We start from the raw sequence: 55,227 nt of genomic DNA, 5'->3' as shown, positions 1-55,227 counted from the left end.
TACCTGTGAAACATAGTCTGTGTAGCATTTGACTATGTGGAATAAAGCCCACATTTTATTATGAAAATTAAAATGCTGGTTGCCAATAAAATAGAATGTATATATATGCATAATATGAAATGAGGAATTATATGCAGACTTGGAAAGCAAAGACATCTCATGGCTTTCTTTATAGATTGTTTATCCCACTTAAGAACCTTCTTTTTTAATTTTGTGATCTGGCTAATTTTCTACTGGCTTTAAAATTCAGGCCCCGCCCCTTGCTTAATGCCTCTTCCTCCATAGGCCAGGGTTGCAGCGGCCACCAGGAAAACTTAGGATGCCAGGACTCCAGGAGTCCCCTTGTCCCTCCTTGCCACCAGGAGTTCATCAGTACCTCTGGCTGCTGCAAGAGGCTTCCATTGATGGAGTATTTCTTTGGAGAATGTTAAAGAAAGAAGAGTTACTAGTTTCCACCTAATTTTTCTCCCCAAGAATGAAGCCAAATTCTTGAAAAGCCTCACCCATCTTTGGCATTCCTAATTATATGTGGCCTCTTTGATTCAGTACTCAAGCAAGGCCACCAAGGTACACACACATGCACATTCACAAGCAGAGTCCTCCATGACTCACTCTATGAGTGAATTCCACTCACTCCTAGGTATATATCTTAGAGAAACTTGCACAAGTGCACAAGGAGACATGCAGAGGAATGTCATAGCAGCATTTCTTGTAACAGTAAAAAAGAAAGAAGAAAGAAAGAAAGAAAGAGAGAGAGAGAAAGAAAGAAAGATAGATGGATGTAGATATACATTAACCACATGGGACTGTGGCATACCCACACAATGAAATAGCATACATCAGTGAAAAAGAAATAAACTAGAGCTGCATGTGTCTGCACAGATGAGGCTGAAATTTTTAATGTTGAGCAAAAACAGTGTGAAACAATTTAAATGAAGTTTAAAAACACTCAAGGTTTACACAGACAGGTAGTAAAAGTATGAAGGAATGCTTGGGATGATAAACCCCAAATCCAAGGTCATGGTCCTCTGAGTAAAGGGCACTGAGGGTACTTCAATTGTAGTTGTCAAGTTTTATTAAACATAGAAGTGGTTCGTATGTGCTTATCAGATGGTTTCTTCTGCATTCTATATTCCAAAATATTGGGTAAAATGGGGGGAAAAAGAAAACACCAGGCAGCTGACCCTGTTGGAAATTTTTTATTTACCACTGCAAGGTTTTTGCTCCAAAGTGTCACACCAGACATATGATTACAATGTCTCATGCATCTTTTTGTGCTTCAGTTCATAACTGCAAAACACACACGTAGCATTTGACAACAGGAAACACAGAGGGCAGAAACAAATCACAAGGACTAGTTGGTTTAGGCTGCAGCCACCTTTCACCCAGGACTCCTTTATATCCAAGATAAATTGACCCTGAAGAACTGGTCTCCTAGCTGACTCTCTGTGCCCAGCTTTGTTGGGGGTGACTTGCCATTCAACCCACATAAAAAGTTATATCTCAAGTCCAAATAGACAGACGTAAGCAAGGTCTTGATCAGTAAATGCTCAACAAATAGAGACTGATTTGATGCAAGAGGTGGAGTTACAGATTAATGAGGGCAGACTCCTAATTTTCTATCCCCATAGAAATCTCTAATGAAAAAACCAGATCACCTTTTGGGCAACAGCCCATTCTGAAATGGTCTCTCACCTTATTTGTACCTCTGCCTCACACCCTTTTTAGAAATTCTCCCTGGCATAGCACAAGGCGTTCCTTTCAAAAATGATGAGATGCTTTCACAAAGGCTCAATTACTCTAATTTGATAGTAAATTGGAAATGTTGCTGATACAAGGTAAGCTGATGCAAAGACTACTGAAATATTTTGATTTGGCAGTCTGACATCTCTGGGTAATTTAAAATTCACTAAGATGGAGTTTTAGTGGAAAAGCAGAGCAATTATATTCTCTTCATCTGTTAATTACATTTGCATGGAGAGCTATGAATTGTCATTAGGCAAACAGTAATACTCACTATGATGAATTTCTAGCCTGACTGCTAAGACATCAGATGGCTTTAACATTGAGAACTCAGCTAGGACTTTAATTTTTATGCCATTTGCAGTGTCTTTTTCTGCCTACTCCACCAGCCATTCTTAATTCATTAATTAATTCAGCAAATATATGTGGAGCATCCATGAGACAGCTTTATCTCAGGCACTTAGAATACACCAGTGAACATAACAGACAACTCTCCTTCAAAATGTATCTCATCCCTGTAATCCCTGCTAAGTGAGGTCAAAGCTGACGTTCAAGATGTTCTGTGGTGGAAACTGGCTCCCATCAGGGGACACCTTTAATTTGGATTCTGGAAGACTGAAACTTTGAGATAAAAGAAGAAAGAAGAAGAAGAAGGAGAAGAAGGAGAAGAAGGGAAAGAAGGAGAAGAAGGAGAAGAAGAGGAAGAAGGAGGAGGAGGAGAAATGAATGAATTAATTAAAGCAAGCAAGCTCCATGATCAAATGACTATGGGTAGAGTTGATATCTTGGGATCAGGAGCCCTGCCCAGCCCACCTCAAATTCCTTTGGTAGTACTATAAGGCAGGTCCATTTATAAGGAGCCATGTTTTCTGATTTTTAGTCTAGAATACAAATTTTCTAGATCGGAGTAGCAGATGTTACCAAGAAGAGAATGCTGGCCAGCTTTCAGGTTATGGGGAATATTTTGTTTTCTTTTAGCCATATCAACCAAAGAAAAGAAACCAATATGGTGAAGAGATCTCAAAAACACGTTCTAGGAAACCACTAACAAGTGCTTTGCCTAAACAACACCGGGCAGGGGCTGGTCAACCTCAGTGATGAAGGTTTCCAACTATCCAAAAGACTTTCTCATTAAAGAGGGATTCGATATTTTTTCTGTTTTTTTGCAGAGGATGGGTAGAAGTTATTTCTAATGCTTTCCTGTTTCTGTACAGAAAGGAGAAATAATGACCACAGGTTATAAGGCCCCTGCTCAGATTCTCAGGGAGAGATGGCGCCCATCAGGGGCAACCTTCTCAGGAGGAGCATGACTTGGCTTGTTGAAGGAATGAATCCCTTACCCATGCTGTCTAGGAATGCTGTCTTAGGGCAGGGGATTTGAGTGACAGCTGAAGGCCCAGAGTTTTAATATTAATAGAGAGGAGTTCAAAGGTAGAATCCATGGTTCTGGAAATGCCTGGGAAAATTCCGGTACTTTCTGGACATTCCCAGCTGTCAAACTAAAGTGAAAAATAGTAATAGCTTAAAAATGACCTGCTGTTTTCTCAGAGTTTGTTTTTAGCCAGGAAGTGCCTACAGGTTTCGAACACTATTTCATCTATTATATCACTTATCAGGGTAAACTTCCTAGTCACTAGTCCTGTCTTACACAGGCAGCCATCAGGTTCTGAAGGACAAGGTCAACAGCAGAACCCAGGAATCCTGGTTCAGGGGTAAGTATTGTATCCATTCAGCAAGGCTAATGTTTAGATTTAATTAACAATGTGGACATCTGTTTAGAGTAACAAGGTAGGAATTCAAACCCTAGCTGCTGGTTATTTACCCATTCAAGTGAAAATGGACAGAGGGAGGCACATTTGCAAAAGACCTGACTTCCTTTTTAAAATTGTCTTTCTTCTCTACCTACATGTAGCCAGATGTCATAGATTAAGTCAATAACTAAATTCCTCCTGAAACGGGTCTATCTCAGAGTCACTTTGGTGATGTTGGTGGGTGTGACATCTAGCAATCAGAACCCAGCCAATGACTCACAGGAGATCCCACCTGTACTTTGTTAGGAATGGTCTCCCCGAGGATAATAGAAACTGACTTTAAGATAAAAACAATAACATTCTTCAATAAAAAACACAAAATTCAGTCCAAGAGCAGGGGCCTAAGGAAATGCACAAATTAAGGTATTAGGAATTAAAATAATTAAATTTTTAAAAAGCGGAGGCCCCAGATTTCACACTGATGGTTGAGGTGTCCAGCATTAAAACTGGCTGCACCATGGTTTTGGGACTCCATCAAGGACTGTGGCCGAAAACCTGTCTGGAATGTTGTAGAAGGAATTTCTCCAAGTGCAGTGCTCCAACCTCTACATCAGCTTGTTAAAAACAAAGGCTCTTGGGCTTCGACCAGGAATACCAACTAGGAATGTCTCCAGGTGAGCCCAGGAATCTGCTGGTGACTCTTCACACGCTAAAGTTGGAGAACTGCTGGGTGGCCACCCTGCGTGGTGAGCTTGATTGAACACTGGCTAAGGTTTCGCTCCACCCAGGCAACCTCTAACTCTAGGAATTGATCCAGGATACTTTCACTTCCTTCATCATTTTTGAAATGCTTGTTTTTCAAAAAGCCAAATTCTTCTTTGAATCCATGATCCCCACATTTAGCTTCCTCTGCATCTGGCCTAACCTCGCCTATAAAACAGGCATAGGAACTGTATTTGATAAGCATCTCTTTCAATAACACAGATGAGCAAAATGCATTCCTCAGTGTGACTCATATACTCCATTTCCACACACTGTCCTGCCCTGTCTTGCTTATTTCTTAGAAACAGGAGTATGATGAGAGAGGCATCCTGGCCTTGCAAACACGTCTGTTACGTCTTCTGGGTGTCAGAATGAGGAAAGGGCACAGAGAGGAGGTTGCAGAGGACAGGCCGGGGCTGTCCAAGAAGGGAGGCGGCCAGGCAGCTGGTTACAGATGCAGCTGGTGCCACATGGCAATCTGCCGGCGCGGGTTTTTGAGCATCTCCTCCCAGTGGCTGCGCTCAGAGCCCGAGGTGTGCAAGCCTAGGCTGCAGTGGCCAAGCGCCCAGCTCTGCCCCGCCTCATCTTGACTCAGCACTTCTAGCTCCACACTGGAGGCCTGCAGCAGGTCGTCGGGCAGCTCAAACATAATCATCTCGTTCCACACAGGGTTGATCTTGTGCTTGGCTCGTTTCGTCTGCTTCTTCTTCAGCTTCCGAGCCTGGTGCTTCAAGGTCACCTTGACAGAGACATCTGGGGAGGGGCAGGGGAGAAAAGAGACAGAGAGAAGGACCAGTAGTGAGTTTCTGGGATCTGGCGGGGCCCAGGACAATGCTCCCTCCTGGTGCTGGAAAGATGATGTCTCTAGCTCAAGAGTTTGGGCATCTGTGCCCCATATACCCAAACATCCTAGAAGCCTCCATTTTTTCTTCTGGATACCACAGCACAGGTCCCAAGTCTATGTGACCAAAGAAGGCTCTGCTGTATGAGCAGGAAAGCATTCTGTCTGGACAATCTGTAACTCTAGGAGCTGATCCAGGCTACTTTCACTTCCTTGCGTTGGGGATCATTCTCCACTCCCCGACTAGGCCATGCATTCATTCAGCAAATATTAAGTGCCTACCCTATGGCAGGCACTGGTCTAGATGTGGGGATATAGCGAAAGTTCTTGCCCGTATAGAACTTACACTGAAGTGTAGGAAACAGCCAATACCAGGATAAATGACTGGCCACTGGGTGGCCTGTGATTGGGGCATGTTAGAGTATCACCAGGGAACCGCCCTTTGTTACATGACTTCATATCCCCACGTCGAATGAATATGGCCAACCTGAGCCCAAAATGCATACTTCAGCTATTGTCCAGGACAATAGCTCAGGGGTCCTGCAGCTGGATTTTAAACCCAGACCAAAAAAAAAAAAAAAAAAAAAAAAAATGAAGCCAGCTCTCAAGTATTATCCCCTTCATTCTTGGTCTAAACATTTTTGTCTGTTATTAAAATAGGAGACCCCTGCTGATTGGTTGAGTTCTTCTCATCTGCACTTTTTAAAGTTTAATTGAAGACCCCAACTTCATGTGGCAGAGGAATGAAGGCAGACTGCCTGTTCCTGCATGCTCCCCCAAAGCCAAGGCACTGCACCAAGAAAGCTGCCCCCGAGGAAATCCACAAACAGGTCCCCAGGCGAGCTTTCATGCCACATCACAAGGCTGAACTGGATTACTTAGTCAAGGTTTCTGAAGTTAATGTGAGAATAATTGTTACTTTGTATTTATGGCTGTAATTATCACCCCTGGGAGGTTAGTTTGTTATTTCTGCAGAGATGGTTGAGCAACAAAGTGTCCTACTGTAATTGTCCTGACAGGAGCTATAAAAAGAGAGCAAGAAGCAAAGAATTCTCTAAAGGGGATGAGATAAAAGCATTGAACTCTGACCTTTGACTCAGGAACCTGCCAGCAAGACCAACTCTTCTGATTTCATTAGCCCCAAGTCTTTTGCTTGAAATTCCAAATGCAGTGGCAATTCTTTATTTGTACTCTGCTATAAATAGAGATTTATCTATATCTTGCTAGGAGCACGTGGCTTCCAGTGTAGGTATTATCTGGCTAGCCAAGGATGCTTTCCTGCTCATATAGGAGAACTTGCTGTGGTCTCTGAGATACTGGACCTGGGCTGGGGTATCCAGAAAGAAAAACTGAGGCTTCTAGGGTGTTGAAAAGCTTATTTGGGTATTTGGGGCACAGATGCCTGAAGCCTCAGGCCTCAGCCCACGTACCCACACACCTTCTGCCATCAACCACACTCAGCTGGTGTGGGGGTGGTAGTTGGCAAAGGCTGAGAAGAGAAAAGAGACCGGGGTGGGTAGGGGGAGTGTAGTGGTGGTGAGTTCAGACAGGAGGGGAAGAACCCGGGCTTCCTGACACCTGCCTGAGAGGTGGGTCCAGCCAGGTGTGGGTGACAAGGGCTGGACCAAGTTTTCCCAACAACCCAGGCCCTTCACTCCATGGCTATAGTCTGATCCTTGGCTTCTTGTGCTCTATGGGTAGGCCTGATGGTTCTCATAGTGGACCTCCAAGGTAGGAAGCCCCAGGCAGTTCACACTTGGGTCCTAACGTATGAGATTGCCCCAAGAGTAAATGGATGTGAACTCAACGAAGTGAGTGTGTCCTTGAAAATCAGTTTGTGAACTTAGGGTGAAGAACACGACTGAGCACGGCTCCATAGACGTGCTCATATTCCACCTCCCTGCTTACCTGTTACCATTTCCTCCTAGGCACCACCTCCCTCTGCACACACTCCCGGTAGCTGGAGGGGCCTTAGCTGTCCTCTCACATCTCACTCACCCTTCCCCAGCAGCTCCTTGGACTGGTTAGAGTGGAGGTTCTTGGCTTTAATCAGCACCACCAGGAGGCGGTTGGCAGCCGGGAGGTAGCTGATGGATAGAAGGACCTCTCCAGCTCCTGCAGATGGCTCCTGAAACAGAAGAGGAGATGCAGGAGGGGAGTCTCACCTGGGGACGGCTTCTGACCCATCAACAAATGCTGAAGCTGGGGTCAGGCTGGACTTGCATCCAACAGGCATCCTCAAGATGATTTACCCATCAATGCTGGGGTCTCCACCCTTGCAGAAGAGAGCGAGACACAGAGGAATTCCACGTAGCTTGGGCTTCAATGGCAGTTTCTTTGTTTGCCACAAAATGTGATTTTTCACATACCATGTACTCAAACCCAACATACAAAATAGAGCAAAGAGATGCTACTCAGATGCAGCAGGGGTAGGAGGCCAGAATTCCCCATTATTCTTCACCTTCCACCACCCCCAAGCTCCTGGGACACCTCTGTCCTCTAGGGCTTCAGAGAACAGTTTCAGAATTCCTGCATTGACCCATCAGGTTCCTGGTGCAGCAGGAGAGTTGTAATTCACTACTTTGTTTGAAAAGGTAATTCTTTCCAGCTCCAGGAGGTTGCTTCATCAACAGAGTGACCAATTACGTCAATGAAGTGCTGGGGCAGATGATGGTAGATCATGCCCAGAGGCAATTGGCAATAACCACACCTCGAAGGAGATACTGATGCCCCGATGAAGCATCCAAACAAACACATTTATCCCTGTATGCAGCTTTAGAGTAACTCTCCTGAAATTCTCACAGGAGTTTGGAATTTCAGCAAGTCCATCAAGGGGCAAGAACAACCAAAAGACCCCTCCCAGGAGGTGGGTGTTTGGTTGCAATCCAAGCTCTTGGGAGACCTGGCAGGAAAGAGAAGGGAGTGTGTAGGCAGGGATCAGCTAAAGTCAGAAGTCTCCTCTGTGGAGCAGAAAGCAGATGCCCTTCCCTTGAAATCTCAAGGAAGAGGCACGCCTGTGGCCTGCTGTGCCAAGATAAAGTGTGGGGAGTGGGAGTGGGGGGAGAGTGCAGGAAGCTTGTCCCTCCAGATGTCCCAGCTTTCAGTCCTGTGCCCCTTCCCTCCACCTTTGTCCCTCTTTCCCAGCTGTGCAATAAGGGTGATTCAGTGAGGTCTGGTACCAGGCTGAGGTCCTGGCTAACAGCCACCATACCTCCCTAAGCTTCCTCCCCTCCTGTCACACCCAGCACACGTGATGATGCCTGTTCATCCATCCTGGACCAGGCACTCAGAAGGGTCGAAATCAGTTTTTGTCCGTTCTCTGTGGCCTCTTGTGGATCCATTCATTCAGCAAGCATACATAATGCACCTACTGTATTCCAGATGCCATAATTAAAGCCATGAACAAAACACAGTCAGCCTCCAGGGAGCTCGCAATCACTTGGGGAAGACAGACAGGAAGCGATTAAATATATAACGTCGGGCAGCATTAGCAGCATATGGATATCAAAGGATGAAGTGAGAAAATGCATATAATAAGTTCTCTGGAAAGGTCATAAATTACAATTCTAATGACAATAGTCAAAACAACAATTATTAATAATCCAGAATAAGAGTAATGCTGAGAGCATAGACTCTAGACCAGGTTAACTGGGTCTGAGTTCCAATCCTGCCATTTACTACCTGTGTGACCTTGGGTAAGTTACTTAACTTTTCTAAACCTCTATTTCTGCATGACCCCAGTGATTCCACAAGTCTTGAGGGACTAGTCATATGAGGAAATGATGTGGAGTCACAGAGGATCTTGGCAAGGAAATGAATGATAGCAGCTAATGTTTATTAAACACTATGTGCTAGATGCAATTCATTGCCCATTCCACTAGACCGTAAGCTCCACAGCGGCCTCCATTCACACTATGCAGTCCCAGCATCTGGCACACAGTGGGCACATGATAAATATTTGTGAAAAAAGGGTAACACATCTCATTTATAATCTTGACAACAACCCCAAGAGGGCTACTGATTTTGTTCCCATTTTAAGCATAAGAACCTGAGATTCGGAAAGGGAACATCACTGCCAGAGGTTATGTAGGCAGGAAGTACCAAAATCCTTGGACAGGAGGTCTAGTCTGATAGCAAAACATAAGTCCTGAATCTGTGGCTCTCCAGCTTTCTCAGTGGACAGCCCTCCTCAATCCTCTCATTTTGCAGTGAAGGAACTGAGGCCCAGGGACTTGTACCAGGCACCCAGAGAGGTGTCTGCAGAGTTGGGATGGGCATCAGCCTCCTGGCTCATGGTCAATTATTAGAGGGCCACAGATAGCCTGGGCTATAGCCACAAGGTGATCAGACATGAGTCCTCTCTCCCTGCAGGCCAGGTGAGAGGAGTCAGCACCTGTTGGCCTCTGCAGGGCTCTTCGCTAATGCATAGAGTGAGGTCTGACTAACCTAGCCAGCTGTACCATGGCCAGAGAATTTCGACAGCACCTGCTCCCTGGGCACTGCTGCTGAAAGTACCTGCGGCCTAAAGTAATCCTTTCTTTTTCCTTCCTCTGGTTTTCCCTGCCCCTCTTTTTCTCCTGGGGTCACAGTGAACCATGTAAAGCTGCCCTTGGAGTGGGTTGCCCTGTGGGTCCCTTTTGATGTGCATGGCACTTTTGACTGAGTATCTTCCAGTTAAAACTGGGCACCGTGGGCACCTCTGTTAACCCATGCTGGCCTAGAGAAGAAAAACATCTGGGCCACAGTGACTGAGGGCTTCGCTCACCTTGTTCAAATCAGCCCACACCCTCAAGCTGGGGTGAGGGGCTCCCTAGCCTGGATTTCTGGCTTTCTCCTGCCCTATACACCCAGAATGTCACCTCCTACTTCTGACTCCATGCCATCCTCTGAGATTGTTCACATTTGTCATAAACAGGCCAGTGGTCAAAGTGGCAGTGAGTACATATTTGCAGAACAGAGAGAACTACAGAAACTGACAATTAGTAGGATGGATGAGCTACGAGATCAGGCTTCATCTTAATTACGGTTGCTGTGTCCCCAGCTCTTGGCACAGTGCCTGGCACATGGTAGAAACTGGGCAAGGTATTTGCAGAATGGATGAATGAGTGAGTGATGGCTGCTCCTTTAGGAGAGGTGAGAGAAGCATGCTGGGTGCCTGAGATTTCTGCCTAGATTGGCTGGATTTCCACCCTTTGGGGGCTGTACCAAGTCTCAGAGCCCAGCAGGGGAGTCTCTGCATCTCGAGAGAAAGCTAGTTTACTAGTTTAATAATCCTAAGTATTGATCCCTTCTCCCAGGATCCCCATCTGTGATTCCACAGAAGTCCCAAATCACACACTAATTAGAGAGTGGGCTTTGGAACAGCTGAGTTCCATCTGAGACTGGTTGTGATTTTTTCTATCAATTTTCTGAGCCTGGGAAAGAAGGGGAAATGGAGCATGGAGGAAATCATAGCAAAAAGAGGAGCAGGCAGGGAGTGAAATGTACTCTTCCCTCTTGCCATTTTTGTGTCTATTAGGAAAGGTGACTGCTGGTCACACCTCTTACTTGTCAGGTGGCCTGCATGGCAGGTAATGACATAGCACAGGATTTAGAGTCAGACCAACCCAGCCTTGAGGTCTGCCATTTCCTGGCTGGGGGACCCTGTGTGGACTCCTGAACTACTATGACCCTCAGTTTCCTCATCTGTAAGGGGGATCGTCATGGTGTCTCTCTCATCTGGTTGATTTGGGGAGTGGCAGAACTCAGATAGAGTCCTAAGCATAGCAACTGATACATGGTGAACACTAAAAAATAGTTCCCTGATCAGTATATTTCTTTTTGTTCTAGCATGAGGATTGGCAAACTTTTTCTGGAAATAGGCCTGATAATACCTATTTGGGGCTATGCAGGTTATACAGTCTTTAGATTAGCTTAGCACTGCCCATCTGGTTGGGAGACTAGTCACTCGGAAGGTTCCCTCAAGGCACCACAGTGCAGGCCCTTGGCTTTGACCCAGGGGCCTAAGTAACTACATACCATCTTGTAGCCCTGACCCTCTCAGACCCCCTGCTGTCCCAGCCCATGGGGAACAATGATTTGCTCTCCAAGGGTCGCCTTTCTTAAGGGCTGTGGCATCTCAGAAGACCCTTCTTTCCCATTCGTGGCTCCCCAACAGCAGATGTAAGGAAATCATCCTGAGGGGACTTCGTGGACCACTGGGCTCTGGGCCTGCCCCCAGCCCTGGTTGCTCCTTCAGAGCCCAGCACACGGGGCCTTCTAGAAGTCTTTATCAGAGCTCATTGGTTAGATCCTCTTACATGGTTGAGTGTGGAACACATCATCATCATCTGTCTGGGCCAATTTGGCCTCTGGTCTGTATGCTCCTGAGTGGTGGGGCTCCACCCTTGCCCCTTCATGCTCATCTGCACAAAGGGAGGGAGGGTAGAGTGCCCTGCAGTGTCTGGCACGTAGTAGGAACACACGGAGTATAACTGGATTGAAATGGGGACAATACTTCATAGCAGTAAAGATAATACACACAGCGTGGCATTTGCCATGATGGCAGAGAGAGTCTCTGCATGGCAAGTTAGAACCAAGATGAGGAGCAGACACCAAGGATCCCAGATCCTGGGCCATGGGTCTCCTCTAACCCTCTGTCCCCTTCAAGACTCCAACCTCTCTTCCAGCTCTGAGCCAGGGAGGTCTCTGAGGCTTGTTCCCTAAGACCTGGCCTAGAATAGCTGGGAAGACACCGGGTTCTGCCATCCCATGATGCACAGGCAGGGTTTACTTTCTAACCCAGGGGTAACCCTACCTTCGCCGAAGTCTTCAGCTCACCCCACTGGGCAGCCCCCAGAGGCACAGACGTCCCGTCCAGGCCCAGGCGGAGCTCCCCAGCCACGCTGTGGCGGGAGAAGCGGTCGCAGGTCCTCAAGGTCAGTGTCAGGGTGGCTGTGGGGAGCTCCTCCTCCGCCAGAGGGAGCACCAGGCCCTCCTCCCAGGTGGTGTGCAGCTGCCGCTTCTTTAGGGCCGTCTGGGCCTCCACAGAGCCAGTCCTGTTGGCCACACTCCCTTGGACATAGCAGTCACAGCCTCCATCGTGGTTGCTGGTCACAGCTGCAGGGAAGGAGAACAACACAGGTGGGACTTTCTGAGGACAAGCGGAGGGGGCAGAAGCACGCCTTGCTTAGGGCTGTGGAATCCAGCTCAAGTTCATGACCTTGAGTTTCTGAAAGGCTGACCACCCTGGGCACCCAGGAATCGCCTTTCAGTGAGACACATAGAAATAGATCATCTGGGGGGCTGGCCTCAGCACAAGCTGATTCTCTTTCCTGGAGAACAGGGACAAGACCTGGCACTTCCTGGAGTCCCCAGAGCTCTGGATTCTGAAATTTTGCCAAGGTTCAAGGGCTTGCTGCTGGGGGCCTTTATTAGTGATGTTGCTGACATGTAACTGTTCATTCTGAACTTTAAATAGTCACTACATAACCAAGTGAATCACTTCGCTGTTGCCTCATGAGAGTAGCTTTACGTTCTGAACCTTGGTGTTTTCAATGCTTCACAATGTGGATTTGCCCAGAAATTTACACCCGTGGTGCTTTCCTGACTGGCTCTTCAATGATCATTTGGAAAGTGGTAGCTGACATTTCACAAGAAGAGAAGAAGAAGAACTGAGGCCATATGTCTTAATAGCAAGAGCTTTCCACTGAACTTCAAGGGACTGCTTAGTTCTGGCTCTGTTACCAATTACATGCTGTGATCTGTGACAAGTTGTATGACTTGCCAGACCTCAGTTTCCTAATCTGTAAAATGGGACTCGTGTGAAGACTAAACACAATAAGGTGTAGGAGGAAGGTGCTTTAAAACCTTAAAAGATAATAAAAGGAAAAAGACTCAGAAAACAAAATTATATACAAAATTCCAATTTATCTGGCCCCATTGCTAGTCCTAATTCCTTTGCAAAGTCTTAGCTTTATTGCTGACCTTAAAGTGAATTGCCAGGGTAGAGAAACCAAGGACGTCCTACCACCCTCAGGCTGCTTGGCTCTTAGACTGTAGAAACTTTTCTGACTATTGAGAACACCCTCCATGGCCAACACAAAGCCCTGTCCAATTTCAAATTCATCTATGGCAGAGACAGCTAGCTGTTCACCCCAAACTCATTTCCTTTCCTTCCTGGGCACCTGCTAGCCCACATTTCCCAGCCTCCTTTGCAGTTGGGTGTGCTCACGTGACTGAGTTACAGCCAATGAGATGCAAGCAGAAGTGATAGCCACCAAGTCCAGGTAAAGGCTATTAAGGAGTGATTGTGCCTTCTCCTTCCCTTTCTCCTTCTACCTGCCAGATACAGATGACAAAGATACAGATGCAAGGAGAGGGTTATGGAGCCACAGCTGGAAGGAGCCTGGTCTTTGAAATCACCATTTGGAGAAAAAAATGTTTGTCCACCAGGAATCCCCACTTTGGACTACTGGGGCTGGGTGTGTGGGAAATCTTTGTGTCTGAGCTCCCTGTGTTCCAGAGTCTGGTTGTTAGAGTTCTAATCCAGTGCTCCCTCCAGCTACAGATGAACCCATCCTGCCTGCACAGCTCCTCCAGGGGAGATGACACATAGAAACCCATGAGAGTCAAATAAGAGCAGTACCTTCCAGGCGAGTCACAAACAATTCAGCCTTCTGCCGGTCATAGTCCAGGCAGTAGTGGAGTTTGGGGGCCTGGTTCCAACTGGCAGCTTTCTCTGGGTTCCAGGTCTCCATGACACAGACATCCTCCACCACACCTGTTAAGAAAGGCAAAATTGTCACTGCCACCCACACAGGGGCTCTGCTTTCCCAATCACCGCTTTCCCATCTCTATCACGTGCGTCACAAACCCAAACCCAAGTCTTCCCAGCTGTGTGCAGAATCACAGGGGCCACAGGAAGACAACACATGGGGTCAACACATGGGGTCAATGTCACAGCCCGTTAGGCTGCATCTGTGTCCACTGGCTCCCTCGCCAACCACACAAACCAAAACAGAGACTACACAACAATCCACTCTCCCTGCTTTATGTTTTGTCTTTCTAAAAGGCCTACATATTCCTTTAAGTCAGAGACTGTGTCTCTGCTTCCCATATCTTCCCAGCAGCAGCACGGTACACCTAAAGGTGCTGCATTCAATGTTGATGCTGATAAAAAGGAGAGTAGAGATAATAACAATATGTTTTGGCTAGGTGCGATGGCTCATGCCTGTAATCCCAGCACTCTGAGAGGCCAAGGCAGGAAGACCACTTGAGCCCGGGAGTTTGAGACCAGCCTGGGCCACAGAGTGAGATCTCATGTCTACCTCTACAAAAAATTAGCAAAAATTATCTAGGCATGGTGACGTCCACCTGTAGTCCTAGCTACTCAGGAGGATGAGGTGAGGATCACTGGAGCCTGGGAGATTGAGGCTGCAGTGGCCCATGATCATGCCACTGCCCTTCAGCCTGGGAGATGGAGCAAGACCCCACCTAAAAAAAAAAAAGTGCTTGGGACCTTATTTCAAAAATACAACAACAAAAAAAACCCAATGTGTTTTTTGTTACATCCTTTGTGCCAGGCCCTGAATTAAGCTTTTTATATGTATTGTTTTGTCTACACTTTACAACTCCCCTACCAGACAGACAACAGTCTAGTCCCATTTTGTAGATGAGGAAACTGAGGCTCACAGAGTTACAGCAAGACCCATGCCACAGAGCAAGCATATGAAAGGGCAGTGAATTAAAGCCGTGACTCTGAAGCCCATGGTTTTAACCATAGCTCTTTATCCTGTCTCAGTTACACACACACATGACTAGAAAGGGACTCCATTTCCCAGAGGAAAGTTGGTGGCCTGGGGGAGAAGTGCTATGGCACCATGTTGCCAGAAAGAAAGAACAATAATTCCAAGGTCCAATGCCCACCTACTTGGTCGGCATCAAATGCCGGGGGCACTTGGCCTCCTCATTAGGCCACACACAGCATCTGCAGAGACATTGACAAACGCCACTGGAGTGCTACCCATGGAGGTGTGGTGGGCAGGAGACCCCTACCATTCTGAGGGAGGATGAACAGCTCCTCTGTGACCTGCCTCTTGAGGCGGCTGTCGTTCGGAGGTTGGGGGCTGGCAGGTGCAGCTGGCTCCTCCGTGGACCTCAGTGAGTAGTCAGCATAGTTGATGACCTCTGGAGCCGTCACAGCTGGCCTGGGTCCATAGATGTCTGGGAACTTGAGGAGGGCACATGGCTGAACGGGTTCCGTGGATTTTTTAATGTTGAACTACAAACACAAATTACTCTGATTAGCCCACAAGGAGCCCTCCCATCTGTTTCCCCCCGTGGAAGGGAGAAGCGGTGAACTGACCTTTTGTAGGAGGCAGGAGGAGAGGTGTGGTTTCATTCTGCTCCAAAGAGCACAACCTAGGAAGGTCTAACATCATCTCCAAACCCACCCAAATCCACAACCCACTGAGATTTGGGCCCTGTGCATCCATCCCTCCTCCACCCATCAGCCCGTCCATCCTATGGCTGTGCCGGCGGGTGTTGCCCGGACCTGCTGCAGGTGGTCCCCACTCCGCCGCTGTCGTCTGCTCCCCTTGCCTCTTCATTCTCCCTCCTCCGTTCCTCCCTCCTCTCTTCCACCTAATGGCTCAGAAATGCCAGTGGCTCCCACCACACTTGAAACACAATCCAGATTCCTTGTAGCTTGCCTAGCTTGATCCTACTCATCTCTCTGACATTGTCCCCAATCCTCCCTTTGTTCACCTCCAGTCACTGACCTCCCTGCTTCTCAAACAGCTTGGACTCTTTCCTTGGTCCAGCTTCCAGCCCCTAACTTTTCCTCCCAAACCACCCACCCCGACCTCCACCAGCTTTTTGCATGACTGCCTCCATCTCACACCTGAAGTCTGACCAGGGAGTCCATCTCTAACCCTCCAATCTAAATTAAATCCCTCCCTCAAGCTTGTCCCTCCCTATCACCATGTCCCACTCTTTGCTTCACAGCATTGATCTCACCCTAGGTTGTTCTGGTCATAGGCTGGGCTGTTTGTAGTAAGTCTCTCCCACTAGCATATGAGATCTATGTGCACAGGGATTACGTCTTGTCTTGCCTCTGCCTAGATTAGCCTGGTCCAAAGCCCACTGCCTCCATGGCTCTGGACGTGTGTCCTGACTTCAGATCTTTCCCCAGCACAGCAGTCCTCATCAGAAACATTAATCATCATCTTGTTACACACAGCAACTAGTCACCCTGGAAGAGACACATATGACTTGCAAAATCAAGTTCCCTTTGCATCTCCATCCCCACTGAGAGCGTCACTGGCATCAAGTTGCTGTGTCCCTTGTGCCTAGCATGGGGTCAGCTCACAGGGAGCACGCAGTAAATACCTGTGACTAGGGCTGCCATGTTGTATGATTTGTGCACTGCACAAGAATCTCTGGCTGAGAACAGAGTAGAAGCCAAAATGCAGCCTGTGCGCCATCTGCCAGTTGTGTGTTCTAGGCTAGGGCATTTTCACTTGAAAAAAAAAGGAAATCTTTCTTTTTGCAATGACCCACCTGCTTGTCAAGCCTTAAGTACACGGGGCTCCTCACACAGAGAAGTGGGATCTTCTGTCTTTGCCTCCCCTTTGAGAGACAAAGTTATGTGACAGGTAGCAATAGGAGCCTTCCAGCTCCTCAGGGTTGAAGACCAGGTGTAGAGCTTAAATCGCTGGCACCCTGGGTGGGCAGCCCACAAAATGTCCCTCAGGTTCTGGAGGATCTGGAGACTGAGATCAATGACTGAGTCTCCCAAGAAGCCTCCTGCCCTCCAGGCTGGCCCTCCCATCTCTGTGACTGTCACGGGTAGTGGGTGCAGATGCTGGCAGCAGGACTCACGCTGCCCTACCCAGTGGCAAGAGTGACCCTGCACGGTGTAGGCGTGGAAGTGGACGTGGTCTGGAGGGAGAGGCGGTTAACAGTTTACACTATTTCAAAAAGTTGTGTTTCTAATTTTTGTGCCCTCCTTATTTAGATTTCCCGGGATGAATCCTGGACATTCTGTCCTGGTTGAGACTGTCCCCAACCATTCCCGAGGAAGGCTGGACCTAGGTGACAGGGGCATTCCTCAATTAGTTTCATCCATTGGACACAGAGGGGATGTGCATAAGCTGCAGCAGGGCGCAAAGAGGGAGGAAGCCGGGACCGGCCTCTTGGGGTCCTCTTCGAAGTCCACTTCCTGCCAGGGCCCCTCCCCCTGCTGCCCCCACATTTCTGCGTATTTTCTTCTGAACTTCATAAGAGGTAGAGATTATCCCTCTTGTACAGATAAGGAAACTGAGGCTCGGAAGAGATTTAAGAAACCCGCAGTTCTCCTCTCAGAAACACCGTACAGTAGCTTATAATGTAACCTAAGCGAGGACCTGACTCTATCCCGATCACCACTGAATGTGCCTGGCGCACATGGACTCTAAAAGTGTTTCTGACTTCGGTGGAGTGAAGTCGCCTGGAATCATGCAGCTGGTGAGAGCAGCAGCAGAGTAAGCCTAGATCAGCCTGGCCCAAAGCCCACTGCCCCCATAGCTCTCGACATTTTTCCTGCCTTCAAATCTTTCCCCAGCACAACAGTCCCCATCAGAAATATTTATCATTATCTTATTACACACGGCAACCAGTCACCCTGGAAGTGACATGTATGATTTGCAAAATCAGGTCCCCTTTGCACCTCCACCCCCACTGAGAGTGTCACTGGCATCAAAGAGGCTGGCTTCCAGTACCAATCCTGTCACTGGAGCTAGGTCACCTTGGGGCAGGTCATTTCACCTCTCTGGGTCATCACCTTAAGTGACAGGTGATTTGCGGACCATCCCATTCACATTCTGAGTTGCTTTTTTAGGCTGCAAAGAGGTGAGAGACACCATTGCTTCATTTTCAGGTATAGGTAAGTTGGGGATGATTGCAAACAGGTAAATTTGGCAGCCCAGGACCGCAGTGCAGAAGCGGACGGGAGGTAGTATGTGTAAATAACACCTGGTGGCCAGCACACGGTACATGCAGGGCATAATCAGAGGCACCTGGGAGGCTGAGCTGGCCTTCAGGGAGGAGGCAGGGCATGACGGAGAGCTTGAAAGAGAGGGAGATTTGGAAGGTGGGGGCAAAGACCAGGGTCAGGGGAGTGAAAGTGTGTGCTCCTGACACCAGATGCTCAGGGCCCTTGGAAGAGACACGCAGAGTGATGACTAATGTCCCCATCTTTCTATCCTGCACAAAGTCACCACCACCTTCAATAGCTCATATAACTCCATATTACCTTCATCCTACTGTTTCACAATGAGGAAACTGAGGCTCAGGGAAGCTCGCTATCATACACCTGACAGGTGGTATGTTTCATCGAGCCTCCAGATGTTTTCGCTTCGAATTTCACATCATTTCCTACAGCTGCTTCTCAACAGCACCCCCTCGACCTCCCCCTGCAAAATCCCTGTTGGTCTTGCCACTGTATTCTAAATGCCAACCACAGCATCCCAGGGGCCGCCCATGGCCACTCCCTCCCATTCATCAGCGCAAAATCTATCCCAGAGGCTGCTGGGCCCCAGCGCACACCTAACTTAAAGTTACTCTCTTCTGTCACTCGGTTGGGACCGGAACTAAGAATGTTTGGGTGGCCTGGGAAACATTTTTGTGTTTATATTTGGTCTCATCCCAATTCAATCATCTGAGAAAAGGGCTGGGCTTCATTCCCAGTCTGATGCAATTTGGATGATTCTGCATTTCCAATGGGGAAATGACCACTGGGCTGAGCTCTGAGTGAAGTTCACTCTGCACTGCCTCAAGTCTTGACAGAGTCTGGCTCTGCCTTCTTCCCTCCCCAGTGGATCTCAATCTGTGTGTCCCTGATAACCTCAGTATTCTGTTACCGGAGCTTAAAATGTGCCCCTAGAGCAAAAGATTGGCCATTTCTTGGTTGTCCACCAACATCCATTCCCTCTCCCCTCCACCTGCCCTATACATCACCAGGCTGTCTAGGTTCCACCCTATCCCCGGCTCCCAGGAAAAGGTCAAATCCTACATTTCTTGGCATTATCTTGATGACTGATTCCAGCCCAGGAGTTGGCACCTGTCCTGGGGAAGCCAAGCCAGATGGAAGGGAGATGAAACCCAGATGCATTTCACAGTAGTAGACGAAGTCCCCTCCTCCTTGGACAGGAAAGCGGGTGGCCCTGCCTTGTGACTGCAAGGTGAGTCAGCATTGGGGCAGCAGAGTGGAGAGACAGAAAGAACCTATGTCCTTGTCATGAAGCTGCTCAGCCAACCAGTCCTGCACTCTGTCCTACTTCTGCATTTCAAGTGATATGAGTAGTACTGTTCCTATTGTTTAAGCCAGTTTGAATGGGGATTTTTGTGCCTTGCAGCCAAGAGCATCCCAAATGACGCACTGCCTTTTCCACAAGTATCACAGGAGATCATGACCCTGGTGTAGAGAAACTAGGCCTGAGGTAGGAAGCCCCCTCCTGAATCTCTGCATCCAGCCCGAGGCATCCTCATTTACAGTTTATTCTTATCCCGCTTTATCCTGTGTGGCAAATGGCTGGCTTTAGCCGGGAATGACTTACAGCCTTTGCCCAGGCCAAGAGCAGAATCTGGTGACAGCTACGCGAGTCTCTTCAAGGAGCAAAAGGAGCAGCTGATTACCTATCTCCTTCTTCTGTACAACCTTATTTATGGCATTTCAAAAACCTGGTTTCTCCACATCTTTCAAATGCATCTATATTTGCACTTAAATAGCTGAAACTTCAGTGTCAGAGAAACAGAAAAGAGGATTTGGGGTTGAGAGAGGGAGCCTGGAACAGGGTTCTAGGTGAAGAACAAGAACATCTGGAGGAAGGAGGCTCTCAGGGTAGCAGGGCCCCAGAGAGAGAGTTGCTCCAGCCTTCCACCATGGATGCAGGAGGGGCAGGACTTAGAATCAGGGATTCTCCGTCTACGTGTCCTTTGAAGCCCAGGAATAGGGCCTGGGAGATATATCTGCAGGACAAATGAGGGAAGGTTTCCAGTGGAGACAGGCATTCAACAATTAGAGGATGGGTGCACAGCTGTGCTTAGCATTGCATGTACATCTCGATGGAGGAATCACACCCTCAGATGTGCCTCAGACCCCTCAGATGTGCCTCCTTAGGTTCTCCCAGTCTCACCTGTCCCTGGGACCTTTGGCCACTTGCTGCTCCCACTGTGTCCAACCAGCTGCACGTGGGCACAGCCCCACAGGGCCTTGCATTGGGCTCAAGCCATGCCCTTCTTGCCTTCTGCTCCGGGGCTTCTCCATGGCTGCTGAGCTGTGAGACACTAGGAGCACTCTGTCCACTCAGAAGCAACCGAAATGTTCAGAGAGTTAAAGCTCCATAGGGGAACGCAGCAAGGAAAACCCAAACAACCTGATTCAAAAATGAGTAAAGAACTTAAACAGACACTTCTCCAAAGAAGATATGCAAACGGCCAATAACCACATGAAAAGATGCTCATCATCACTAAAGAGAAATACACGCCAAAACTACAGTGAGATACCACCTCACACCCATTAGGATGGCTACTATCAACAAAACAGGAAATGACAAGCATTAGTGAGGATGTGAAGAAACTGGAATTCTGTGCACTGCTGGCAGAAATGTAAAACGTACGGCTGCTGTGGAAAATAGTATAGTAGTTCCTTAAAAAATGAAAATTAGCCAGGTGCGGTGGCTCATGCCTGTAATGCTAGCATTTGGGGAGGCCAAAGTGGATGAATCACTTGAGATCAGGAGTTCAAGACCAGCCTGGCCAACATGGCAAAACCCCGTCTCTACAAAAATACAAAAATTTTCCTGTAATCCAGCCGCTTGAGAAGCTAAGGCAGGAGAATTACTTGAACCTAGTAGTCGGAGGTTGCAGTGAGCCAAGATTGCACCACTGCTCTCCAGCCTGGGTGACAGAGCAAGACCTTGTCTCAAAAAAAACAAACAAAAAAACAAAATTAAGAATAAAATTGCCATATGATCCAGCAATTCCACTCCTGGGTATGTACTCAAAATAATCAAAAGCAGGGTCTTTGGAGAGATATTTACACCCATGTTCATTGCAGCATTATTCACAATCGCTAAAAGGTGAAGCAATCCAAGCATCTATGAACAGATGAATAAACTAAATGTGGTATATTCATACAATGAGGTATGATTCTGCCTTAGAAAGGAGGAAGATTCTGACACATGCTACAACATGGATGCACCTTGAGGACATGATGCCAAGTGAAATCAACCAGTCACAAAAAGCTACACATTGTGTGATTCCACTTAAATGAAATACTTGGAGGCCTCAAAATTAGAGACAGAAAGTAGAATGGTGGATGCCAGAGGTTAAGAGAGGGGAAAATAGGAAGTTATTATTCAACGGGTACAGATTTTTAGTTTTATGCACAAAAAGTGTTATGAAGCTGGATGGTGGTGATGTTTGCACAACATAATGAATAAATTAATACCACTGAACTGAGGCTGGGCACGGTGGCTCATGCCTGTACTTTGGGAGGCTGAGGCAGGAGGATCACTTGACCCCAGGAGATAGAGACCAGCCTGGACAGCATAGTGAGATCCCATTTCTACAAAAAAGTACAAAAATTAGTTGGGTATGGTGGCACATGCCTGTAGTCCCAGCCAGTCAGGGGGCTGAGGTGGGAGGATTGCTTGAACACAGGAGGTGAAGGCTGTAGTGGGCCGAGATTGTGCCACTGCCTTCCAGCCTGGGCAACAGAAGGAGATCCTATCTCAAAAAAAAAACCAAACATATGTGTGCATATATATATATACTATAAATATATATACACACACACACACACACACAATTGAAGTGTACACTTAAAAATGGTTAAGATGGTAAATTTTATGTTACATTTTTTACCCACGATGAAAAAAAAAGAGAGAAAAAAACCCAAAACACCTCCATGGGAGGAATTTGACCCCTGTGAGCAGGAAGACAGGCAATGAATTACCCTTCCTCCTCCTCACTCTTCCCAAAAGTGCCTTCAGTCGCCTTTTGGAAGATGACCACTGAAGATCCAGCAGTCACCCTGGACGCCAAGTGGTAGTGGCTCAGTAATGTCCCTGTGCCTGTCCTCCCTCCTCCTGGGCCTCGCCCACCGTCCCCCGGCTCTTGCCTCTTCACGGAGGGCAGCACAGATGCCTCTGGCTCTGCCTGCGGTAATAATCCAGGCAGTGACAGATGGCACGGGGGGCGGAACCTGAACTTTCATTTAATGAACAAATATTTATTGAGCCCCACTACAGGCCAGGCCCTATGCTAAGTGTTTGGAATATGGAAGTAAACAGGACAGATGCTGTTCTTCCCTTATGGGGCTTACGTTGGAAAACCAGAAATTAATTATGTAGTTAATGACCTGTAAACAAACACTTAACCTTATCAAAGATGCTAGGTGACCCTTTTTGTGACATGATTAATTTTTCACCTTAAGGCTGTTTATTAATTTGGGTTTTCATGCTGGGACATCCCTCTTACAGTAGCATTGCACCATCCAGGAGGCTGCAGGTGGGGGAAGCAGATCTGGCTGAAAAAGGGGACATCTTTGCTCCTTAAACTTGAACTTCAAAAAGGAGGAGGACGGAGAAGCAGCATCCAGTTGAGCATCCAGTATTCAGATGAGGCTAACCATGGGCCACTGCTGCTGCTGGGGTCTATAGTATAGCTAAGCCCCCCTCAAGGGGGTAGCAGGGCTGGGGCAAAGGGACCCACAAGAGCCTGTCACTCTGGGCTCTAATACTGGTGATGATGCATACTAACATGTATGTAACGAAATATATCCTGCTGGTCAGGTATTCAAGCTCTAAAACAAGACAGCTTAGTTGGAGTCTGGGCTCTGTCAATTACTTGCTGTGTGACCTTGGGTCTGATTAATTAATCTCTTGTGCCCAGTTTCTTCATCTGTAAAACGGGGATGCTAACAATAGCATCTATCTCCTGGGGTTGGATTGAGGATTAGCTAGGATAACCCACACAAAGCTCTTAGGACAGAGGCTGGCACAGCCAACCCTTGACAAATGTTGGCAATATTTATGTGACACTCGGGTCTAGTCAGGTGCTATGAAAAGTGGGGTTTGCGTGTAAGGACCAGTTGATAAACTCTTTTTTGTTGTTGTTACTTTGTTACTCATTTGTGATAAATATTGAAATTGAGTGTGAGCATTACAACATACCTAAACTAACCTAAACTGACTCGTCTCTCACAGACGGTTGGAGAAGCTCTGGTCTGGACTGAGCATTCCCACACTGGAGCCACCGTGGCAGCTGCCATCTATGATGAAACCTCTCAGGGTCCTGTCCCTTGGTGTCCATGCCCTTGTATAATCCCCTCCCCTTGAGTGTGGGCTGGACCTAATGACTTGCTTCAAATGAATAGAATATGCAAATGTGAGAAGACAATACTTCTAAGATTAGATTACCGAAAAAATGACATTCAATTTTCCTTGCTGTGTCTCACCCACTCCCTCTGATAAAACACACTGCAATGTTGAGAGCTTTCCTATGGAGACCCCCACGTGCAAAGATCCAAGGGCACTGCAGGAAGAACTGAATCCTGCCAACAACCACAAGAGCAAGCTTGGAGCTAGAGGTTGCCCCAATCAAATCCTGAGATGGGCACAGCCCCAGAGGACAGCTTGACCACAGCCTGGCAGAGATTCTAAGCCAAAGGACCCAGGTAATTTCTGAACCCACAGAAACTGTGAGATAATTGTTTTTTTTTGTTTTTTTGTTATTTTTTTGAGACGGAGTTTCGCTCTTGTTACCCAGACTGGAGTGCAATGGCGCGATCTTGGCTCACTGCAACCTCCGCCTCCTGGGTTCAGGCAATTCTCCTGTTCTCCTGCCTCAGCCTCCTGAGTAGCTGGGATTACAGGTACGCGCCACCATGCCCAGCTAATTTTTTGTATTTTTAGTAGAGACGGGGTTTCACCATGTTGACCAGGATGGTCTCGATCTCTTGACCTCGTGATCCACCCGCCTTGGCCTCCCAAAGTGCTGGGATTACAGGCGTGAGCCACCGCGCCCGGCCTGATAATTGTTGCTTTAAGCCATCGTGTTTGGGGGCAGTTTATGACACAGCAATAGATAACTAATACAGTTGTTTGTGAGAATTACCCAAGAAGGTGTTTAAAAAACGTAGACACCACTACATACCCACTAGAATGGCTAAAATCAAAAAGACTGACAACATCAGTGTTGACAAGGATGTGAGACACCTGGGCTGCTCACCAGCGCTGGCGGAAGGGAAAGTGGCAAGCCACGTTGGAAAACTGGGAGTTTCTTAAAAGTTAAACATAAATCTATCCTGTGACTCAGCAGTTCCACTCCCACATATTTATCCAAAAGAAATGAAAACATGAATCTGCTAGAAGACTTAGACATGGCTAAGAGCAAGTGACTTGTCCCAGCCGAACACTGAAAGCAGCCCAGCTGTCCACCAACAGGACAATGGAGAGGTCAGCTGGGGCATATTTGTCCAGTGGAATATTTCTCAACCTACAAAAGGAATGAGTTTCAGGTACACTCAACAATCGAGAACAATTACAAAAATATGCTGAGGAAGAGAAGGCAGATGTCTAAGAATACCTACCGCAAGATTCCATTGATAGCACATGTTCTCGGTCAGGGACAATTTGGCCCCTCAGGGGACATTTGCAGTGTCTGGAGACATTTGTGGTTGTCACAACTGGAGGTGGTGGAGCTGCTATTGACAGCAGTCACTATGGGGGTTGGGAGCTGTCACTGGACACCAGGAATGCTGCTAAGCCGCAATGCACAGGGCAACCCCTATCTTAGTTTGAACAGCAATAATAAATCACCATAAACTGGGTAGCTTCAATAACAAATGTTTATTTCTCACAGTTCTAGAGGCTGGAAGTCCAAGATCAAGGAGCTGGCGAATCTGGTGTCTGGCGTCTGCCCACCTCCTGGTTTGCAGAGAGCCATTTTGTTGCATCCTCATATGGTGGAGAGCAGACAGCATCGTCCTCACACGTCTTCTTCAAGGACACTAATCCCATTCACGAGGACTTTACCCTCAGGACCTAATCACCCCTCAAAGTCCCCACTTCCTAACACCATAGCATTAGGGGTGAGAGTTCCAACATACGAATTCAAGGCGACACATTCAGTCCCTAGTTCCCCCACAACAAAGAATTATCAACCCAAAACTTTCATTGTGTTCAGCCTTGAGGTGTAGCAGTTGGCCTTCCCCGATGAATGCAAGTCTGTTAATAAGTGACCGGCTAGCCATAAGGTTCACTTATGAACTTCAAGTTGGGAAACCCTGATTCAGGTGAAGTTCTAGGACAGGTGGAACGAATCTGTGGTGATAGACATCAGAACAGTGACTGCTTTTGGGGAGAATGGACTGGGAAGAGGCACATGAGGGATACATATTGGTCAAAATTGATCAAACTGTAAACTCAGAATGTGTATATTTCACTGTATGCAAGTTATATCACAATAAAATGTAGATAGAGATAGATACACATACACACATGCACCTGAGTAGCATGTTGAATTGGGCTTTCTGGGGTGGTTGAAGAATCTGTATGTTCAGCAAGTTTGCTGAGTGATTTCTGCACACAGCCGGCCCAGAGCTTATCCGTGGACCTGCATTTAGGATCCACTGGTCTCTAGACCAGTATTTCTCAAACTTTCTTTCCAAATAGCCTCAGAGGCAGAGGAAGGTGATACGTACTCTAGGGAACAGAAGCAGTTGGGAGCAACTGGGAATCTTTTTCCAAATCTTCAGTTCTATCTTACAAATTCATAAGTCTTTGTATTTGATTCCATATGATTGTTTTAGTATTAAAATGTTTTAAATTACTACCAGCAAGGAAAAGTTTCTTTTATTTTATGACTTCTAGGTCTCGTACCACAATCCTTCTACTCCCCCTCAAATACATACACATACACACACTCACATTCACAATCACACACACACACATTCACACACACCCCCTAATGTCTGGACACAGGCATTAAGTCTATTACAGCAAGCTGGAAGAAGCTGAGAGAGGTCCTCATTGCGCTCATTTTGCCTTCAGGGAAGGACCAGTTCCTAGAAGCTGAGTGGGAACAGCCTCACTATCCTTTGACGATAGCTTAGAAGCTTGTCAGAATTTTCCTTCCAACTGCAGAGAAAATTTTCCTGGAGAAGATATGGGGTGCAGCAGAAGCTCTTAACCAATCCAAAGGTTCCATCTCCTCTGCCCCTTCCTTCTGTAGAGGAAGGCACACCCAACCCATTGTGTCCTCGCAGATACCAACAACTATCCGAACCTTCATGGCTAGTCGGTCACTTATTAACAGACTTGCATTCATCACGGAAGGCCAACTGCTACACCTCAAGGCTGAACACAATGAAAGTTGATTTCTCACAGTCTTTGAAAAAGCCTGGTTCTTTTCAAACTCAGCGTCCCAGTCTCTTCCACCTGTGGCCCTGTTTACCTGTGCCGTGCACTGTTCAAATATAAACTCCTCAAATCCTCATAATAACCCTATAAGAAGTACCAACATTGTCAACCCCAGTCTACAGATGAGGACACTGAGTCCACAGAGCTCAGTTCTGTGCCGAAAGTCATGGCCCGCTAGGGGATGGTAGAGGCTGCATTCAGACCCAGGCTGACTCGCTCCAGAATCCCCTGCGGAACCATCAAACCCTGCTGCCTTCCTGCCACTTCAGCCACCGCCTCCCATTTCTACTAAGCCTTGACCACTCTGCCACGTTTCTGTGCCCCTAAGGCGGATGCCCAGGACACTGCCTGGTCCCCCCACCCACTACGCTGCCCCTGCATGTCCTTTGATCAGGGAAACAGGACTGTCAGTGCCTATTCCCATACTTTGATGTGCATCAGCTTCACTTGGGGAGTGCATAGTTCAGAATTCCAGGCCCCCCAGAGGTTTGACTTGGTGGGTTCTAGGTGGAGCCTCGGGACGCCTCACTTGGGAACACCCTGATTTAGGGGAGCCCCAAACATCCAGGTAGGGTAGATGTAGATACCACCTCCTTCACGGCAAGCTGCCCACAGGCGTGGGCTCCTGTCTCAGAGTCTGCTCAGCTCCCACCGCAGCGCTGATTTGTCTAGTGGGCCTCCATCTCCTAGGAAGCTGCCAGCACCAGGGTCCTCTACTTCTTGTCTGCTTCAAGAATTGTGAAGCCGTCCTAGGGCAAATCCACAGTTATGTCCGGGGGTGGGAGAGAGGTGACATAGTTCAAGCTGCAAAGTGGAAATCCACCTTGAGGAGGAGGTTTGGCTTTTGGTCCAGGCAGCACAGCATTTCCATGGCGACCTTGCCCAGTCCGTACCAGCTTCTGTTATCCCTTCCAACACCTCCTCTCCTATTTGTTCCGAGTCTGTGCCCCCAATCCTTTCTCAAATCCACCTCCCTTGGAATTCACATTCTCCTAGTCTCCTTTCTCCTTGTAGTTATTTTGAAATCTAAAAAAGCCCGTTTGCGGTTGGCCCAGGGCACTCACTGCTCCCAGCTGGTATTTCATGTGATGAAGTTGGAGATTTCTTGGTGGGTGAGCCCTGCTGGCAGCTGAGTAAGGTGCCCTTCCCAACCCGGCCAGGATGAGACACAGCGGGAATACCAGCCAGCCCTAACGCAAGCCTTTTATCTGCTGTCTGTCATCATTCCATCATTCATTCAACATTGATTAACCCTTCTGACAGTGGTCAGCTGCCCAAACAACACTGTCTGATCACGGTCCTCAAGGAGTGGACATTTCCGGTGGGGTAGACAGCAAGAAGCCAGTATACCCAAAAAGCTATTTATTTCCCTTAGGAATAAGTGCTGTCAAGATCAGAACAGATGGTAATGAGGTTGGTTGAGAGGGGAAGTTGTTTCTGCTAAGAATTTGAGGACCATGGAAAGGTCCCTGAACAAAAATTTGAAGAAAAAAATAACCCATCATATGTAGCTTTACCATGTGTCAGATACCAAGTCTAAGCATTTTAGCCATTCGGTTTCACTTAAACTTCATGGTCTCATGAGGAGGCATTATTGTCATCCCCACTTAGAGGAAGAAACTGAGGCACAGAAGGGTTAAGTCTGAAGTCACACGGTTAATAAGGACTGTGGAGCCTGCAGCCTTTCTGGTTTGGCCTTATCCTTCCCTTACTGGGAAGACACAATGGTCTGTTACCATTCTGAGGTCTTGGGTAGACATAAGGAGAAGCCAGCTGGGGCTGGAGGAAGGATGTCTCATCTCTACCCTCCTAGCCTAGCCATTCACTCATTCATTCCATCAATCATCATTCAATATTGAGAGCCTTTTATTGGATAGAAGGCATGGCCAACACTGATTGCTACCTCCACGCACAGTCTGTATGTGTGAGTGGGTAGGGGGATTATTAGAGTAATAAGTATGATGGAGAATAGTTAAAAAAAACAAGCAGAGTCTGTAAGAGCAAACCAAGCTTTGCCTGGGGAAGGGGAAGGTGGTAGGAGCAGGAAGGGGAGAAGGGAGAGGTTCATAGAGATGCTGACTTTGGGTTGGGTGCCCCTGAAGTCTGATAGGTAGAGACACTGGAGAGGGGCATTCTGCCAAGACGGTAGAAGGAAAGTTTGCACTGTGTCCAGAGTACAGTTAGTCCGCAGGTGCACTGCAACTAAAACCCAGTAAGAGGAAGAGGGTGTATGTTGCTGGAATCCCATCATTTCTGGAGGAAACTGAATTTAAAAACAGAGTTTAAAAAAAAAACTTCGTGGACTGGAAACTGCAAAATGGCAGGATCCTGCTTAGAGATTTCCTTCTTGTAAGTGGCCCCTGCATTATATCAGCAGTCACATCACAAAGCTCTTTAGGCCACAGTCTCTGTAAATTTCCTATGTAACAGACACTCTGCAATGCACAACACAAACTTTAGTGTATTTAATCTTCATGCAACCCTATAGGTAAGTGCCTAATATTTTCTCCATTCTATAGACCCTAATATTAACAAATAAAAAATAACCTAACTATTTTCACTACAGAGGAAGAGACTGAGGCTAGGGGAGATCGAAACAAGGTCACACAGCTAATATATGACAGCACTGGGCTTTGAACCCATGTCCACCTCAAAACCAGTGCTACTAACCTGTATACTGTGTGGTTTCTTGGGGCTGTGTCTCTGGATACCAACCATACAGTTAAAAATGGAAATGTTTAAATCATTGCTTTTGCTTTTCTGCCAGGTGCCACATCATTAGACTGGCAGCCCCACCCACCCCCTCTTTCCCCTCCAGTGGTCTGGTTGTTTTCATGAACTGCTTGGATGTTTGGGCATCAGCTTTGGTGTTGTCCTCAGTTCTGAAACTGGGTTTGACGTTCTTTGTGCAGAAAATGTGTTTCATTTGTGCCCTGAACAGAGGCAATGTCAAGACTAGGTTGCAACCTCATCAACACTCATCATAAACTGCTGTATTTTAAAAGGTCAGTAATCTGGGCTCGAGCACAGCCTTTTCACTCCAGCCACCCTATCCTTATTTCCCCATCTCTAGTGGCCACAACGAGGCTGTCAGCAATGTGTCTCACCTCAGAGCACCGTCTCTGTGACTCCAAAAATTTGACTTTGATTTCAAAAATTTCCACTTCTGCCCCCTACCCTGTCCCGCTGTACTGATTTACTAGGGACTCAAAGTCTTCCTGTTAAACCGAGCCCATGTATAGAAGAAGGATCTCAGCTCTGCATCATTGAAAACTTCTGTCAGATAGGAACACTATTGTTTAAGATTGGTTCATTTAAATCCTTTAGATCTTTTTTTCTCAGTTTCTCATTTGTGGTGTCCATAGTTTTACTGTTCTTTTCCAAGAAAGTCATTTTTGTATTAAAGGCTGAAAAATTTGTTTATATGTCAGTTACCTTGGCATTGAAGTTAGAATATTCTTTCAGACCAGCTATAGGATTACTTAATTCTATGGTGCTCAGACAACTGATGAAACCATTATCTAGGGCAACTGCTATAATGCTGTCATTGTGCCAATATATTATAAAATAAAGCACAAAAATTTGATTTTGTATCCATTTAAAAATTGATTAACATATATTCAAGGTTATCCTTATAATAAGACCTCTTTCACGCTTTTGCATTCTGATAGGCTTTTCTTAGTGGAGAAGAAAGGACATAAATCTACAGAACCATCAAACCCATGTGAATATCACCCATTAAAGGTGATGCAGTATAGAAAAAACAAAGCACAGAGAACCACTAATCTAAGACATCCATCCACTTTTATTCAGGCACATCAGTCTCTAACCCAGAAGTTTAAAAACCAGCCGAGTTGTAAAATATAATTTCAAAACTAAGACAAGAGGCTGTTTTAATTAAGAGTCTCCTTATATTTTGGTTTTAAGTCAAACCACTCCACATCACATTGCTGTCAAACAGAAATCATAACACACTTGTTGCCTGCCAATTATCTGTTCGCCCACCCTACATACCATGGGAGACACATGAATAAGTCCCTGCCCTCAGAGAGTTTACCATCCCATGGTGGAGATGAGATATTCCATAAAGGGTGAATACGAGGTGCTTATGCTACAATTCTCCTACCCTACGTTCATGGCCCATTCAGCTAATTGATCAAAGCATTATTTCCTGCTGAGCTAAGGGTGTTCGTTCAGCTTAGGGCTCTAGGAAGCTACTATCTATTAATAGGGATTGATGTGGAAAATGAAAGACATTTGCTATTCCTGATTTACACTTATAAAAAGATAGATAAAAATCTCACACCTGTAATCCCAGCACTTTGGGAGGCCGAGATGGGCAGATCATAAGGTCAGGAAATCGAGAACATCCAGCTAACACAGTGAAACCCCATCTCTACTAAACACACACACACCACACACACACACACACACACACACACACACAAATTAGCCGGGCATGGTGGCACGAACCTGTAGTCCCAGCTACTCAGGAGGCTGAGGCAGGAGAATTGCTTGAACCCGAGAGGCAGAGGTTGCAGTGAGCTGAGATTGCACCACTGCACTCCGGCCTGGGTGACAGAGAGAGACTCCATCTCAAAAAAAAAAAAAAAGAAAAGAGATAGATAAAAATAGAAGGCAATCTTAAAAAGCCAAATACCTAGACTGTAGGCTACAGAAGACCTAATGGGGAACTCTTCATTGTTGGTGATCAGAGAAGGCTTCCTGGAGGAGGTGCTTCAATGCAGCATTCAAGGATGATTAACGATCAGGGAGAGAGAGAGAGAGGCTTCTCAAATGGGGAGGACAGCAGCACATGCATCCAGAGGGGAGCACACTCAGGACATGGTGAGTCAGCTGGAGAGGAAGGCTGAGGTTGGAGAAATTCAGTTGGAAAGGAATGGTGAGGCCAGGTCATTAAAGGCTTTGTATGCCAAACAAAAGATCTTGAATTCTATCTTACAAACAATGGAGAAACTTTGACAGTTTGTGAGTGGGAGAATTACATGAGCAAAACAGTGTTTTCGGTAAATCAAACCAGTAGATACATACAGGAGGGACGGGCAGACGTGGAGGAAACCAGGTGAGAAAACCAGGCTGGACACGCAGAGACACAGTGAGCGTAACCCAGGTCAGGGGAACCGTGTGCTGAGGAGACGGAGGAATCCAAGAGTGAGAGCTGCCTCAAGAAAAATACACTTCAACTCTAACTTCTCAGGCCCCCCTTTCCAAAAACGACACATGCACATGTATGTTTATTGCAGCACTGTTCACAATAGCAAAGACTTGGAACCAACCCAAATGCTCATCAGTGATAGACTGGATAAAGAAAATGTAGCACATATACACCATGGAATACTATGCACCCATTAAAAAGGATGAGTTCATGTCCTTTGCAGGGATATGGATGAAGCTGTAAACCATCATTCTCAGAAAACTAACACAGGAACAGAACACAAAACACTGCATGTTCTCACTCATAAGTGGGAGTTTAACAATAAGAACACATGGACACAGGGAGGGGAACATCACACACCAGGGCCTGTTGGGGGATGGGGGGCTAGGGGAGGGATAGCGGGGGTGGGGGGATAGGGGAGGGATATTAGGAGAAATACATAATGTAGTTGATGGGTTGATGGATGCAGCAAACCACCATGGCACGTGTATACCTATGTAGCAAACCTGCACGTTCTGCACATGTATCCCAGAACTTAAAGTATAAAAAGAAAGAAAGAAGAAAGAAAAATGAAGGAAGGAAGGAAAGAAGGAAGGAAGGAAGGAAGGAAGGAAGGAAGGAGAAAGAGAAAGAAAGAAGAAAGAAAAAGAAGAAAAAAGAAAGAAAGAAAGAGCGAGCAAGCAGAACCCTTGTGTGTCACTAGATGTCTGCAATCTCTGCCATGTTTGGGCAACAAATTGATTCTTCTGTGTAAAGTTCATGACTAGTCAGGAAGCAGATTTCAAGGGATGGCCATTAAGGTGCTGCTTCTAACATTCCCCTAGCAGCTGACATTTTGGCAGACTCAAAGCCAGTCAGCATCATCCACAGATCTAGCTGCTCCTTCTTTTAAATGAGATGCAAATATAATAGATTTCCTTCTGTGTTACACGGGCTGACAATCAAACGGTCTACAAAATGTCCCCAAATATGATATGAACATGGAAGGTCAGTGATATCAGAGTACCTGGCTCCAAATTACTATAAATGAGAACTATTTTTCCTCAGCTCACGCCAATATTTTCAAAATGAGAACAACAGCCCCAAAGCTTCCTACCCGCAGGTGTATCTGCTTGGCAAGCACGTATTAAAGGTTTCAAGATGCACAATGCATCAGAGTGGATGCTGAATCAAACGGGAAAATGAAAACGGCTTCTAAACAACAGAAGCTCATGCAAATAGAGGGTGTTATCACTGTTGGTCCTGAGTTTCGCCAATTTCACTGGCACAGTTCCTCTCACAGACTCTTCCTTTATTATTATTAATTATTAGGGCTGGTAATAATAGCTAACATGGATTGAGTATGCTATCAATAAGGGTTTTACAGGAACAGATGGCACATTCTAACTGGGTAACTGAGGAGAATTTCACAAAGCAGATATATACAAATGTATGGAGGGTTAAGAAAGCCAATAAGGAATGGTGAGTATGCAGGGGCTGGGCACTGCTAACATCCCTAGGCCTGAAGGGGCACGAAGCAGGAGAGGTCACTGGAAACAGGTCAGGGTGATGAATGGAGACAGCGACCTGGCAGGATGTGAGTCCTTCAGCTGAGGATGTAGCCACCCGCTAGGCACCTAGCAGGGAGGGAGCAGGGGCGATGGAAGCCCCTCACACTCCTCCTGTCCTCAGATCTCCTTTGGGCCAACTCCACCTGATGCCAAAAGGCAGGGGAGTTGGGCAATGCAGCCAATAGGCAGGGGCCTTCTGGGCCAGCGTGTGGAGGGGGAGAAAATGGGGATAGGCTTGGAGCAGGTGGTGGGAAAGGAGCAGGTTTGGGGTTGAGAGGGGAGCCTTCGGGGGTTCTGGAGGCACAAGGGGATGATTTCCAGCCTGGCACTTACTATGTTCTGGGCAAAATCATTAGTGTATTATTTGATTTAATTCCCAAAAATTCAGCCATGATGACACTGTTAACAGGTGGCCAGATTGAGCCAAAGGAAGGTTGTCATAGATGGTGGTCTCAGGTCATCAAGGAAGGGGCGGATTAGCACTGGAACCCAAAGCCCAAGTGCCTCCCCACCTCTGCACATCTAACACATAAAGTTACATCATTTTACAGTAGTCGATTAATGAGGACTTTGTTATTAATGCCACGTATTAATCCAATTACCATTTCATTCACTGTTGCAATTAGTGCAGCTCCCGAAGGCCACCTGGGGGAGTCACAGGGCAGCAGCTGCAGCAGCAGAGCATCCCTCCTCTGTTCCTAGGAGGCCCTGGGCCTGCTATGCCTCTGCCTGGACCAGTCTGTAGAGCTGCGGATGTCACTACATCCCAGGCAGTGGGATCAACCCCCTTTTCCAGACTCGAAGCCATCAGTACAGCCAGGCTCCAGCACACGGCCGCAACCACCCTGCCTGATCCCATGGGCTTCAGAGCTTGCAGATTCAAGGTGCTTCTCCATGAGAGGAAGTCTCGTATTTTCCTAAAATAAAGAACAATTCCAGAAGCACCACATGGCACATTGACTGCTGACTTCCTGGTTCTGACTCATTTGCCTGTTGATAGCTTGTTCTTCTCCATAATAACTTTAAGCACATCAATTATTCACTCTAACTCTGCCCCCTCACCCCAACCCCTACCTGCGTGGTGAGGGAACTAAAGGATGGTCTGGCATCTCTGACCCATGGGGCATCTTACTCTCAGAGCCCCCACGAAGCGTCGCACCTTCAGCCTCAGCCTCCCTTCATTCCAGCCATCTGGCTGGACCCCTCCACAACTGTCCATCCTCAGCTAAGACCAGGGAGCCACCTACTCTCTCCTCTGTTCACTTCAGTGTCCAACTTCTCTAATTTGATTCCATAGTCTATCATTTCAACAACACCGTCTGGAGTCTTAAAGCCCCTCCTGGCTCCCCGTCCTCTCCCTGATGCCATCTGGCAAAACTCCAATTGATGCTGGATGGGCCCAGCTGTACTGATGAGTGTGACCTGCTGGAGTCATTCGACAGGGCAGATGGCTCCACGACAAAGTCATGTCACCAACCTCAATAGGCTCTCCGACCTGCCTGGAGATCCTTTTCCCAAACTCCTCCTTCAAGCCTGCATTTGAGAATTTCTCCACTCTCCCCAGACTTTCTTCACCAGAAAAAAGAAAAGAAACTAAGCGAATGGAGGCCCCTTAGCATCCTGCTGCCAGACACATGAACCTGCCATCCTTGGTCTGCACAAAGCCTGCACACAGGCCCTCCCAGTACCTGGCAGCAGGTGCATCCCTCCCTTCAAGACGAGACCTTCCACCTGAGTCTTGCACCCCATTCCACTGGCTCTTGCAGGAGCCTCACACTACCTGTTTTCAGTCTCTCTCTCCCCCTCTCTTGAATATACATCTTTCTTTTCCAACTGGTTTCTTCTCATCAGATTTTAAATGTACTCAGCATTCCTTTGACTTCTCGTTCCCTGCTCAGCTACTGCCCTAACCTCTTTGCAGTCAAACGTCTCAAAAGAATCGTCTGTCCTAGTTGTCTTCATTTCCTCATTTACCTGAGTCACCATCCATCTAAAAGACCCCATCAGCCCGCTGAAGGGCACTGCTGGTTTCCAAGACCACCAATGACTTTCATGGTCTAATTCCTACAGATATTTTTAGATTTGAATATATTTGACTTTTCAGCAGTGGCCTTCCCAGTTGATGAACCCCTTCCCCTTAGATACGCTTCTTCTCTGATTATTATTATTGACAAGACATTTCCCTGTTTTCCTCCTTCCTCTCTTACCACTCCTCCTTGCCTACCTGTAGACATGCCCTGCTTGGTCATTAAATGTCAGTGTCCATCAGCTCTTGTGTCAGGCCCTTCCTCCCTTTCACTCTGCTCTCTTCCTCCTGTGGTCCTAGCCACACTCAGGGCTGTGCTTGTGATCTCCTGTACATGGTTCCCCTACACACATCTCCAGCCAGACCTACACTGCGAGGACCAGACCTACAGATCCACAGGCACAATTGGCCTCTTCATGGAGACGCCTCCAAGACTCCTCCCACTGTACCTACATTAAAGTGGACACAGAACTTACAGTCATAACCTCCTCTTTTCCGAGTGTTCCTTGTTTCACTAAATGCTGCCATCCAGTTGGATAAGTGGAAAACTCAGGTGTCATCTCTAACTCCTCCCTCTTCCTGAGCCCGTACCCAGCCCATTGACAAAGCATGTCTGTTTCCCAATCACCTCTCCAAACCACTGCTGCCACCTGGCCCAAGCCATCATTGTCTCTCTCCATAACCTCCCCCTTATATCCCCACTTCCGCTGCTCTCCCATCCAGTCTGTTCTCCACACAGCAGCCAGAATGATCTTTTCACAACCCAAATCCAACCATGTCATATCTGGCCTGAGACCTTTCAGTAGCTTCCATTGCTCTTAGACTAAAACCCAAATACTTGCAGTGACCCAGAAGGCCCTGTGTGGCCCTCCCTGGCCTCACCTACCCCTCGCTTCTCCTCACTCCTTCCTGTGCTCTCCATGCTCTGCCCACTTTGACCTTTTTTCAGTCCTTCTTAAGTGATAGTTCTTTTTTTTTTTTTGCACAGGGCCTTTGCACATGCCTGTCCCTAGAATATTTCAAACCCTCATCCAAATGCCGTTACCTTGTAAATGCCACTACCTGTATGCCACAGAGGTGTGCAAGATAGTCCATTTGGGGTATGGAGAAAGAAAACAGGATTTCATTTTATAATTTATTTTTATCTTATTGTTTTAAAAGGTCTGTCTTTGTGCATGCTTTATTATGTGCATGAGGTATTTGTACAGCAATATACATTGTATATAAACATTTCTACACTTTACAAATAATTAAATATACATGTATGAAAGGGATCTCCAGAGATGTTGAGGATCAGAGCACTAATCATCTGTCACTACCCTGGGAGATCCTCTGAGCTCCCTCATTACACCACCATTGTAAATATATATTTATGTATATGACTGTGCAATGAACATCTCTCCCTCTAGAATATTAACTGCATGAGGTCAGGGATGGGTTCTGCCTTGTCACTGCACTGCCCCGAGGGCTAACTCAGTGCCTTGCACATAGCAGGTATGCAAGACATATTTATTGAAGGAATAATCATCCTAGAAGTGGAATGTTCATGCTCCCTTTTCATTCTAGCAGACACATTTCATTTATCACATCTAGAATACTCTTAATGAAATTTTTCTTTCCTGCAGGGTGACTAGACAAGTCATTGCTTTGGTAAAGGATAAATAATAAAACAATTCACAGATTTTTTTTTTTTTGAGACAGAGTCTCACTGTCACCAGGCTGAAGTGCAATGGAGAGATCTCAGCTCACTGAAACCTCCTACTCCCTGGTTCAAGTGATTCTCCTGCCTCAGCCTCCAAGTAGCTGGGATTACAGGCACGCACCACCATGCCCAGCTAATTTTTGTATTTTTAGCAGAGACAGGGTTTCACTATGTTGCTCAGGATGGTCTCGATCTCTTGGCCTCGTGATCCACCCACCTCAGCGTCCCAAAGTGCTGGGATTACAGGTGTGAGCTGCTGCTCCCAGCAATTCACAGATTCTTAAAAATATCCTTTGAGCAACAGCAGGTGCTGAATCTATTGGGTGCTTTCATAAGTGTCATCTAATTAATTCTTCCATATGACCTTAGAGAACCTTGTAGAATCTCTGTTTCATAAACGAGGAAATGGGGATTCAGAATGGCCGTGGTGATCTGGCTAGGAAATGGTGGAGTCTGAATCCAAATTCAGGTTTTTAAGTCTCATTTGATTCCCATTTTAGCTCAGCATCTTGATTATAAAAATGAACGTTTTCATTCTGAGTTAATTTTTTCTTTTGAGTGGTCTCAAAGATTGTTACCTAAAATTAATTCCAGTGGGTACCAAAATCAAATGCAAGGCTACAGCGTGGTGAGATTAGGAGGCACCTAATCTCGTGTTCATTCCTTTCTGTTCTTTGTCTCTAGGCGTCTTGTATGGAGGCTGTTGTACAAAGGGTGATAGTCATGTTGCCACTTAGAGGATCTGTTCTATTTGCTGGTAAGAGACAAGATCATTAGATGACGCACTTGCAAAGAATGTGCAGCGAAGCCCTCCAAATCATGTGGATATTTTCTCTTCATGCCACATCACTGCATTCACTGTATTTCTCTCTGATAGCTTCCCCTTCCTTCTATGGGAAGTGACTGTGCTGGAAATGGAAGTGTATTTTAAGATGCTCGGCAATATGCTCTGAGAAGTGGGGTGCAGGGGGATTCAAAAATGCAGAATAAGCTTGAAGCTAACAGAAGATATTCTAGACTTGCAGCTGTTTCAGTCAGCTCCTCTAGTTGCTCTACCAAACTGCTTTTCCTCAACCTTATCTTTATCTTCAAACACGATCTTTTCCAAAACATCCTTCTTAATTCTATTTGAAAAGTAAAGTCTTTGCAATCCTGCCTCAATAAACCTATAGCCTTTTCATCATGCCGTTCTTACCAGCGAGTCCAATCTGTGTGGTTTATAATGCTCTTCCACATAAAACGTCTCCTTGGGTATTACCTCATTGGCCTTGCAACTGAAGATTTTAAAAACTCCCTCTGACATTAGCCAGATGAACAGAGAATCAAAGGGAGGGAAATCTGTAAAAAGTGAAGTTGCCACATATTCCCTGCTTGTCTTGATTTCTTGATATGCCACTGAAGGAAAGCACAGAGATGCTTCTGTGAACTCAGCTCCCTCCCCTGCCTCTCTGAGCCTGCAGCTTTTATTTTGGCTACAAGCAGAGGTGGCAGCCCCACAGATCCCTGCCTCCTCATTTGTCTACCCATCCATTCATCAATGTATTCAGTCATTCGACATGTCTCCTCGCTTCCCCTTGCTATGTGCTAAGTCCTGCTCGATTTTCTATGAGGGAAAAGCATGTCTTAGACTTAATGAGTGGAGGTGGGGGTAAGGAGAAGAGTCAATGAAATATGTCAAAATATTCTAGGGTCTATGCCAGATGGACTGACTCAATTTCACAGAATTCTCACAGGACCCCTCTCCCCCTTACTCTTATTTTCATTCATATTCATATATGCGACTCCCCCTCATTATTTGACTCTGATCTGTTCCTAGAAACATGCTGATTAGCAAATTTCAGAAAGCAGGCACTGGTACTCCATTATTTTAATGGGAGAAATTATAATGCATTCCAAGTCCACTCCAAAACCCCAATCAACTTCCCCAAATATCACTGTAACATTCTTAGGCACTGGGTAAAAAAAATCTCCCAGGATTTTTCTATAACATAAGGCAATGGAGGCACCCTTTATCTAATGAATTGGGACTTACTGAACTCCTCCTGAAGGTTCATTGTGTGGGCAGCAACTGGCTCTGGAGAGGGGCAAGGCTCCTCCAGCCATCGCACTGGCCTGAGAGTATTGATACATAAGGAAATATTGAAAGACATCAAATACTGCCTCGATTAGATGGGGTTTGCAGGGCCCAGGTATCGGGGCAAATCAGAGTGGGACCCATGAGGGGCTAAAGCTTGGGGGAACAGAATGGGAAAGATGACAATAATAACATATCTGATGGACAGAGCAGCAGGTGCAAACTTGATGGAAGAACAGGGCAGCCAGGATGTCTGCATGCACACTCCATTTTTTCTCACGAGACTTACGAACAGTGAAATGTTTTTACGGGTTGCCCATCTGGACTCATTTTAATGGGCATTCAATACAGACAGCAAATGTTTGTTAAAAACTTGCCAGCCACTGTGGTTTTGGGTGTATACCCAAAGGATCATAAAATCATTGTACTATAAAGACACATGCACACGTATGTTTATTGCAGCACTGTTCAAAATTGCAAAGACTTGGAACCAACCTCTGGTTTGTCTTTCAGGTGTTTCCTTCGTCGTGATCCAATGGCCTCTCTATCCCTCTTCCTATGCCCCAGGTACCTCCTCATAACTTGGCCAGTATCTAAAAATCTGAAAAGGATGCAGCAGCGTCTTCTGCTGGAGTTAACAAAAGGTGCTAGTGAATCGTCAATTCCATGAAGAGAAGAGCCATGTATCTGAATTATCTACAAACTGTACCAAAAGAAGGAACTAGGGGAGGAAGAGAGATGGGACAGGTCAGACCTGCCACTGGAAAAAGACTGAGGGACACGGGCTTAGGGGCCCACATATGAGTGCTTTGAAGAACCTAGTATTTCCAGTGGGTATGTGCTCATCTCCTCGAAATATGCGAATTTCTTGATGAAAAATTCATACTGTCTTCCATGCTGCTAAGCAACCAGCCCAAACATGTTTACTGTGTAAAATCTCTCTGGAGGGCCCTGGGCTGCACCCAATGCCTGAAGTGTGATGGCGGCAGCAAAGCAATCCAAAGCATTGGGAAAGGTTTCTGAAGTTGACCCGCGAAGATACGTATTTATAGACACTTTCATGCTATATCTGGGGAAACACAATGGCTCAGATAAAATTTTGACTACTTTTTTCTGCTAATCTCAGCCTAGTAGTCAAAAGTGTGGGATCTGAAGCCAAATTTTGTAAAATTTATTCCCAGCTCTCCCACTGAATATGTTACTTGTTTTCTGTGTTTCACATTTCTTCCGTAAAATGAAAAATAATAACTATGCACATTTCATAGAGTTATTGTGATAATTAAAACTAATATGGTTATGGCCAGGCACAGTGGATCACGCTTGTAATTCTAGCACTTTGGAAGGCCAAGCCAGGAGGATGGCTTGAGCCCAGGAGTGCAAGACTAGCCTGGGCAACATAGAATAATATGGACAATGAGCCTGTGTGGAGCCTCCAACATCCTTCCCTCTCTAAATAAAAATAAATCTAAAAGAAATTAGCCAGGCATGGTGGCATGTGACTGTATTCCCAGCTACTTGGGAGGCTGAGGTGGGAGGATCACTTGAGCCCAGAAGATCGAGGCAGCTGTGAGCCATGACCATGCCATGGCACTCTAGCCTGGGTGGTAAAGCGAGATTCTGTCTCAAAAAACATTTTAGTATGGTTAAAATGCTTAGAACAGTGACTGGCACATCTAAAGAATTTGATCAATGTTAGCTAGTCATCACTGTTATTTATTACTCTGCGGAAATACTTTGTTGTGGTGGTGGTAGTTTATATGAATGGGTGATTTCACCAGTCAGGAGATCAGCTAATAGTAAGCTAGAAAATTAGTCCTTTAAAAGTCTGAGAATCCATGGAAGTCAGACCTTACAGCCTTCCAGAGTCGAATCAGTTCCAGGAGTGGGGTTAGCAATTTGTGGGCATTCTGTGCTCATTAAGGTACAGGGGAGACCTCAGGAGAATAACCAGCCCACCCTGGATAAAGTTCTACTTTAGGCTGAAGGCAGAAATAATACCCCCCACCCAGGGTTCCCAGGTTTCCCTGTGCTTCCCCTATCATGGCAATTGCTTCCCATTTATCAAGAAGAGCATATGTCTGTCTTTCCATTGCCATATCCCAAGGCCTAGCATGTGCTCATTAATCTTAGATGAATGAACTAATGAAATGCAGCATATGTCCATCCTCACTCTCACATGTATGAATTAACACTGATCAGAGAAGGTGTTGCTTTAGAGGACTAAGGAAGAGGAGAAGAGGTGGAAGGACTTATAATAGGGTCACAGTGATGGTCTTAAAGTCCCAATCCCAAGGGGGAATCCTTTATGTAGCACACAAGAGGTGGCCACGGGAGAAACAGCAAAAAGCAAACAGGGCTGAGGAAGCAGTTTAAAAAAAAAATAAAAGAAAGAAAAAGGAGGCTCACATCTCTTGAATATAGCCCTGAAGTCCTCCTGTTAATAAAAATACTGGGCTGGTACTCAATTAATGTTCACAAATATGTCACAATATGACACTTTTTAATAAAAACCTTACTGACGTATAACTGCATACAGAAAAGTACATAAATCATAAATGAAGAGCTGGATGCATCTTCACAAAGTAAACACACCCCTGTAACCAGCACCCACGTCAGGAGGCAGAGCATGAACAAAAGCCCAGAAGCTCTCCCACCCGCTGCAGTCATTTCCTGTCCCCCAGGGTAACACCATAAATAAACTGCGCTGGTTTCAAAGCCTGTGTCAGGGGATCCCAGGCAGTATGTACTCCTTTGTGCCTTCCCTCTTTTATTCAGTGTTAGGTTGCAAGGTAATGATTTGATTCAAAACACTGCCATGTGTTCAGCATCATACCAGACATTGTCAAGAATATAAGGAAAATGAAGGAAAAATTATCTGATCTTGAGAAGACTTCACTATACATATATCGTTTGACAGAAATTCAGACCAGGCGCGGTGGCTCACGCCTGTAATCTCAGCACTTTGGGAGGCCGAGGTGGGTGGATCACCTGAGGTCAGGAGATCAAGGCTAGCCTGGCCAACATGGCGAAACCCCATCTTTACTAAAAACACAAAAAATTAGCCAGGCATGGTGGTAGGCACCTGTAATCCCAGCTACTTGGGAGGCCGAGGCAAAAAAATTGCTTGAACACAGGAGGGAGAGGTTGCAGTGAGCTGAGGTCCCGCCACTGAGCTCCATTCTGGATGACAGAGCAAGACTCTGTCAAAAAAAGAAGGAAAGAAGGAAGGAAGGAAGGAAGGAAGGAAGGAAGGAAGGAAGGAAGGAAGGAAGGAAAGAAGGAAGGAAGGAAGGAAAGAAAGAGAAATTCAGCACTTATTTATATTATTTTATAAAACTCTAGAGCTAATCTACTAAGATTCCGTTGAAAGCCACTTTAGTGATCCCAACTCTGCTGGAAAGAGGATGGGATTGTACAGTTTGGTCACATGTGACAGTGGGAGGCTTGGGGGGTGGATGGAACAGATCTGGGGACCAGAAGCAGTGGCTCACACTTATAACCCCAGCACTTTGGGAGGCCAAGGTGGGCAGATCACATAAGCTCAGGAATTTTAGATCAGCCTAGCCAACATGGCAAAGGTTGGCTACTAAAAATACAAAAAATTAGCCAGGCGTCATGGCACACACCTATAATCCCAGGTACTCAGGATGCTGAAGCAGGAGCATCACTTTAGCTTAGGAGGTGGAGGTTGCAATGAGCTGAGATCATGCCACTGCACTCCAGCCTGGGCAACAGAGCGAGACTCCGTCTTAAAAAAATGTGTGGCAACTCCTGCTGTGGGCCAAGTAATTTCAATAAAGCCTTTAGCCACGTGTTAGCTTCAAAGAGATAGCACTGGGGTCACCAAGGGGACCTCTCTGGCGTTTGAAAAGATTCACTTAAGTGCACAGCAAGGTAGGCGCCGTGTGGGGAGAAAACTAGGCCACGCAAAGGAAGGTTTTCTGAAAACAGGACACGGGTGGCTGCCAAGTGGTAAGGGTAAAGGACAGAGGCATGGGGTGAGGCAAAAGAGCAGTTCTCCCTGCTTGCTCCCAAGTTCTTTAGGTTGGGCAAAAGGAGGACTTCCCATGAAAGGACCCAGAAGTGGGCTGAGTGGCAGCCTGTGTGGACAAGCGTGATGAGGAAATTCAGAGGCAGGAACCCACGGGTCTGGCCGCCGCTCACTAATAGATTCAGGAGTAACGGTGAGGGAGAAACCATCATGCTCGCTTTGCCCCCCTGCTCTGTCTCCTTGCTCAAGCTGCCAGGTCACTGCCTCATGATCAAGCTTCTAGAGCTAGGCTGATGACAGAGAGGTCCCAGGTGACCGGCCAGACCAGGAGTGGGTGGCATAGTAAGACTGAATTCCTTGCATGCCTGGAAGGGCTGCACAAGAGTGAGAGTGAGGCACTGTCTAAGAAGGCAGGATGAAGGGTCCAGAGCGTGGATTTCAGTAAAGCAAAGAACTGTAACTTGAAGCCAGCTGGAGGCGTGAGAGGCAATAAATGGCCAAGGGCTGCCTCGGGACACTTCCTCTGAATTGTTGGAAAAAGCAGAAAATAAAAGACTCAGGGCTACAAAGGACTATCTAATAAAACCAAATTGTGAAGTAGCTATATGTTTGCTTCTTTATTAATTCATTAAATAACAGAGTCTAGCAGGAGATTTAATAAGTACCATAATTCAGAATAAGAGATGAGTGTAAATCTAATGTGAACCATCTGCAAGAGCTGTAATGTGCTACCAAGCTATCTGTGATTTCCCTTGGGGACAAAGTCACAGGTATGGATAATACATTGTGGTTTCTGTTGCTACTCCTACTTACAGAAAATACTGTTTCAGTTAGAGGTAAGTGAAAATAATGATGTAAGTTTTTTCCTATCCAAGCCCACAACCTTTAAATGCTATCTACAGACCCCTTGGTGGAAGGTTTGTGGAACCAGATTAAGAATACCTGGGGGCCGAGCTCAGTGGTTCACGCCTATAACCCTAACAGTTTGAGAGGCCGAGGCAGGCAACTTGTTTGAGCCCAGGAGTTCAAGACCAGTCTAGGCAACAGTGAGACCCCCGCTCTCTACAAAACATACAAAAAAATTAGCCAGGCATGGTGGCATGTGCCTGTATTCCCAGCTACTTGGGTGGCTGAGGTGGGAGGATCACCTAAGCCCAGGAAGTCGAGGCTTCAGTGATCCATGATCACACCATTGCACTCCAGCCTGGGTAATGGAGTCGGACCCTGTCTCAAAAAAAATAGACAAACAAAACCCCTGGGAAAACTCCAAGTTCTTTTCAAAATCACTAGAAACTTCAACTTCATCCTGCCATTCAGGGTCAGAAATCAGATTGCTAGGAATGGCCTCCAAACCCAAAGAATTTTTCCAGCAGCCACAACTAGTGAGTTACAGAGACTCTGGCTATTAAGCCTTGGAAACCTCTGTTGGGATTACAGTCACCCAGACCCCTGTTCTCCAGCCCCCATACCTTCTTTCCTTAAGGAACATCCTCAGAGAGCTTCCCTGCTCTTGCCCTCCTTGTCAGCAGGTGCCACATACATCACCCTCCTGTCTGTCTGCCACCCCTAACACCACCTTCTTTACTTTCGTTGAAATGTCAATTGGTTGTCTTTTCTCTGTTTACTTCATCTGGGCCAGTGACTGAACAAATCTGAGAACAATGGCAATCAAGTCATGGTGAGATGTCAGCTTCAACAGATTCATGCCTATAGATTCAGCCCCAACTTGCCCAAATCCGTGTCACTAAGGGAACCAGGTAAGGGAATGTGGATGGGCAGGTATCATACAGCGACAAATATTTATTATGCCCCTACTGAGCTGGCACTTGGTTACAAAGACATAGTACATGCACCCACATTTGAAGACAATAATCCCCCCACCCCCCAATGGCCCCTGAGATGACTTTATTCATCCACAATTTCTTATTGGGCACCTACTAGTTTTCAGGCACTGAATAGGTGCTGGGAATAAATATTACACCAGTAAGTGAACATGAAAGATTGCTTCCTAGTGTAAAGAGTGCCATAAAAGGATTTGAAAGGAACAATATGGGAAAGGATGACAGGAAGGGGTGTTTTGTTTCATGTGTCAGTAGGCAAAATCCTCCCTGAGACTTTAAACAGAAAAAGACCTGAAGGATGAGAAGGAGCTATTTGTATGAAAGGCCAGAGAAAAATGAAAGGGCAGGAAAGAGCTTGGTGTCCTTAAAGAATGATCGTAAATCCAGAGAGGCCAAGACTGCTGATGAAGGAAGAAACTGACATGAGCTTGGCTGGAGAGGCAGACACCTGCCATGTCAAAGAAGGTGAGGGATGGAGAGGAGTGGCTAAGAGTGTGGCCTCCAGAATCAGACTAGCTCAGCCAGAGTCTGGCTCTACAACTTCTCTAGCTGTGCAGCTGTAGGCAAGTCGCTTACCTTCTCTGAGCCTCAGTTTCCTCATCTTTAAGTTAAGATCATTCTGTGGCTTCCTCACTGGGTCGTGAAACGCATTAATTAGTGTAAAGCACTCTGAACAGTGCGCCTGGCACACAGTGTGTGCTACGTCATGGTTTGCTGTGACCTCTTCCAAGCTCAGTGAGAAGTTGTGGAGGATTTGAAGCAGGGAAGAGACACACTCTGGTTTGTCTTTAACAGATGATCAGCCGTTCTGTGGACTACTGTCATCAATAAGACAAAGAGTTGGAAGAGACCCTAGAGGTCATTTACACCAACTATTTTCCCAGTGGTTCTCTCTGGGAAGGGGAGGGGATGGTGCCTGGAGAGACATCACTGAAAGGCAGGAGAGTGGCTGTTCCTCAAGTATGTTGGACAGGAGAGGTTGAGAGGCGGCCGGCCACAACTTCTGGAGAAGGGCCTCCAACCTCTGGACAGTGGGAGTCCACTATTCCCATTTCCAGATCGTCCCAGTCCCACATCCTGCTGTGCAGCCTGTTCCTGTTTAGCCAGTGTCAATGTCACTGTTCCTGGACTGTAAGTGCCTCAAGGACAGCAGCCATTTCCTCTCCACTCTCCCTGTACAGTGACTGACACGGGCCCCACGCAACTGTGTCCTCTGAGCTTTTGAATTATTGATTGGAAAAAGGAAGATGGAGCCACAGCATTTTAGTGTCACTCCTGGAACAACATGGTCTATAAGGGATCTAGAGGACCTTTAGGAGAGCCTTTAAGTCATGCCCCTGCCCCAGGGCCAGTCTTCCTCAAATCACTCTAGCAAGACTCTGCCTCTTGGTTCTCTAGAGAACATTCTGCAAGCTGCAGAAATGCATCCTGGAGGTCACAGCCTATGCAGGGAAATCCTTCCAAACCGCTTCCCCAGACCCCTTCTGCTGCTCTTTACAATGGGAACATGTCTGTTTCCTGCACGAAGGGGCTCTGGCTGTGAGCAAATGCATGGGATAAAAGCTCTCTTGTCTCCAGGGATATCTGCAGACATCTTGGGGGAGGCCATAGCAACCCCCTCTGACCCGCTGGAGCTCAGAGCTGCTGGGGGCTGGGGGAGAACCCTTCAGGCTCCTCTGGGATTCCGCTCTCCAGACCCCCTAGCTCCCCAGCTCCTGCAGGACCGTGGCCACCTCCCCTCTGGCTTTCCAGGCATTCCCTCTTCTCAGCTCTGGCAGAGCTTGCCCTACCCTGGCTTCACAACCACCACCCCCTCCCTCTCACAGACCCCAGTCCTCTTCCCAATTCTGCAAGCTCCTCATTCTCTAGTTCCTCTCAGGGTCTTCCATAACCCTGGTGATTGCCCTCCCAACCTCCCTCTCCTTTTACCCCTCCCAGCCCTAATTCTTATCCAAGTCCCCTTTCCTACCCCCTCCCTTCAGCTCTCTGTTGGCCCCCATTCTTCTCTCAGTCCCCACAAGTCCGCCCTCCCTAATTCTCCTCCACGTCTCCCCCATCCCCCAGCTTCTCCCATCCTCCTACCTTTTTGACTCCTTGGCCTGTCCTCCAGCGCCTCTGCTGTCCCCTCTCCCCGCCAAGCTTTGTCGCGCAAAGATCCACGCCCGCCTTCCACCCCATTTCCCGCTCTGCAGCTGCCCGGCGACCCCGCCTCGCCCCTCGCTCCGGGAGGGCCCGCGCGCCGCCCCCCGCTCACCTGTTGTGCCGACCGGAGCACGCCGGGCTTCGCCTTCTCCGGGTCGGGGTCCTGGTCCCGCGGCAGCAGCCCCTTCTTGGGGTGCATGTGCCGACACAGGCAGGTGACCCCGCACAGCGCAAGGATGCTGGTGGCCGTGCCCAGCGTGGCGCCCAGCGCGATCACAGGCACCGACAGCACCATGGTGCCTGCTCCCAGCGCGGGGCTGGGTCCCGCCGCCACGCACCTTCCCGGGGCCAGGCCCGCCTCCAGGCAGCTCCCGGGATCAGGGCGAGCCAGCAGCTCTCCCGCCGCCAGAGGGGCGGGGACGGAGGGAGGGAGGACGGCTGCGAGGACGTCAGAGGAGGCTGGACCCGGAGCCGCGTCACCCGGCACCCCCCTCCCCGCCAACACGTGACCGGACCCCCACCCCACCGGGAGCAGGAGCCTTCCAGGTGGAAGGAGCCTTGGGGCTGTTTCAGGCCAGTCTTAATGCTTTGTGTACAAAAGGGGACAATTCGTCCCAGGAAGTGCTGGAGCTTGCGGAGGTCACGGTGTTAGAGGACAAACCTGGGCTCCAACCCGGTCTGCGACTCTAGGAGTCACTTTCCCAGACTACTAGCCCCTTGCTCACCCTCCTTTTCCCCTAGCGGCTGGCCAAGGTGGATGTCAAATTGGGTCCTTTGAGAGCTTTTCAAACACAAAGCTGGAGATTTCCCAGCTCCCCAACCTGGAAGATGGTTCTTACAGGGAAAAGGCACAGGCCACGGGTAGAGGGAACCCATGGGGTGTTTGGATTGAAGCTGCACCTGTGTCCTGCTGAAGATGAACAACACAGCTGCATCCCCTGAGGGTTACCCAAGAGTTCACCTTTGTCACCTAATTCAGTCAGCAGTTATTCTTATCTTTATACATAGATGAGGAAGCTGAGGCTCAGAAGAGAGGTGCACAGGTAGAAAAATCATCACCCTGAACCCAAGCTTATGTTTGCAGATTCCAAGTCCACACCCAAAAGGATTTGTCTCAGGAGGATAAAGAAGATCAAACGCAGCAGCTAGGAGTACACATTTGATTCAGAGAGGGTGAGCATAAAAATATGCTTACAGCAAGGGGAAATTAGAATTCCAGGCATGAGGAGGACTGTCTTAGCTCAAGAAAATAGTGACTTTTTAGTATTTTTCATTATGTGGAGTGTTGAATTTAATTCAGCAAACATTTGCTGTGGGTCAGCTGTGCTCTAGGTGTGCTGGGCATGTGTGAAAAGGGGTGTAGGTGATTTCATCCACGATAGAGCTTTCACATTTCTATGAAGCCAAAGTCTCCTAAATCTACAGCCTCTCCAGCCAGACCTTTTCGTCTGAGCTACAGCTCAGACCACCACCTGGGATCCGACCCATCCTCCAGTTTTTCAGCTATCTACACCTGCATAAAAAACCCACCCATGATTTACTGGCTTAGATCAGTTATTTTGTTGCTTGTCATGATTTTGTAGGTTGGCTGGGCTCAGTTGGGTGGTTTTCCTGCTCAACATGTTGTCTTCTGGGACTGCAGTCATCTGGGGGTTCAGCTGGCCTGGAACGTCCAAGATGGCGCAATGAGGCACTCACGTGCTGAGCGGTAGGTGCTAGCTGCCACTGGGATCACAATGGGGCTGTCAACTCATGCATTTTGGTTCTCCTCTATGTCACCTGTCCATGATGCTGGAGCTGCTCACAGCATGGTGGCTAGGTTCTAAGAGGAAGGGAGCAGAAGCTGTCAGTTGTCTTAAGGCCTGGATTCAGAAGTTCTAGAACACTAATTATTTGGTCAAAACAATAGTCTCCCTCTAGTTCTTTCCTTGAGGGGCACCAAAAGGGACTGTCAAAAATACAAAGCTGATCATGTCATTCACATGAGTAACAGCACTCAAAGGATCTCCAGGGATAAACACAAAAGACTCAACTTTTATCCAAATCCCTTTGTGATACGGTCCCTGTGAAGCCCTCCAGACTCCTCTCTACATACTTCCCAATGTGCCCCTGAGCCTTGGCCACCCCATGGACTTGGGATTCCTTCAGCAAGCTAACATCTTCAGAGCCTCCATGTCATCACCCATGGGTGCATATAGCAGGCACTCAATAACTGTGGAATAATTCACATGATCATCTCATGCAGAATTTCCAATGATTTGAAGGAATCCCATTTGTGATATGAGCTCCATTTTAGTAAGCTGACTTTCCCACAAGTATGTATTGTGTGCCTGCTGTATGCTGGCACATTTTCCTGCTGAGCCCCATTTGTTGCAAACTGGAGCTGAATCACTGTGGTCCCTGGTGACAGCCTTAGCAATCTCTCACATATGAGCTGCCCTGGGAGGTTTTCTTGGCTCTGGGGCCTGGCAATGCAAAATGTTTTGGGGAAATAGAGGTTTAATTAATGCTGGCAGCTCCAGGTCTCCTATGCTCAAACAGCTGCCCTGGGAGACCCTCAGTGCCACTACTCATAACAGGATTTGGGGGTGGGGTTAAAGGGGAAGGATGAAGAACACTTAATATCAGAAGATGTCTGATGGGGATCAGACACCTGTCACGTGGTCCATTGTTACTATGGTTACTGAGCTGACAGCAGCTGCAGTGGCCTTCTTTTATAACAGGAAGAGGGACCCCAGCCCAAGAAGAAGAGCTTGCCTTTGCCTCTTTCACACACAATAAACCTATGGCAGAGCGAAGAATAGACCCCAGGGGATCTGAAGCCCAGTTGAGTCGTCAGGACTCTGAGCTACCTTTGCTACCCAACCAGCCACCCTGAGACATCTCATCAAAGATGTGACGTTTGCTTCTTGGTTACTGAGATGCAGACAGTGGCCTTTAATGACAAGCCACTGAAAAAAGGCATCGCTAGGTTCTTTTGAAAAATGAGAGTGTGCCTATTGGGACAGGCAGTTTACAGAGTCAGCTGAGCGGATCAGTTAAGACAGTTAGAGACTGAGACCTGCAAATAATTGAAAGTGCTGAGGCCACATTTCTAAGGGCAGACAGAGCAAGATGCTTAGGAAGCATCTACCAGGCTAAGGGGTGGATCTTTGAAGGTTCCCCAGACTCTTGATGAAATGTCCCCCTTGTTATTTTGATCAATATTGTGCATGTTAGATGTTTAAATATTCTCAGTAATCACTCTGAACTTCTAAGACACTAAAATGCTTTCATCTGGAGAAAAGGCTTTCAGAAATAGGCAGTTCTCTTATTTAGCAAACATCTGTGGTACCTGCACATGGTGCTATGCAGGGAAATATATCAGAAGAATAAGTGAATTTTAACATTGCAAGGATTTCAATTATCACCTGTGGAATCCTTTTATTTTATCACTAAGGAAACCGAGGTTCAGAGACATCATGACCCGCCCAAAGGGTAGGAGTTAATGACAACTGGGATGGTGTTTTAGGTCAGGGTAAACCTGATTCTGCTGCAGTAACAAATTAACCCAAAACCTCAGAGATTAACTCAATAAAAGTATAAGTCTCCCTCCTTTCTCAATTCAAGGAGAGTCAGATGACTCATTTGGGCAGCTCTTCTCCAACTGGTGACTCGGGAATCTGGTCTGCTTCTGTCTTGTGACTCCTTCACTTCCAGCCATGCAGGGAAGAGAGATACTTGTGGCATTCTAGAGGACACGGCTGGAAATGGAGGACACAGAGCATCCCCATTCCACTGGCCAGAATTTGGTAACAAGACAAACATAACAGCAAGAGAGACTGGAAAATGTAGAGGAGAATGTGGTGACGCAGGAACAAAAGTAGTCCTGCCACAGAAGCCAGAGCCTTGTCTAGTGTGTATTTTTCTAATTCATTCACTCATTCAGCAGATGTTGAGTTTCCATTATCAGGTATTGTGCCAGGTGATAGAGCAAAGAGAGTGAGTGAAATCCGGCATGATCTCTCTTGCCATGGAGACTTTACATTCCCATGGGGAAGAGAGATGCTCATCATTCCTCATACGTGTAAAATTACAAATGTCATACAGGCTAAGAAGAAAAGGTAAAGGGTAGAGACATGACTTATTCAGATATATCACAGACGTTTCCTGGAAGAAGTAAGAATTGAGCTGAGGTGTCAAAGAAGAGAGTTAACTCAGCAAAGAAAGAGGAGAGAGTGTGCCAGCAGCCCTGTGAGGGAACGGCACAGTGGGGATGGAGCGGCGGTGGCCTGACCGACCAGCTCTCCAGAAAAAAAAAAAATAGGATTTTTAGCATTTGTTGATTTTTCTAGTATAAAATATCCCCACTGTGATCAATTTCCAGCTACCAACAAATTCCTGAATATTTCCCATTGGCTCTTGTGAGCTCAGAGAAGCCAGTTTCAGCACACAACTAGGAGAGTGTGAATGAGCCTAAAGAAAGAAGCAGGGGCCAGACAACAGGGCTTGGAGGCCATCATAAAGCCATTGCATGTTTTTAGGCAGAGGAGCATGATATAATCAGATTTGCATTTTTTAAAGATTCCTGGCCAGGTACAGTGGCTCATGTCTATAATCTCAGCACTCTGGGAGGCTGAGGAAGGCAGATTGCTTGAGTCCAGGAGTTCAAGACTACCCTGGGTAACATGAGGAAACCATGTCTCAAAAAAAAAAAATTGTTGAGAGGGATTGGGGAGGAACAAAGTGGTTACTGGACTAAAGAGGAAAAGAGGAAGCCATAGCAGGCACCCAAGGAGAGAGGCCATGCTTCCCTCCAGGAATGAGGAGTCCATGGCAGGCTGAAATTGTTGATGGCACAAGGAGAGGGCAGGTATGGTGTGGGGAAGTAGTCACTTTTCCTCTCTGGCCTCCAGTTTTCAGCTCTGTGCTGCTAGCTCTCTCATTTGATGACTTTGCAGGTTCTCCAAGCTAGACCATGGCAGACTGTGTGTTCCCCAAGCCCATGTTCCTCGCCAAAGGTGAGATGTGCAAAAGGAAGTGCCTGGGATAAGGAGTGGAGATTCTGGGCCCCACCACAGGGTCTTGCAGAGCCCAGGAGAGCTGAGATACTGACAGTGAGGAGAGTCAGTAGTGCAGCTCAGTCCAGGCCCAGGGGTGAGGCCCACTCCCAGGACTCCTGTTGCTGACTCTGAGCAATTCTGGGTTGCATCTTAAGGCACAAAGAAGAAAGAGGAGAAAGGGATTGGGTCTGGGGGGCCCTGATCCAGAAATTCAAGTCTTTGAATGGTAGGAAACTCTTCCAGTGTTGGAGCAAATCACAGTGTTACTGTATTAACTATTAGGTCATCAGCTGCCCTGGCAGGGCCTTTTCAACAATGCAGGATTCCTTCAAATCCTGATTCCATCTCAGCACAAGATGAAGTCACACATTCTAGCGCTCATGAGCATGGCTCCTTGATTCCCTTCCATTTATTCTGAAGCTAATCTAATGGGTCCAGTTGGTTCTAGGCTTCTGGAATGTACAACAATTACAAGACTTCGTCTGGAGAATTTCGCCCGCCATATTGGAAGGAAGGTTAGCATTTTTTTCAGAACTGAAGTGCTTAACCTTGTGGGGGTCATGTGAATATAATAAAAGCAATTTCGTTTTCCAGAAAAATGTCTGAATGTAACATATAAAATTCCACATGAAACTCTAAATTGTTCAAGGATCATATGATGCCTTGAACCCCAGATTAGGAGTCTCTAGCATGGTTGAAAGAAGAGTGGAAGAGTGCATTTGGCTGGGCGCAATGGCTCACGCCTGTAATCCCAGCACTTTGGGAGGCTGAGGCAGGCAGATCACGAGGTCAGGAGTTCAATACCAGCCTGACCAACATAGTGAAACCCCGTCTCTACTAAAAATACAAAAACATTAGTCGGGTATGGTAGCGGGTGCCTATAATCCTAGCTACTCAGAAGGCTGAGACAGGAGAATTGCTTGAACCTGGGAAGCGGAGATTGCAGTGGGCCGAGATTGCACCATAGCACTCCAGCCCAGGCAACTCAACAACAACAACAAAAAAAAAAAAGAAGAAGAAGACTGGACTTGAAATAAGAAGAAATGGGTTCAAGTCCTTTGTCTCTGTGTGCACTAAGCTGTATGATCCATTGGCAAGTAACCTTGATATTTTGGAGCCTTTATTTTCTTACTGGCAAAATAGGGGCAATCACCTCTACTTTATAGGAATGTTGTGAGGATGACCTAAAGCATAGTGCTGTGTGAATAACAGAGGATTCTCAAATAATTTTAATTTTAAAATTCAAATGATCTCATTTGTTTCTGACCCTCTAATTTCTTAATAACACAGCTTGGCTTAGTGAAAATAGTAGGTATTGAAGTCCCACAGGTATGTGTTATTCTAGCTCTATTGCTTATTAGCTGGGAGTCCCTAGATGGGTGAATTAGTTTAAACTGCTTGAACTTTCATTTCTGTATTTGCAGAAAGTGAGTGACACATGATTTGGAAATGTGGTTGCGATTATTCCCTTTCCTGTGTCCATACCCTTTTGCAATGTGACTTTGCAAAGAGGTTAAGTCTATTGATCTACTTCTTAATCTGAGCTGGCTTTGTGATTTGTTTTGGCTAATTGACTGTAGTGGAAGTTACATCGTGCCAAATTCTAAGCCTAGGTCTTGAGAGATCCTGGAAGTTTCCATTCTGCAGCATAGAATCCTGCCCAGCCACCATGTGAAGAAGCCCAACCTATCTTGTAGGAGGACAAGAGATTAAGTGAGCTAGTGATTCCCATGACTCCAACACACAACAATCCAATTCCCAGAAGCAGAGCTCATGACTGAACCCAGATAAAACTAGAAAAATCACCCCGCTGAGCCCAGCCAAAGAGCCAACCCACAGAATAATGAGCTAAATTAAAATTACAAGTCATTTTAAGCCACTAAAATTTAGATTGTTATGTGTCAAGAGCTGATACAAATGGGGAGGGGGAGATGATAGTCTCCTTGACAGGATTGCTGTGAAAATATGTAAAGCTAATTCTTGTAAGTTACCTAGCATAGGGCCTGGCACATGGAAGCTGCACAACAAATGGCTTGGATAATCATTCCTGGTTCCCAAAGGCCATGCTACCAAGCACTTCCAGCAACGCCTGATAGATACACCAGTTCATTAACAATTGTACAAGAATCGATCCTATAGACGCCAACTCTTAAGAAGGGTACAGTATTAGTTCTCTGAACCAACTTCCACTCAACCAGCTTTCCAGATTGGCCCAAGCTATCCACTCCTTCTGGAGAACCTGCTGCCTGATGCCCACAGCCTGTCCTCTCATTGCTCTTTTCCCTCCTCCACAGAGTTGTACACTCACTCACTTAGAGTCAGTTGTGTTTGTCTCAGAATCTTTTCATGCCAGTTGATCTCATTATTGATTCATATACTTTAATTAACTGATATGTCGACTAATGACATAGAAGCATAAAGGAAAGTCAGTTCTATGAGAACTTAGGTTGCAAAGACCCATTAGGGTAAGTTGCTTTTAGAACTGCTGTTAAAATAGGTATGAGCAAGTTATCTGTAAAAGGTTGGGACAACTCACAAAATTCTAGAAGGATTCTGCCATCAGATTGCCAGGAAAGTGTCTCCAAGTTCATCCTCCACTGCAGAGAATGCAGGACTGGAAATTGCAAATGAGGCATCGTGAGTATGCACACGAGGTAACAGTGCTAACATCTATTAAGTGCTTCCTACACATCAGGCTCTGAGCACTTTGCCTGTACTAATGTATTTAGAAATTTAAAAAATTTTGACACAGAGTCTAACCATCAAAATGTGAGAAAACTAGTGCAAACTATGATTTAGATTAAAACACAACATTTAAAGTATGTGTCATTTTGAACTTCTGGAAGTATAACCTACAGATGAAAAGTGCAAAGGTCATAAGCGTACCATGGTGGATTTTTACAATGTGAACTCATCTTTTTATCCATGCCTAAATCAAAAAATATGATAATACTCACATTCCTCAAATTCTGCATATTTTGTTTCTAGGATTCCCCCATTTTAAACGCATTTTAAGATGGACTGAGCAGGAAGACTCCTCTATGGTGGGGAAGAGGAACCACCGGCACTCACCCACGAATTGGAAGATGCTGCCACCTAGAGGATGTGAGGGAAAATGAACCCTCCCCTAGAGTTTTACT

The 55,227-nt window shown here is 46.7% G+C and overlaps 1 protein-coding gene across 2 annotated transcripts; it reads right to left on the bottom strand.

The window, feature by feature from the left end:
- Positions 1 to 1,183: 1,183 nt before the first annotated feature.
- On the bottom strand, positions 1,184 to 47,340 carry SYT13 (synaptotagmin 13). Of its 2 annotated transcripts, none has more exons than XM_064364994.1 (6): positions 47,158 to 47,340; positions 15,133 to 15,358; positions 13,724 to 13,858; positions 11,894 to 12,195; positions 7,096 to 7,225; positions 1,184 to 5,009 (listed from the first exon to the last, which is right to left on the bottom strand). In XM_064364994.1, exons 1-6 carry the CDS (start codon positions 47,338 to 47,340, stop codon positions 4,705 to 4,707), a joined length of 1,281 nt encoding a protein of 426 aa, XP_064221064.1. In that variant the 3' UTR covers positions 1,184 to 4,704. The 2 variants fall into 2 exon arrangements, with proteins under 2 accessions (XP_064221064.1, XP_021521299.2); XM_021665624.2 differs by lacking the exon at positions 47,158 to 47,340 and adding an exon at positions 46,986 to 47,006.
- Positions 47,341 to 55,227: the final 7,887 nt, after the last annotated feature.

Source organism: Aotus nancymaae, unplaced genomic scaffold (assembly GCF_030222135.1).
Source record: "Aotus nancymaae isolate 86718 unplaced genomic scaffold, 86718_ANA_hifiasm-v0.15.2.pri h1tg000059l, whole genome shotgun sequence".
In the NCBI taxonomy this organism is placed as follows: domain Eukaryota; kingdom Metazoa; phylum Chordata; class Mammalia; order Primates; family Aotidae; genus Aotus; species Aotus nancymaae.
The sequence above is the reverse complement of the archived record's forward strand: the minus strand, read 5'-3'. Positions and strand labels throughout refer to the sequence as shown.

Coding starts and splice junctions, on each gene's coding strand:
- SYT13 (XM_064364994.1), bottom strand. CDS start 47,340: ATGGTGCTGTCGGTGCCTGTGATCGCGCTGGGCGCCACGCTGGGCACG. Junction 12,196..13,723: donor GTTTGTGACTCGCCTGGAAG/GTACTGCTCTTA, acceptor CCTTCCCTGCAG/CTGTGACCAGCAACCACGAT. Junction 7,226..11,893: donor AGCTGAAGACTTCGGCGAAG/GTAGGGTTACCC, acceptor CTTCTGTTTCAG/GAGCCATCTGCAGGAGCTGG.